A 72089-nucleotide genomic window follows, 5' to 3' on the forward strand; every position below is an offset into this window, starting at 1 on the left:
CTTTCTAGAGAGCAGTAGCTAATCGAAGGGGTTTGTACATACATTTGTCACACGGCCCTTAACAGAGTTCCCCGAGTGTGCTCAGAGCCATCAGGTGTGGTTCCCAATTTAGCCTCGTGACAAGTTGTCACCAGATAAAAAGAGCTAAACAGGAATTTTGAAACTTAACTCCTTTAGTTCTGAACTAAAAATACAGAACTAATCATTACAAAGCAAGCCCAAAAAGGTATTCTATCTGACACTACATATATGTCTCGATTGTCTTGCTGTTGTTTTATTGTTTTGCTTGCACGCCTCCTTCATTGTATGTTGTAAGTCAAGCCACTCTCTCCTGCCGACGGTGTGCTGTCCCCACACGGAGGTTTAGTTTGGAATTGGGGGAGAGGGCTCTCTGGGCCATCACCCATCAAGAGCTGCTCTCCCCTGCCCCCAGATTCATCTGCCTCTCTCTGGAAGATCACCCCAGTCCAGAAACTGAGTTTTAGAAAACGGTGATCAGGGACAAATATCCTCATACTGTTTCCCTGCCTCTGGGTGTTCCTTTCCCTGCTGTTTAGCAGACGGAAAGGCGTCAGGCTGTGGCTGTAAGTAAGGGGAGCAGACTGACATGCCAGGATCACACTACCCCCATCATCTCATTTCAGCTACAGGACAGCTCTTTATATAAATAGACTAAATATTTTATAGAATGCTTCTAAATTTTTTCACTGTGGTATAATTGCCATGCCATAAACTGCACAGAAACGTAGAATGTGATAAGTTTGACGTATCTGCACTCAGTAAGTCAAGATCATTAACAAATCCATCACCCAAAGGTCTCCTCATGGCCCTTGGTCATCCCTCCTCCCACCCCTGCCTGTCCTGCTCATCTCCGGGAAACCTCTGATCTACTTTCTATGGCTGTGTGTTGGATCTAATTTTCTAGCATTTTTTTTTAATCTTTTTTTTTTTTAATTTTATTTATTTATTTATTTATTTATTTATTTTTATGGCTGTGTTGGGTCTTCATTTCTGTGTGAGGGCTTTCTCTAGTTGTGGCAAGCGGGGGCCACTCTTCATCGCGGTGCGCGGGCCTCTCACTATCGTGGTCTCTCTTGTTGCGGAGCACAGGCTCCAGACGCGCAGGCTCAGTAATTGTGGCTCACGGGCCCAGCTGCTCCGCGGCATGTGGGATCTTCCCAGACCAGAGCTCGAACCCGTGTCCCCTGCATTGGCAGGCAGATTCTCAACCACTGCGCCACCAGGGAAGCCCTAGCATTTTATTCAGATGGAAACATACAGTACGTACTCTTTTGTCTAGCTTCTTTCATTCAGCACAATTATTCTGAGATTCATCCATGCTGCAGAGTGTTTCAGTAATTCACTCACCTTCATAGTCAAGCAGTATTCCATTGTCCGGGCGTATCAGAGTTCATTCATTCACCTGGAGGGTACATTTGGGTTTTTCCCAGTGTTTGGCTATTATTTTAAAAGCTGCATATGCCTTTGTATCTCTATTGGGCACATACATAGGACTGGAATGGCTGGATCCTAAAGTTGACATGTGTGTAACTTTTTAAGAAACTGACAAAATGTTTTCCAAAGAGGGTTTACAACTTTACACCCTGCCACCTATGTGTGAGCATTCCAGTTCCTCCAAATCCTCACCAACATTTAGAAAGGTCAATTTTTTTAATTTTAGCCATTTTAAGAGGTATGTAATGGTATCTCATTGTGGTTTTATTTCCCATTTCCCTGATGGGCAATGATTTTGAATATCTTTTTAGTATCTTTTTACTTTTTAGTATCTTTTATCTTTTTAGTATCTTTTAACTTATTTGCCATTTGCATATTCCTTGATGAATTGTCTGTTCAAATATTTTGCCCGTTTTCTTGAGTTTCGAGAGTTCTGTATACATTCTGGGTCTAGGTCCTTGGACAGAAAAGTCTGGACATAATTTGCAAATATGTTCCGTCAGTCTGTGGCTTTTCTTTTCATTCTCTTAATGGTGTCTTTGAAAGAGATTGTGTTCTTTCTGTGTTGTAACTGAGAAATCTTTACCCAAGTTCACAAATATTTTCTCCTCTGTTTGATTCTAGAAGTTTTATAGTTTTTTTTAATTAATTAATTAATTCTTTTTTTTTTTTTTTTGGCTGTGTTGGGTCTTCGTTGCTGCACACAGGCCTTCTCTAGTTGTGACGAGCAGGGGCTACTCTTTGTTGCTGTGCATGGGCTTCTCATTGCGGTGGCTTCTCGTGTTGCGGAGCACAGGCTCTAGGCACGCAGGCTTCAGAAGTTGTGGCTCGCTGGCTCAGTAGTTGTGGCTCGTGGGCTCTAGAGCGCAGACTCAGTAGTTGTGGCGCACGGGCTTAGTTGCTCCACGGCATGTGGGATCCTCCTGAACCAGGGCTCGAACCCATGTCCCCTGCATTGGCAGGTGGATTCTTAACCACTGCGCTATCAGGGAAGTCCCAGTTTTATAGTTTTTGGTTTGATTTTTAGGTCTATAATCCATTTTGAGTTAATTTCCATATATGGTACAAGGTATGGATTTGAATTTTTTGCATATGGATATATCCAGTTGTTCATACCATTTGTTGAAATGCTGTGCTTTCTCCACTGAATTCCCTTTGTATTGTTGTCAGAAATTAGTTGTCCATGTTGGTGAGGGTGTGGAGCAACTGTAACCCTCATTCCTTGCTGGTGGGAATGCAAATGGTGCAGTCTGACAGTTTCTTACAAAACTAAACATACTCTTACCATGTGCTCTGGCAATCTTACTCCTCAATATTTACCCAAAAGAGATGAAAACTGATGTCCACCCAAAAACCTGCACGGGAATGTTTATAGCAGTTTTATTCATAACTGCCAAAACTTGGAAGCAACCAAGATGTCCTTCAGTGGGTCAATGGATACATAAGCTGTCGCCCATCCAGGCAATGGAATTTTAGCACTAAAAAGAAATGAGCTATCAAGCCATGAAAAGACTTGGAAGAATCTTGAATGTATATTACTGAGTGAAAGAAGTCAATCTGAAAGGGCTACATATTGTATGATTTCAACTTCCAGGAAAACGAAACTCGGGAGACAGTAAAAAGATCAGTGGTTGCTAAAGGTTTGAGGGGTGGAGGACAGAAGATTTTTATGGCAATGAAAATACTCTATGTTACACCATAATGATGAATGCATGTCATTATACATTTGTCCAAACCCATAAAATGGAAAACACCAAGAGTGAGCTGTAATGGAAATTACAGACTTTGGGTATTTTGACGTTATGTGGACGGGGGGAATATGGGAAAGCTCTGAACCTAAAACTGCTCTAAAAAAATAAAGTCAATTTTTTAGAAGTATAAAGATTAAAATAATGAATGCAGCGCGTCAGATCTCTTTTTCGGTGCTGCTGCTGCTATATTACATTTCCTTTATGAGTATTTGCTTTTAAAGATAAAATAGAGAGTAATAAATATCATTTTTAATTGGGTGTCTACTGAGGTATGGGTCTATTTACGGACTCTGTATTCTGTTCCACTGATGGATTTGTCTATCTTTATGCCAACTGCACAGTCTTAATCACTGTAGCTTTATACACCTTGAGTTCAAATGGCGTCAGTCCTCCAACCGTGTTCCTTGTCAGAGTGGTTCTGGATATTCTAGCTCCTCTCCATTTCCATGTGAGTTTTAGAATCGGTTTGTTAATTTCTAAAACAAAAACTGAGACATTCTGATTGGGATTAACTTTGATCAATAGAGCAATACACAGGAAATTTACATCTTAACAATACTTAAACATGGTGTATTTCTCCATTTATTTAGGACTTCCTTTATTTATCTCAGCCATGTTTCGTAGTTTGCAGTGAATTGACCTTGAATATACTTTGTCATATTTATCCCTAAACATTTGTGTCCTATTAAATGTTATTTTTATTTCAATATCTGATTGTTCATTAAGAATATGTAGAAATATAACAGATTTTTTTGTATATTGCTCTTCCATCCTGCAACTTAAACTCATTTTTTAATTCTAGTGGCTTTTCTGTATATATCATCAAATTTTCTGTATAAATGATCATGTCATCTGCAAAAAAAAAAAAAAGACAGTTCTTCTTTCTTTCCAATCTGGGTGCCTTTCACTTCTTTCTGCCTAGGATCTCCAGGACAACGTTGAACAGAAGTGGTAAGTGTGGACAGCCTGCCTTGTTCCTGAGTTTGGACTAAAGCACTCAGTTTTTCATAAGTAAGATGTTCACGTAGTTATTTTGTCGACACCTTTTATCAGATTGAGGAAGTATCTTTCTATCACTAATTTGCTGAGGGTTTTGCCAGGAATTATTTTAATTTTATCAAATGCTTTTTCTGAGTTTATTGAGATGATAATTTGCTTTTCTTTTTTGCTTGGTAATAGATGAATTACATTAATTGATTATTTTTTGTTTTAGAAAACATGCTTTTATTAATGCATTCTAACTATTTTGTTTACATCATACTGTTGACTAATACTGAATTTATTGTCCAGTAAATTACATAGATATTCTCCTAGTAAGCCATGTTTCTCCCATTCTAGTCTTTCACAGTTTTTTAGATCTAAGTTCATATTGTTATATTTACCCTTTTAAATTTCATCTTGTTTTATTTGGCTCATTGCCCAAACTGTAAAGATGTTTTTTAAATTGAGATATAATTGACATATAACATTGTAAATTTAAGGTGTACAATGTGTTGATCAGATACATTTATATATTGCAATATGATTACCTCTGTAGTGTTAGCTGACACCTCCATGCATCACGTAATTATCATCTCTTTTTTTTCGTGGTGAGAATATTTAAGATCAAGTCTCTTAGCAACTTCAAAATATGAAATACAGTAGTGTTAACAATAATCACAATGCCGTGAATTAACTATCCAGAACTTATTCATCTTCTAACTTCAAGTTTGTACTCCTTGACCAACATTTCTGATAAGAGGTTAATTTTCAAAATATACAAAGAACTCATACCACTCAATAACAAAAAGACAAACAATCTGGTTAAAAAATGGGCAGAGGAATTGAATAGACATTTTTCCAAAGAAGACATACAAATGGCCAACAAACAGATGGCAAGATGCTCAACATCACTAATCATCAGGGAAATGCAAATCTAAGCCATAATGAGATATCACCTCACACCTGTTAGAATGGCTGTTATCAAAAAGATGAGAGATAACAAGTGTTGCCCAAAAATGTGGAGAAAAGGGAACACTTGTGCAGTATTGGTGGGAATGTAAATTGGTTCAGCCACTATGGAAAACAGTATGGAGGTTCCTCAAAAAATTAAAAATATAACTACCATATGATCCAGCAATCCCACTTCTAGTATATGTCCGAAGGAAATGAAAACAGGGTATCAAAAAGGTATTTGCACTCCCATGTTTATTGCAGCATTATTCACAAAAGCCAGGATATAAAAACAACCCAAGTGTCCATCAATGGATGAATGGATAAAGATGTGATACACACACACACACACACACACACACACACACACACACACTGGAATATTATTCAGCCATGAAAAAGAAGGACATCTTGCCATTTTCGACAACACGGATGAACCTTGAGGGCATTATGTTAAATGTGATAAGGCAGACAAAGAAAGACAAATACTGTATGATATCACTTATATGTAGAATCCAAAAAAGCTGACTTCCTAAAAACAGAGAGTAGAATCGTAGTTACCAGAAAAGGGGTGGTGGGGGAACTGGTGAAATGTCGATCAAAGGGTACATTAATTGATTTTCAATTGGCAAGTCAATCTTGCATTCTTGGAATAAATCCCTCTTGGACATGGCATATTATCCTTTTTTTACATATAGTTGGATTCAGTTTGCTAAAATTATATTTAGAATTTTTTAATCCATGCTCATGATGGATATTGATTGGTCATTTTCTCTTCTTGTGAAGTCTTTCTCTGGCTTAATTTATAAGATGAATTTTAAAATATTTGCTTCTCTTCAATTTTCTGAGTTTATCTTAAAATGATATTTCCTTTTCCTTAAACATTTGGTAGAATTTACCAGTGATGCTTCTGAGTCTAGAGTTTTTACTTGTGGGAAGGTTTTTAACTGCAAATTCATTTATTAGTTTTGTAATTAATATTAATATCTATATCTCATTATATTAATGTTAATATTTAACATTTAAATATTAATAGCAATAATATTAACCCTATTAGCAGAAATAGGGCTATTCATGTTATTATCTACTTCTTTTTGAGTAAACTTTGGTGTTTGGCAGTTTATGTTTTTCAAGTAATTTGTCCATTTAATATAAACATTTTAATTTATTCAATATTAAACCATAGCATCAATTGTTTCTAGTATCCCCTTATTTTATTTTAACATCTGTAGAATCTGTAGTACTGTAACCTCTCCATTTTTATATCTATAACTTGTGTCTTACTTTTTTCCTGATCAGTTTGCCTAAAGGTTTGTCAATTTCATTGATCTTGTCAAAAAACCAGGTTTTTTTGTTGTTGTTTCATTAATTTTTTCCTATTGTTTTTATATTTCCTATTTCATTAATTTCTACTCTGATCTTTATATGTATTTTGTTCTTCTCACTTTAGGCTAAATTTTCTCTTCTTTTTCTAGTTTCTTAAAATAGAAGTTCAGATCATTGATTTGAGAACTTTCTTCTTTTCTAATAAAGGAATTTAGTAAATATCAATTTCTCCCTAAGTATTAACTTAGCAGTGTTCCACAGTTTTTGATCTGTTGTATTTTAATTTTTATTTAGTTCAAACTGCTTTATAATTTCACTTGACTTCTTCTTTGAACCATGGGTTCAAAGTTAGAACATTTAGAAGTATGTTGTTTAGTTTTCAGTATTTGTGGATTATCCAGAGAACTTTCTGCTAGTTGGATTCTATTTTGGTTAGAAAACATACTTTGTATGACTTGAATCCTTTTAAATCTATTGAGATTAATTATATGACTTAGAATATCTTGGTAGATGTTCCTTGTGCACTTGAAAAGAATATATATTCTGCTATCATTAGGTGGAATGTTCTAAAAATGTCAATTAGGGGGACTTCCCAGGGGGTCCAGTGGTGGGACTTCACATTCCAAAGTGGAGCGTGTGGGTTTGATCCCTGGCTGGGGAGCTAGAATCCCACATGCCTCACAGCCGAGAAACCAAGGCGTGAAATGGAAGCAATATTGTAACAAATTCAATGGAGATTTTGAAAATGGTCCACATCAAAAAAAAATCTTTAAAAAACTTAAATTAAATTAAAATATAATAATAAAATTAAAATGTCAGTTAAGTCAAACTGGTTGGAAGTATTGTTTAAACATTCTATATTCTTAATGATTTTCTGTCTACTTGTTCTACCAATTATTGAAAGAAGGTTCTTGAAATCTTAAATTATAATTGTGAATTTGACTATTTCTCCTTGCAGTTTTATCACATTTCACTTCATGTATATTGAAGCTCTGTTTATTAGGCACACAGTTTGGATTTTTCTGTTCTTTTAATGAACTGACCCCTTTATCATTAAGAAATTAGCTTCTTTATCCCTGGTAACATTTTTTGCTGTGCAATTACGTTTGCCTGATATTAATATAGCCACTCCAGCTTTTTTTTTGTAGAATATTATCAAAGTATATATTTTCTCATCTTTTTACTTTTAACCTATTTGTGTTTTTATATTTAAAGTGTGTTTCTTGTAGAGAGTATACAGTTGGATCGTGCTTTTTTAATCCAATCTCTCTCTATCTTGTGGTGTTTAGGCCATTTACTTTTTTTTTCTTTTGGCCACACTGCACAGCTTGTGAGATCTTAGTTCCCTGACCAGGGATTGAACCTGGGCCCCAACAATGAAAGCACTGAGTCCTAACCACTGGACCACCAGGGAATTCCCTAGACCATTTACTTTTAATGTTACTTTTAGTATAGACAGGTTTAAATCTATCATCTCGTTATAACTCTTCATTTTATTATCTTAGTGATTGGTTTAGAGTTTATACCACACATCTTCAACTTATTGTGGTGTTATACCACTCCACCTATAGTATAAGAACCTTACAATAATGTACTTCCATTTCTCCACTTCCAAGTTTGTGTCATTATTGTCATATGTTTTACTATTACAAATGTGATAAATCTCACAGTGCATTCTTATTGTTTTTGCTTCAACAGTCCATCATCTTTTAAAGAGATTTAAGTAAGAAAAAATCTTATATTTACTCATGTAGTTATCATTTCTGGTGCTCTTCATTCTTTTGTATGGATTCCTATTTCCATGTGGTATCTTTTTCCTTCTGCCTGAAGGATTTTAAGGTTTTAACATTAACAATTAATACTTATAATTTTAACATTTCTTATAGTATGAGCCATCTGATGATGAATTCTTACAGCCTGTGTATGCCAGAAAAAGTCTTCACTTCACCCTTGTTTTTAAAATATATCACTGGGGCTTCCCTGGTGGCACAGTGGTTAAGAATCCACCTGCCAATGCAGGGGACACAGGTTCGAGCCCTGGTCCGGGAAGATCCCACATGCCTCAGAGCAACTAAGCCCATGCGCCACAGCTACTGAGCCTGTGCTCTAGAGCCCACGAGCCACAACTACTGAGCCCATGTGCCACAACTACTGAAGCCCGCGCGCCTAGAACCCGTGCTCTGCAACAAGAGAAGCCAACACAATGAGAAGCCCGCGCACCACAACAAAGAGTAGCCTCCGCTCTCAGCAACTAGAGAAAACTCACGTGCAGCAGCGAAGACCCAATGCAGCCAAAACTTAAATAAATGAATAAATAAATAAATTTTAAAAATAAATAAATAAAATATATCATTGGTGGGTATATAATTCCAGTTTGACAGATTTGTTTTTCGGTACTTTAAAGGTATTACTTCATTGTCTTCTTGTTCACATCATTTCTGACAAGAAATCTTCTGTCATTCTTAACTTTGTTCCTCTGTATGTAATATACGGTTTTTTCTTTTTTAACTGGCTGCTTTTAAGATTTTCTCTTACCACTGTTTGTCAGCAATTTGATTATGATGTGCCTTGGTATAGGTTATTTTTTTCATGTTTCTTATGTTTTAGGTGCAGTGAGCATCTTGGGTCTTTGTATTTATAGTTTTTATCAAGTTTAGAAACTTTCTGGTCATTATTTATTTAAATTTTTTGTCTCCTCTCTCTTCTTTTTTGGGGACTCCAGTTACATTGGTATTAAGCTTCTTGAAGTTTTCCCACAACTCACTAATGCTCTGTTCAATTTTTCTTAATTCCATTTTCTCTCTGTCTTCCATTTTAGATAGTTTCTATTACTGTAATTTTGAGTATATGCATCTTTTCTTCTGCAATGTCCAAACTGCCATTAATCCTATCCAATGTATTTTTCATCTCACACATTGTACTTTTCATCTCTAGAAGTCAAATTTGAATTTTTTCTTGTATCTTTTCTTGTCTCACACTATTTTAAAATACAGAATATAGTAATAACTGTTTCAATGTATTTTTCTGCTCATTCTAACATCTTTGTCAGTTCTGGGTCAGGTTGAATTGAATGCTTTTTTATCCTCGTTTTGGGTTGTATTTTCCTGCCTCTTTGCATGTCTGGTGATTTTTGATTGGATGCCAAACATTGTGTATTTTATCTTGCTGGTTGCTTGGTATTCTTTATTCCCATAAATATTATGGAGTTTTGTTCTGGGATAGAGCTAATTTTACTTGAAAATAGTTCGATCCTTTTTGGTGTTTCTTTTAAAATATGTTGGGTAGAATTGGAACAGTGTTTAGTCTAAGGCAAATTATTCTCCACAATTGAGGTAAGACCCTTCTGTGTTCTCTACCTAATGCTCTATGAATCTTGAGGTTTTCTAGTCTGTCTGGTAGGAAGAAGCACTGCTCCTCACCCTTTGGGAGTGCCCGGTACTGTTACCTCTCATCCTTTAGGGTGGTTCTTTCCTGTCCTCAGGTAATCTTCTTATATTCATGTACTAATCACTACATAGCCCCTTTCTAGAGAGCAATTACTAATCAAATGTATTTATAAATTGTGCATACATTTGTCACATGCTCCTTAATATAGTTCCTTGAGTGTGCTCAGAACCATCGGGTGTGGTTCCCCAAATAAGATAGCTTCATGACAAGCCATCACATATTTCTGAGATAAAAACAGTCAAACAGAATTTGGAAACTTAACTACTGTTCTGAACTACAAATAGAGACTTATCATTATAAAACATGACCCAAAAGTATGCTAAATTACATCATATTGACTTTATGCATGTTTTATTTTTCAGAGACATTTTTCAGTTCGAAGTCAAACCAAGAGGGAATTCCTTTGAGAACAATGATAAGCATCCAGTTGAACGGGAACCAAAAGAAAATCTCCAAATGGCGCAAGTCCATTATAGTATAAAGTACCTGCTTTAAAGAGATGCCACTCTGCTTTAAACCACATCCCAGTCGTCTTCTCCAAGGAGAAGTGATATTTTATATAAAGGAGACAAGAAGAAAATTATGACAATAAAATCATGACACTTTCACAAGAGGTAGGCACAAGCTAAGTGAGTCAATACATATTCACATTGCATATGAAAACAAATTTTAATGATTCTGTTTTACTTTATAATCCCCAGAATATGGTATATATCAATATTTGCTTGCTTAATAAATTAATGAGCTTCAGGGAAAAGTTCCCTACACTTAAGTTTTGGTCAGGTTCTAAATAATCCACTGGGTATTATATAGACATGTTGAAAAATCATGGGTTTCCCTAAGAATAAAACTCAATAGTTGACCAATTTTAAATGGTTTAAAAAAATTTAAAGCATCAAATGTGACCCATGACTACAAAAAAATAACTTTTATTTATCCCAACTACAATAATAATATTTATTCTTTCTATTTTATTTTTAGTTTTCCTATAATTTGAGCTCCTACTATTTGAAAAAAAACATGACCCAAGTGTCTATAGCAACCAGCTAATTAGGAAACAGAACAGCTCGTTTGAGAGCAGTCTGGCCATCTCAAGGAACTGATGCATTTGGGAACACGTTTAGGACCACGTGGAATGCAGAATGGGGCAATGGCTCACGGAAAAGGACTCGATGTGACTAGACTGTATTTTCAGGCGGTTAATTCATGTACTTCAGCAGGAAGCATTGTTAATAATCTACATTTTAAAAGAAATAGCACTTTGCATCTAGAACCAAATGAAAGCTCTGAGATGAGAATAGTAGAATCCAGCCTTCTTGGATAGGAAATATGCCAGAGGAAGAAACAGGAAGCATGGGTATAGGCACATTAGAGTCACCACAAAATTGTAAATTGCTTCTTTGAAGCAGATCATCAGAAAAAATAGTCTGATTTCAAACTTTGCACCCATCTACCAAAGTAGCATTCATAACTCAAATTGATCTCTTGATGGCACGACATTGGGTGAATGGCAGCATCAGGGAAATGTTCTGCCCTTAGGTTTTCTCCATCCAGGGACAGTCACGGCATATCTCCTGAAGGACAGAGAATTTCTTTTCTTGCCAATATGTCCTGCTTTGAATGCTGCTCTAATTCAATTAGCCCTCGTTCCCTAAACCAAACTCAACATCATAAAACTCTTCTGGAGAAATTCTAAAGACCACCCATCACATCGCACCTGTTCTACTTATCCTGTAACAGGCACCGAAGCATCTCTACTAGTCAAATGTAGGACAAAGAAGGGAAGACCCAAGAGAGTGGGAAGCCAGGGCACCCCTACAACTAGAAGAGGAAACCAAAGCCACAGGGGAAGCCAGAAGCTGATTAACTATAGATTTTTAATTCTGGTGAAGACAAAATGAAAAGTTTTATCCCTCTAACCGAGATGTATAATTTCATCTCTATGGTATAAAAGCTACTGTTACACGCCCATTTATATTTCAGTGAGGTGGGTTGTAAGGGATATGAGGTATTTTCCAAAGCTTCATTGGTTCCTGTAGCTTCAGAGTCCTGGTATCCTTAAAAGACAGCCAAATGTGTAATTGATAAACTTTTGGAATTCCGGTGCCTTTTCCTTTGGATTTTCCCAAGGAAGGAAAAATGGGACAGCCTCTATTTCAAAAGAAACGCATTTACTGCCAAGGAGGAGATCATCTACCGAAAGAATCTGTATCATCAAATTTGAGGACACATTTTTAAAATACTGTCCCAGGGGTGGGGGAGGGATGGAGTGGGAGTTTGGGGTTAGCAGATGCAAACTATTATATTCAGGATGGATAAACAACAAGGTCCTCCTGTAGAGCACAGGGAACTATATTCAGTATCCTGTGATAAACCGTTATGGAGAAGAATATTTTAAAAAGTAAACAAAATTAAAAAAAGAGAACGCTGTCCTACTTAAAACAATAGGACTTGAATGGGTCTGCATCTAACTGGGTTCTTACATATTCATGTAAATTGAATACATGGCTGAAGACAGGTGAAGTCCATGGAAAATTGTCAACATTATCCTAATTGCCTTATAACGTGGGCATCCCAGTCCTACAGTATCTTAAACTGCATGTTGATATAACAATTGACATAGAACCCAGCCTGGTATTAAGTAGCAAGATCAAAATATTGTCTTTTTTTTCCTCTACAATATCCTTAGCACTGTTCCATGTCGTATAGCAGCTGCTCAATACATATTTATTGAAAGAATGAAGTGGATATTTTAAAGATTATCTTTTCACCTCTTTTGTTACCCTATATTTTCATTGCTATTCTGTTGTGAATTTTGCCTGTGACACGAGGTAAATGTGGAGGGGGAAAATTAAAGTGAGTAATATTAACACAAACTAGTAGAGTCACATTCCTCTGAATAGCAACCAAAAGTAGCCAAAGAGCATTCTGAGCGTGGCCCCAGTAGGCACAGGGCAGCAGAGATGGTCTGACTAAAGACTGGTCCCCTTCATCTCCAGGAACCAAAGCCATGACCGATGCTGGCCCATTAGCCGGCACTTTTCACATCCTCAGGGTCCATCACAGGCATCCAGGAAGCATCAGGAAAAGATCCAATGAGCCCCGAATCGCCAAGAACAAAGCACTTAATCTTGACACGGTTAGAAAGTCAGTGACTATAAGCTCTCTCTCTTGTACCTCCTGCTCGTTTGCATCTCAGCTCAGACGTGACGACCGCAGGCCCTCAAAAGTCCATATGGGATGCACGGATGTCCCACAGCCCCCGGTACCCTCCCATCCCAGGGTCCATCACAACACCTCAGGATGCCTGTGGTTTAAGTTCCGTGTACCATCAGAGACCATGCCTACCCTTTTATTGCTGATGGCAGCTCCACAATACGACAAAGGAAGGAGGGAAGGAGTGAGGCAAAGAAAAACAGGAAGGGAGGAAGGGGGCAGGATTTGGTCAGCCAGGGAGTGAAGAGATGTTTGGAGTACCACTTCCTTCTGAAAGAGCAGCTATAATTCTAACATCTTCACGGACTAGGAAAAGCCCTCTTTTTATGAATCGGAAACAGAAATCTCTCAAAGCTGTCATGGACCAACCCTGTACACCCGCAGACACTAGAAGCGAGAGGCAACAGCCAGGTGGAGTTTACAGAATGCTTTGCACATCCCACAAAATGCTTAGGGAAAAGCCTGCGTGAGTGTGTTTACGATAAGTGTCTCCAAGCCGGGCCACAAACGTTGTCAGTAACGCTTGCGCTTCCACTGTGTGAGGAGGGCAGACTCAGCTGCTCAGCTCTGAATGTCCCCTTTACATACTGTCTTCTAACTCTTTCGTTCCCAGGATCAAATGTTCCCAGCTAAGTCCACTAATAACAACAGGAATCATCACCAAAACCACAAACAGAAGGCTCTTCAGAAGGGGATGGGAAAAAACCAGAGCCAGCTACCAGCACATCTGGCCAAGAGGTACTGAGATATCGGGGATGCCTACCACTTGTTTTAATTAAAGTTGTTTTAAAAATGTTTTCCAAGATATATGCCGGAATACAGTTGGAGAGAAATGAGAAACCTACGTATGAATTTTCTCTCTGACGATCAACCATAGTAGCAAAGAGGGCTCTCCTTGGTGTTCTCCTTGCCTCGCTGGTGGCCATCACAACACCGTCCGACCTTACAGCCGGTGTCCACCAACCTGCCGAGTACGAGCTGGTGCATCGCCGAGACGTAGAACACACACACGTGAAGAACACTCGTTACCATTTCTTTACAGAGAAAATTATAGAAGAGGCCGTTTCTCATTTCTGCACGCTCCCCCCGGTGAAGAAGAGGTTACAAGAAAAATTATCTTCTGAAGACCTAAGGGAGGCGTCTGCCGAGGCGCGGGGCAGGCGGAGCGGTGAGCCACGTGGGGCGCGGCTCCCGCCCGCAGTCAGGCCCGCCCGCCACACCCGAAGCCCGGGACGCGGGGCTACTGACTGAGCGACACATAATTCCTCCCACCCCACCTGTAACAATAAAGTGTCAGTTTTCAAATGTGAAATGTCTATGGATGCCCGTGGGTATTACGTCGCGTGTCTCACACACACACACACGCACACACACGCAGACACAGGGGCTTGGCGAACGCATCTTTTGAATCCATCTGGCGTATTCCCTGACGCCCGCCGCTTCATTGCTCTTTCATGCAAGTGACCACAAACAGTGGATCTAAATCCGGCACATTTCGAGGTCAAACGATGCAGCAAACAGAACTTGACCTCGGACAATATGCCTCTGTCCGCTCACCATCCACGTCAACGTGCGTACACACTGCGTTTTGCTTGATGCAAGTTCATAAATCTTTACCCCAGAAGCTTCCGCGCTCCCTCATCTAACGCTTACAGAAAAGACAGGACATCCGGATGCGTCTGTGCCCCGCATCATCGCCACACCCCCTCGTCCCTCAACACACACGCAACAGCTGTAAGAGCAAGGAGATCGTGTTTTTAAAATTCCATCGGTTCACGTAGGCACAGAATCGGAAGCAGCTCCAACATGGACATCAAGTAAAAAATACCAGTTTTCCAAAGTCTGTAATTATGTATTTACACAAATTACATAATCCTGTATGTATTTACATACAATTACAGATTATCAAGTAAATAACACAATGTTGTGTTAATGAGGTGAAATCGAATGAAAACCATAAACGGAAGCCGTCCACTTATCCACAGAACAGGACCTGGCAGGGACAGGTGCCCCAAGGTACCGGGCACGTCGGCACCGCCTGGGGACATTCGCATGACAGATGGGGGGGGGTCAGTCCGTGCCTGTTAAGTCTGTGACCAAGGTGCAGTGTTGGCACAAACGACATCGCGGTTTGCCTGGCCAGGCTTGTGTTTGTGAAAACTGGACCCATCATTCCACAGAGGCTTGAGCAGCCACCCACGGCCTTGGGTCCCTTATGACAAGAACCAGTTGCAAAGCCAGGAGCTGGGGCGACTTGCTCTGCGGCCCAGCAGGACAGCGCCCGCACCAAAACCCTGAGCCATCTACTCTCCCAGAACACTTATGTACAGAAATTGCATAAGTCAGTATTTATTTATTTACAGACCATTACAGTTTATCATATCAATTGCCAAAAGCATATAACATTTTGTTTTTCTTTTTTCAAAAAAAAAAAGTAACCAAAACAAAATAACTCCAAAAGTCGACATTAAAGTAGCATTTTCTAGGAATGCATGGAGAGTTTAGTCTTTTTCACAAATCGTTTTCTTTCTTTTAGGCTGATTAATCTAGCATCTCATGCTACTTTAAGATTACTTTTGGCTATTTCCTAAAATCAATTTCTTCGGTGCTAAATATTGTACCTATGACATCCTAGAAGCTTGATTCTTCCCTGTGATCAGATGTTTAATGTCTTTCAGCCAACAATATTAAATGCCTTTTGGAAAAACTAAAGCCTGAATATGTGCACATTTTAGCAGCAGCAAAGGGTTAAATAATAAATAAGAATACTACCTCTTGGAATTAAATGCAGTTTCTGTTAAGAAAGTTAAAAAAAAAACAACAAGAAAATAAATGAAGAGGACATTGACTTTTACCACAAATCAGCTATTTTACATTGCTTCTGTCCCCTCCCCCCCAGCATATTTCTTAATTCCAAATGTTGGACTTAGTTTTTCTTTAATGCACATCAACAGGAGGCCCTGTCCATTCTGCCCTTTGGACCAGAGATGGGCCCCCTGCACTCATGACAATCAGCCATGTGCTTCTACTTCGAAACAGCTTTGACTCACCAGTGGCATACTTTTATTTTTCATAGAGAATGTGCATCAGAGCAAAACAAAGTTGGAATATTAAATTTTAAAATTAGTTACATAAATCCCAACACATTTTTTAACTGTCACTTTCAATTTCCCACACAAATGGCTAGAAAGTGTTATATGTGGTATGAGAATTTGTTATAAATTTTTCTTAAATATTGCTTTAAGAATTTGGCTCTTTTCTCCTTAGTATATAGTAAGAAATAGTCTCCCTTGCCCAAGGGCAAGTTTCAAAATTATTGCTACTAAAGAAATATGTATTCTTATGCTTTTCAGCATAAAATGTTATAAAAGCCTTGTAAAAGATAATCTATAGAGTAACCTCCCCTCTAAAAAAATTGAGTGCTTGTGAAGACCATTTTAAAAAACAAAACACAGTCAACAAATATATACTTTCCCCCTCATTGTTATGATTGATGGAGATTTATTAGTTTCATCTTGCAAGTTTTACTTGAAGGGTGCTTTTACCAGGTATTATGACAGGTCACACCGAAAGCAATTTTCTATAAAAGACGTTACAATAACCCCTATGGTACTTGTGTAATTTCATATTTGAGAGCCAAGTGCACAAATAAAAAGTTTATAAGAATTACCCTGTTGTCTGACTCTGATTCTTGCCCCCTAAAAAAAAAGAAAAATCTGTGCCAACTAAGCTTTTTTTTTTTTTTTTCCTTTTTGAGAATTCTAATCCAGTACAATGTTTGATATCAGTCCTGTTGTTCTGGAGATCGACTAAAATAAAAGCACTGTTATTGTTTAGCTTTGGTATATTCTGCGATACATTTAGACAAGTAGAATATATACCAACCCTTATATTTTCCAACCGTGAAGTTACAATGAGGGAGGAAGTCACTTATGAGAGAGGAAATATTACAGACACAGAATAAAAGTTTGAGACCCAGTTTATCTTTAATCCTCTGGGATAAGCTATGGAACAAGCAGTCTGAAGAGTGGACACTCAGTGTCATGAACGGTATGCATCAGTTTACAATAACACGGGCACAAAAGCGATTGTCGCCTTTAGGACACTAGGGCCATCTGAGTGTCTCGCATCCACGCACGCCACGTTCGCTGCATGAATATGCCACAGGTTTGTAGCCGACGTTGCCATTTAATGCCTACAGAGCCTAAAGCTTCCAAAGTGCCTATCCGGCCTGTACATATTTCATTAAAAATAAACTCTATAGAATAAATAAATATATAAAATAAATAAAATGTTGCCTTTGGAATTTCTATAAATAAATTTAACTTTTTTTCTTTTTTTTTTTTTTTTTAACTAAGAGGTCTTTGCTTTAAATTCACTGGGATGACACCCGTGACAATGAACCGAGAAAGTCCTGTCGGTCAGACCGCACCCTCCTGCCTGTGAAAATGCAGCGGGGCCCGCCTCGGGCCGCCAGCCAGATCCCGATGCGTCCAGGTGTGGCAGCTCTGCTGATGAGGATGAAGGACAAGAGACCGGACGGGAAAGCGCATCTATCCCCACATGCATCGGCTGGTCCTCTCTGCTCCCTCCTCTCCGCAGCCCCACTCACCCCCTCACCCTGCGGCCTCCTGCCCTCTGCTCTCCACCCACCCGGCAGCAGCGGGCAGAGGGTCCCGAGAGAGGACGAGCCTGGAGAACAAAATCAGCATGTCCCCTCCACGCCTCCGTCAGACTATGCATGCGACAAAGTTTGGCAACAGTGGAGCTGATGTGATGACACAGCAAATCAATAAGAACCCACCGCGTGAAACCTTTATAGTGGTTACTTTTTTAAGGGCTCAAGTGAAGAAACGGTCTTTGTCAACTTTGGCTTAGGATACCCTTATAGAGTTCGGGTACTTTGTCGGGGTCCACTGGTCTGGGTAAAAAATGTGTGAATTTCTGGTGCCGTTTAGTCCTCGTTCCTTCTCTGGGGGTCCCGTCCTTATTTAACGCGACATAGAACCGCCTTCCAGTGTCCACGTGTTTGTACAGATTCGAGGAGTACGTGTTATACCAGTTTTCTTCAAACTGTTCTCTGAATACACACTCTTGGGTTAGTTTTTCCTGTTGAAAAACAAAAGCAAATATTTTGCAAAAATTAGCTACTTTCCGTACTGAAAGCAATTGCTACATAACATAACTGGTGACAAAATACCAATTTTAACCCACTTTAAGTGCACTTTGCAAAAACTGCTTACCTCTATAAATTTAACTACCTCCTAATTTTTTTTCATAATGATTAAAGCACAAAAGAGTCTAATTTTTTCTAGTTAAACTTTTCCACATGCCAATTATCTGAATGAGTCAGCAGGCAAAGGCAGCTAACGCCATGAGCTGTTCCCATTTTCACCACAGCAATTAGAATGGTGACCATCCTGGGGGGAGGGTCTCTTCGAAGAAAGAGTCTCAGAGCACTGCTTCATCTTCAGCGTATTTTTCAGAAAGTCCTCGCCACACAGACCAACATCACCAGTGACGTCAGAGATTTTCTGCCCTTTGAAGCAGTGGAGGTTATTCATTACACTAGAAGAGTGGTTTTCAAACTTCAGCGTACAGAAGAATCACTTTGGGATGCTTTTTTTAAGTGTAAATTTCCAATCCCCAACCTTTTAAAATTCTTATCCGGAAAGTCTGGAAATACGCATTTTGAACAGGCCTTGTGGAATTCTGATGCAGCCACTCTTTGGTCCACATTTTGAGATACGATGCTTTCTATCAGGACTGGGTCTTCCTGAGTACAAAGACGTAAAGACCAACATCCTAGCCCTCCTGCTTCCTTGAACTTAGAAGAACCACCACACACTCCCCCCCAGTTTAAAAGCAGAAAGGTTCCACATTTTCATAAATGTATTACACTTCGCCCTCCACCAGAGCTTTAGGAAAGCCCGGGTTCCCTGGAACCCCATAACCTAGGGCCCCTGCAGCCGCGTGTCTCGAGGGCAGTAAGGACCAGAAGCGATGCACACGTCACACCCGAAAATGTGAACTCGTTCCAGGCACAAACACGTGCTTCTAGCTGCGCCTGGAGAAGTGAGGCAGTGGGGTGGACCAGCTTCTTGTTCTTCTCACCACGTTGAAACTTTAAGATCAGCACCTTCCCAGATGGCAGTGTTAAAAAATAAACACTAAAATGACTTTTGAAAACATTCCCCTTGCTCTTGCCCACCTGGCCCCTTACGTAAATAAGAAAACCTACAAATACATGTCCACGCACAGTTACACCCTTGAGGACACAACTTAGTGCACTGATTCACAGCCAGCCGGGCAGAAGGCATCATCTCCAGCTGCCGTGGTCGCGTCGGGAGAGCGAGGGTGGGGATGGGGGGGGGGGGGCGTGTCAAGCTGAGGCTGCTGAAAACCAGCGGCCAGCGTGAGCTGGCTTCCCCACATCACTCCGCCGTTCACGGAAGGCTTAAACCACCCAGAAACACAGGGGACCTGCACCACCTGGGAGCTGCTCTTCTAGGTCAGGGGTCCCCAACCCTCGGCCACCGACCGATACCGGTACTGGTCCGCGGCCTGTTAGGAACCAGGCTGCACAGCAGGAGGTGAGCGGTGGGCGGCGAGCGAAGCTTCATCTGCCGTCCCCATCCTCCCCCATCGCTCGCATCACCTCCTGAACCATCCCCCCGCCCAATCCGTGGCAAAACTGTCTTCCACGAAACTGGTCCCTGGTGCCAAAAAGGTTGGGGACCGCTGCTCTAGGTGATCAAAATGTACTGAGCAGGTTGGTAACAGACTCTTATCTCCTTGGACCAGTCTCTGCTAAGTGAGCTGAAACAAGGGAAAGGAACAACAGCAACCAAAAGCATCGAGCAGGACAGGATGCTGGGGAAACTCTGGACCGCTGATGCTGGGTTTATAGGGACAAGGTGCATTGCAGGGGGCGAGTGGCACCTGCAGCTCCCCTCCCCTGGGCGCTAGCAGAGAAGCCCCTCACCTCCCTCCACGAGCAAACCTAGAGGAAACCCCCTGTGCTGGGGAGACCAGGCTGAACGTGATTTCTGTTTCATCTCCATTAAAGCGGACAAAATAAAAAGTGTGTTAAAAGACTTTAACAGCTATTTCAGACTCTACTTCCATCTGTACAATAAATATTCTCCCCACAGACAAGATTATTCCTGGCTTAAAATATCTGGTTTGAGTTTGCAGTGATTAAGTAAATTTTCTAAACAAGCGATGTTCATTTATTTTCTACTTGATAAAGGTGGACCGAAGTATGGAATTGTAGAGCCTTCAGTTCTACCAAGGAGATGAAAAACGAATTCAAACTAAGCTTTCTTTTTCTCAGCAGGAAATCACTTTACCTGACAGATACTTTGTTTAAAAATTAAGGCTCTCCCTCCTCCTTCCGGACCCCAAGGTATGGCCCAGCTTCCATCCGCTTTGTATACAAGTCGCACCTGCAGGGCGATGGCCTTTCACGGATCAGGAGGAGACATGGCCACTTCAGGGTCTGCACACCATGAGGGGCCTGGCTTTGGGGCCACAGCCCCTGCTCCGGCAGCCTCACCTGGAGCAGGTGAGTGTCAGCACCTGAGGCGAGGCCGTCACAGGTGCGTGGCCGGGGATCGGCACCCGGAGGCCAGGACATGCCCCCAGTCGCCATGGGTGCTGTGGACACTGCTGACGTCAGAACCTCTCAGAACTGGAGCCAACCTCAGCCAACAGGTATTGCAACTTTCCCCGGAAAATGCCCGGGACAGGGGAGCCCGGAAGGGAGGTCACCTGCCCCAGACCCCGCACCTTCCACTTCTCACTAACGGAGGGTTCCTCCAGACCCCCCGTCCATCCAGGGACTTCCGACGCCCCTTCCAAAGGGCCGGGCCGGGGGCTCCGTGGACCACGCTCTGGAACTCGGTGCAGCCCCTCTGATTCTGACAATCACATGTGCTGCCTTTCTTCTTTACCTCAAAATGCAATTTTTTAAAAACACTATTCATTTTGCAGGTGGAACGGGTGGAGGTAGAGAGAAAACAGCGGATGCACAGAATTCTGCAGTGGGAAGGACGCTGCATGCTAAGACTGAAACACTAATGAGTCCAGTATTGAAGATAAGCCTCAATTCACATGTTTTGGGGGTATTGTCAGTTTGCGAAAAAAAAAAAAAAAAAACCCTTTTAAAAAAGTTGAACCAGGTAAGAAACTGAACTAACCTTTTCACTGCTCGGCAAACATGGCTCTGTTCCCCTTATGAGGCTGCTGTAACATCGTTTACACACACAATATAACGCTCTAGGCAACGTGGAAAACAAAGTGAACTGTTCCACGTAGAATAGTGTCATCTACAGACAGCAGCTTTTGTGATGGTTAAGAGTTCAGTCCTCTCCTTCACGGGAGGGTTGGATAACCTCAGTTCACTAGTGAAATGAGGCCGTGCAGACATTACATTGCAAAACCCCTGATCCAGTTCAGCTCCTGTAATTATTACACGAGGGGTATAACGCCACTCAGATAAACCTGCAGACCTTAAAAAAATTTTTTAATTTAAATGATCATAAAAATTAAAGACCCTGATACCTTTCTATACCATGTATATGCTTTCAAATAATTTCTTCTTGCTATTTGGGTTTATGTTAATGTGTGATTTTTGTTTCAGACAAAGGTAGACAAAGCAGCAAGATTTACAGAATTAATCTCTTTATGATTAGACTTTAGTACTTAGCGATAAAATATTTAGTTGAGGTGAATATATTTATGTTACATATTTGTACTCCAAAGTGATTTCTCTAAATTAAAAATAAGAAAGTGAATGCAAATTGGGACAGCAAAAAAATGTATTAAGCTGTATTCTTATATATACACAGAGGAGAAAAAACAGTTCCTGCCTTCAAATAAACTATACACTTTAGAATTATAGAACTCAGATGTTTTAAAACTCACCACATGTTTCCAATGCAGACAGTTTATAGAGTATTCCACTATAAAGTGATCAATTCTTCTTTTATTGTATTTCCATGTTTTAATATTTTTGGGGGGATTATTTAACTATAGCTGTTTATGGCATACCTATCTTTGAACTGCTGGATTATGTCACTCAGCTTGGGTGGAGAATGTGGATTTAATTCAAAAGTCTCCTAAAGCCCATGCTTTGGAACAAAATCTGGTGAATGTCAGCAACTATGGAAACCCCTTTTCATTTTATATCATCAAATTCTGAGCAGTGGGAAAAACTGAAATTAAAACTTCAAAACTTTTACCAATCCTATTAAAACCAAAGTATGAGATAATAATGTGAAAATTATAGTATACCCCAGAGAATGTTTAGGAATGTTATACGACATAAACTCATATGGACACTAATCTTAACTATTTGACAATTGGAAAATGTGTAATCCACATGGGCGTTACCATGCCTGATTCCTATCTGTACCCATTTAAAAACTGAAATCAGAAGTTTTCAAAATTTGAGATTCAAGAGTACTCATTGAAAATGTATAGACTTATGCTGCTATTTTAAAACATGATTTCCATTTTTATACATATAAACATATGGTGTAGCTTTAACCATACCATCCAAATGGTTGCTTCTGTTCAACTCAATGGGTTGTTTGAAATCCCTGCATAAACTCACAACACATAAATTCCAAGGTCAGAAACTGCCTTGATAGAGTTCCCGAACCTTTTATAAGTTACTGATTTGATGTACTCGCTCGTTCTCTGCCTACCGTTTACCCCAGTCATGGTATTTAAACCTCCCTTAACTACAATTACTCGTAGAGATGTACCTTCCTCATTAATAATCTAGCAGTAAAGTCTTAATGGGAATTGTTGCAAGGATCGGGGTGATTAAATATAATGACGAAAGGATCATTAATAAGAAGCTAGGTATTTTAACGCTTCTCTCCTGGGAGAAGTCCCCAAACAGAAAGCAACAAACACACAGAACAGGCAGGAAGGCACTATTTCTCATTTTATTAGACGCTCCATTCAGATCCAGTCCCCTTAAGCCCTCAACACGCCTCCCTCAAGGCCCATTTTTCAAAACCTCTTTAAAATCCCTACCATTCCCAACGGGCCTGCTTTTACACCCATGATCCTGGCCATCAAAACTGCCACTGGAATTGTGGGAACAGTTGAATCAGTTGTGTCTGGTCAACGTACACAAACGAAGCAAGTGGGCGGGCAGCGTTTGTCTCATCAAATACACAAAAAAGTAAGAATTCCTACCTTCTCTCCACTCCTCCCTCACCAAACCAGACAAAGCAAAACAGAATTCAGCTTCGCTCCAGAAGCTGCGTACTTAGGTGTACCTGTGGACTCGAAGGCAGGGCCCAGTCTGAATCTGGAGGGACACACCGACATCTCCTACGGCGTGGGCTCACCAGCCATGTGGTACCCACCACACAGCCAAGGACAGAGCCTGCCGCGTGTACCGCAGGGCAGACCAGACAACTTAGAGGCTGTCCTTAGCAGCCACCCTAGAAACAGACATTTGTTTAGCAAATCAAGTGAGCTCATAAACTTGCAATACATGTTCAGAGATGGAGCCCCACAGGGGAAAGAAAATCCTGCCCAAGGTTGAACAGAATTCAAACGGAGAAGTTTAATATTCACCTTATGAAATATTTTTGCTTCTGCCAGTGGGTAGACTATGCACATTTGGTGCTTCTGCCGAGAGCCCTACAGGAAAAGTTCGTGAAGTTTCTCTTAGGGTCTTAGAGCACAGGTAACATTTCTTATCATAAATGATCATCTGATAAGAGAAGTAAGTCATTCAGTGACCCCTTAAAATGCACATCAGAGATTTGCAAAAGCTGAAAAAACGTCAAGCTAAATATTTATAACTCTTTGTAAAAACTGAAAGGAGAAGGACAGACCATGGAGGAGAAGTGGACAGCTTCAAGGTTGGGAGGTGGAATGAAGGAAATAACTCCTATTATTAAGGACACCAGGCAGAGACAATGGAACCCAACCACCTTGTCTGCAGGATAATCAGCAGGTGCACCGCAGGGGGGAGAATCGAAGCAGAAACACGTACCAGAGATCTTCTAAGGTAGACAAAGCAGGCTGAATTCAGGCCTTGAGTGCAGAAATAAAATTAGAGAAACTGAAAGATTAACAAAGATAATGGCAAAGTAAGTGCAAAGGCAATTTCTGAAGAACTAAAAGATTCACGGAATTTCTATGGTAAAGGAATGTCAACCTCCTACAGACACACACACAATGGGGTTGATTAGCCACCCTGGGCCTCAAGCGCCTGCTCTGTGACGAGAGGGGATTGGACTCAGGGACGCCCAGGGTCTCTCTGAGTCTAAGGCCGAATGATCCGGCCTTGGAGCATCCAGTACGGAGGACTAGCCACCCACAATGACTCGGGAAGGACACACTGACCAGGAAATGGAAAAGAAGCTGCAGTGTTGCTGGAAAATAAGGGCAGAAACACGCCCAAATGTGCCGCCTCCATTACCTCTGCAGAGACGGAGAGCTAAGTAATGCTTCCAGAAGCAGCCAAGCGGGGAAGCTGCTGTTTCGGGGAAGACAGGACGGGGAAGAAGACACGGCTTCGGCACAAGGGGCCCCTCCTTCCCTCCCTGGGAGACCGACAGGATGTCCCCCGGTGTTGGCCTCAAAAAACACGGCTCACAAATGAACATCTGCCTGACCAACAAACCCTACGCCATCAGCTGCCCGAAGAGGACTTACTGGGAAGAAAAACCAAATCCTGTAGGAAAACAAAAAGTTATCAAAGTCATAGAGCGCCCAGAGCTGGAGGCAAAGTTGGACGTGTGCACAAGGCAGATAAAAGGCAACGCTGAAGAGAAGCGACACCAGGGCTCCGGAATTTCTCAGGCACCCAGCCACACCCCCCTCCGAGGCGCACAGAGAAACCCCGAGTGGGCTCACGAGCACACGCGTGTCTCTGGCACCTCTCGGCTCCCTGGGGCCCCCACCTGCCCGCCACCAGCTCCAGCTGGACTCGCGTCAGCCCAGATTTCTCTGGAACCAAACTCTTCCTCCCAGCCCCCGCCTCGTGCTGGAGAAATGGCCCCACGCTCGTGGAAAGTGACCGGTACTGCTGTCCCTTCCTCACACGCGGGTGGCTGTCCCATTCTCTCGGGGCCCCTCTGCGAACGGCCCACTTCCAGGACGAATCCGAGCTAATGCCATCGGCCAGTCTGCCTGCTCCGCCGAGGCACCAGAGCCATACACCAACGGGGGCCGCTTCCAAAGCAGCACCTTCACCCTGAAACACCGAGTCCGGGGGTGGCCGCTGCGGTGCTGCCGCGGCCTCGTGACTTCACCAACACGTGGGCATGCGAAATCATGCTCACCATCACCACGATGGGAACGAAGCCCTTCATAAGCAGTCCAACCTTTTCATTTAATTAAGTGGGTGAAATAGTAATGTGCTGCATTTGAGAAGAAGGTGTATAAAATTAACCTCAACAAATAAAGCTTCATGGTTAACGTTTTCAAGTACAATGCGAGGGGCGCCATAGTTCGATCTGAAGGGACATGTTTCTTCACTGTCCCAGACTGCGTCCTGAATCTTAACTTCTGAATTCAGACTTGCGAGAAGCACCATTTCCGTGCGCCTCCACGCAGGCGTCTCCTTCTGGGGCCACACTTACCCCTGACGGAGGCGAAGGAGCAGCTGCACAGCCCCCGGGGGCCAGGACAGCGCTGGCTGCATCCTGGGCCCCGTCTCCACTGTCCTCATTACCCTGGTCCCGAGGCCCGGCCCAGCCAGTCTGAGGACGGTGCCCAAGGCTGCACAGCCCACGAGCCACGGAGCGAGCGTCCCAGGCCCTGCGTTGCCCCTACTCCACGCCGCACCTCCAAGTTCAAACTCTTCAGGATGCAAGTACAGGCTTGAACCTTCCATCGAAACACAGCAGACTGAAAATCTACTCAAAAGACAGGGAGAGAAAGAAAAGGAATACAAGCCACCCCAGAGGGTCCAGAGAAAACGACCTGCCACACAGAGATTCACAGGGAAAATGGAAGAGAGGGAGGGAGGGAGGGAGGGCAGGGAGGAGCCTCGGGCTGGGCAAGCGTGTGCCCACGTTCAGGGCAGTGTGGCAGCCACACGGACAAAGCCACTCCCGGCCACGGCAGAGCCAGCCCAGCGCGCACCGGGGAGGGTGCCCTTGGCATGACCTTGGCCAGTCCGAGCTCAGAACACTGCACTGAGCAGTGGGCGGTTCCCCACAAAGGAAAAGCAGACTGCAGCGGAGCGCTCTGTGAAAAATCACAACAACAAAAGATTGAGGAAGGAGGGGATGCATTTATGTCAGGATTGTAAGCGTTCGTGGAGCCCTTTGCGGGGCTCCACTCCAAGCCAGAACCTCTCCGTCCTTGGGGAGCCTCGGCGGCGGGGTGCTGGGAAGGCAGACACTCTTCTCAGCCGCCTGCAAGGATGCTGCGGGGCGCCCAGGTCGACGGACACGCAGCGGACGAGCCAGTCCTGGCAGGGGGCAGGGGGGGGGCGGCCCCGGGGCGAGCGGGTGGGGCTTTCTCTGGGAGGGGGCATCTCTCGGGCCGGACACGGAGGAGCAAGGCTGCAGCACCCCCGGATGGCAACGATGATGCCAGTGGAGGACCCTCCAAATGTCAGTGTCATGGCCTCTGGCAGCAGCTGAGAGAAACAGAAGCAGAGGCAGGACCGCTGGGGGTGGAGGGGGAGTAAAGATGGCAGAATCAGGCTCCTCCCGGCAGCCATGGCTCCAAAGCCTGCAGCCCTGAAGCTGCTTTCACGCCAGCCTTTCCCTCCGCGGGACCACCTGCCTACTTTTCTCCATCTCCTCTGTGAGTAATCCTGACGTCTCCTCCCAGGCCAGGGATGAAGCCCCCTCCCCCATGCTCCCCAAGGCCTTTCTGTATACAATTCTGTCACAACACCAATCACACCAAATTATAAGCCTTGGTTTGCACGTCTGATTGCGTCCCAAAGCTGCAAGGTCACCCCAGGAGAAAACAGCACTTACCTGCATGGGGTGTTGCGTGTGGATCGGGGCCCTGAACCACGGCTCCCGGGGAAACACAGGGTGAGGGTCCCGTGAGCCTCTGCTCATGACGTTTTTGTCAACCAATCAATACATGACCTTGTTTTACGTCTGCTTCTGTTTCAAGTTAATAGCGTTGGTTTATTAGCCGTGGACGCAGGCAGTGACTCAGGCCGACGGAGGCCCCTCTGAGGTGCACGTACCCTCCGTGAGGCTCGCCCAGCCTCCTGCACTTGGGACACCAAACAGCACCTCAGCACTCGGCCCCGGGGGCATTCTAACCAGCAAAACCACCACCAAAAGCACAGAAACGTGAGACCCGTGGCAGAAGGGGCGCTTGCTCAGTGGGAGCTGCCCTCACAGGGCCTCAGCCAGGAGCTGCCCCCTCGAGATGGGGCCTCAGCCAGGAGCTGCCCCCTCGAGACGCGGCTCCTGCTTCTCTGTGCAGGCGTGCAAGCGACACGACTGCGGGGTCACGCACCAGCTGCAGCCAGCAGACAAACGTGCGCGCACGCAGCCTGCAGTTACGAGGGCCAACTGTACTGCTGGCACCTACGGAAGGGCCGGCCCGTGTGAGCAGTGACACGGTCACGTCCCCTGGCTTTGCGAAAGCAAACGAGTGTGCAAGCGAGAGGAGCCGAGTGTGGCGGGGAGCGTGCGGGGAGGTGGCGACCAGAAGGATAAGCGGAAGCCCCACGTCCCCAGCATCCAAGCAGCGGCCTGGCTCTGCGTGCCCGACAGACGACCCTCTGCAAAGAGGCGCGATGTGCGCGGGGTGCAGGGAGGGGCGGACCGGAGCACGAGCTCAGGGAGGGTTCGGCCCGGAGACCCCGGACCCTAAAGAAAGACCCTCCCTGCGCACTGAGCGCAGCCCCGGGTCCTGGAACCTCTCCTCCCACCCGGGTCTACTGGGCCCCGCCCGTGAGCTTCGACCATTAAACCGGGTCCTTCCCGAAGCCCACGAAGGCCTGTGCTGGGTGACGCCAGCCACCACTGACCTGCGAGGTTTTCCACGTACCTCAGACCGTCAGGGGAGGCAACTCCGCTGCTTAACAACGGAAACATAACTAAACTTAAATAAATAAGCAGATACGTTTTTTAAAAGACAAGTTTCCACTAATTAACGGCCCAGAGTATATACATGCTAAGGAAGCAAATGAACCACTCAATAGAAACTTGGCTACTAGAAAGAAACAATTGTTTCAAAGTCCTATCTGTGAAGGGGAGACTACAATCTTGCTCTAATACGGGGTTATTTCTGGCAAAAAAAAAAAAAAAAAAAATATATATATATATATATCTTTTATTCACAAAAACGGATGGCCACTCATGCATATGTATCAGGCAAGATTTACTAACTCACCCATGTTCAAATAGTGAGTCCTTACGTACTCTCTGTGTTACCTTGACTCAGTCGCTAAGCCACTAAACTCTCATTCCCATCACCTCTAGAACAAGGACACTCTATGAACGAAATCAGCTCACACAGCAGAAGATGCTCTTCTGAGGCGCTGCCCTCCTGTCTTCAAAGTCACCACTTGATCCTCTGAACACTGGCAACGTACACTAGCAATTGAAGGCCTTGCTCTATCACCCGAAGTATCTATTTAAAACCGCCCACTTCCAGAGCATGCCTGCCATCAAGGAGATTACTGCACAAATGACCCTTTTCATTTCCTTTACAGGAATGACATTCCTTGGAGACTCGACGTACAGGACACGCCTGACCGTCCACCATCAAAGTCATCTGAACTGACACAGCACAACGACAAACCGCTAAGTCCAGTGTGGACAGGCCATCGGGTACGGTGTCCTGTTCCGTAACACACACGTTCACTCTGCTTGTTCCAAAGCCCCTCACAAGGGCGCCGCAGCACCTAATGCAAACAACAGGGACCCTCCCTGCCAGGGCCTCCCAGCCCCAGGCGTTTTCACAACTGGCACCTACGGATCCCAGGAGGATAAAGGACCAAATCTGGGGGCAACAAGCTTCCTGGAAGAGTGTTTTCTCTGACCCTTCATTTCATGAAAAAGTAAAGGGATCATTTTAAGGCCACTCTAGACCCTCCAGATGACTGCGCCTAACCACGTACTGCCGCCCAAGAATGTGCGTGTGTCTAAAGTTACCTTCAGCGCTAAGCAGTACTACTCTCACCGTCAGGGCTACTGGGAAGAGAAATGACATCCTTGGAACATCGGTGAAGGCCAGGTGACACCTGGCTTCCCAGTAATTCGCACCAGAAGACATCAGGGGAGGACCTCCTCCCCCAGGAGCCCTGGGGGACAGGTGTGCCGAGCTCAAAGCCCGGACACTGAAGCGGCATCTCAGCCATCACATCAGACCCACCCTGCTGCTTCACAGTCTATTGGTCTTATAGTCCAGTGTGAATTTTAATATAAATATGTTTTGAATTGCAGTTGCCAAAGAGGCATAAGGGGTTCGTGTTTGTACATACTCAAATAAGATAATAAAAATAATCTAAGGCAAATGGGGTTCTGAGGATCTGAGATACTTCACCGTTTTTCTCTTACAGAGGTGGACATACTCCTTCATCCTGGGACGGGTGGTCCTTCAGGCCTCCTGCTGCTGTCCCCACGGTGGAAACACCACACACGTGGAAACACCAGACGTGGAAACACCACACACGTGGAAACGCCGCACACGTGGAAACACCGCACACGTGGAAACGCCGCACACGTGGAAACGCCGCACATGTGGAAACGCCGCACAAGGAACTGCTCTGGCTCACACACGTCCACCCAGTAGAGACAACTGCCCCAGTGTTTTGGGCTTTTTTAAGTTCCTGTGCACTGGAAACACAGTCCAAATCCATCACACCTTGGTTACTGATTACATGCACGCACATAAACCCAGCCGGGCCCAGCTGTGTCTCTGGAAATGGAACAACCAACAGCAGCACCTCTGTCAGCGCGGTGGCCAGGCCCCACAGAGCTGGCCTGAGTCCTCGCTCTGGCCCACCGGCCCCCACGCTCCAGCCCCGGAGCGAGTCACTCCACCCCCTCCCCCTCAGCCGTGACAGTTAAGCAGGGTCCCGCGTGTGGAAGCCCAGGATGGTCAGGTGACAGCGACGTCCTGGGTAGCGCTGTGCACGAGGGCATGCCCGGCTGAGCAGCCGGGGTGACGAACCCTGTGTGCCAACTGCTCATGCAGAGCGGGCCTGCAGGAGACAGACAGACGGCAAAGACAGAGCCGGGCTCCTAAGAACTGAATCCAGCGGGAAAGACCAACGGGGAATGAAAGCTCCGGACAGAATACAGTAAGTGCTAAAAGGGATACAAACCAGAAGTCCATGTCATCCTTTTCACCACGTTTACAGATCCCATGCTCTGCTTTCCTGTATCATTACAACTTTAGTGATTGTGCTACCTTTTTTTAATGAAAAGGTCAATATCTCTCATTAAATGCAGGCTCCTTGAAACAGGTTAATTTTTTTTCAAGGCATTCTTTTTTAAAGAGATATTTATTACAGTCAATTATTCTTGACACATTGAAGTATCTTGATGACACTCAGATAATTAAGATTAAGACCCTAAAAGTAACTGAGCCTTACTTCTAGTCTCTTTGATAAGAACGAAAGTGACAAATGTAAACTAATACTCTAATACTTTAATCCTCTGCCCAAGTGTGCACCCAAATGAGTGTGTATGTGAGAGATCTAATACCCTCCCTAAATTTCACCCAGGCAGGATATTCTAATCTTTACATTTGAAGCATTATGTGCTCTTCCTTGTCTGCCCTCCCTTTTCTGAGACTCCTATTCATCCCTCAAGACCCAATTAAGCGCTACCATCCAATTTCCCCAAGCAGTTATTTAAACACTCTTCTGGACTCCCAAGATACTTGTGATTCCTCTAATACAGTGCATTTCACATTGTACTGAATTATTTGTATTTCTCCTACCAGATTTTGAGATATTTGTTGCACTGTCATGCACTTAGCACAATGCTGGGCACATAGTAGGTATAAATGTTTGTGAACAAATGAGCAAACGAATGGAGGCATGGATGAATGAACACATGAATACAATAATCAAACTCCATCCCAGAAGTAGAACGACTCAGGTTTCCCTTAAATCATATAATGATACACATCAGCAATAGAGTTTTTCCTATTTCCACAGTCTAATAGGATGTCACAATCCCACATATTTTTCTGAAGAAATATTACACCATTCACCTCTGGCCTTTTAGATCTAATCCTAATGTAAACTTGGAAACAAAAGATCTACATAGATGAAAAGAGAAAAATAATCCCAAAATACATTTTACATTAATTTTTGCTACATTTACACATTCACTTACTTTATAAAAGTGATGGCTATTTCCCCAAATCTATTTACCTTCTTTCCCAATGAGATCAGTCTTTTCAAGTTTTCCCCAATGTTTAGAAACACACCTTTTGCACTTTACTGAGCTTCACACAACTTCATACAAGCAAACTCCTCGGGCTAGTTTCCAGCGTATTTAATAACAGTATCGTTGCCCGTTTCTCTCTTTCCTTCTCTCCATCTCATCAGGATGAAAAGGGGACATGTGGGTGTCCCCCCCATTCTCACTGCCACGCCAGGATGACAAACGCAGTGGAAAGTGGCTCCTGGCCACCGAGGAGATGGTCTCCCCCACGCCTCTGCACACCTGCATGAGGTACGGGCCACGGGCAAACCGGGCCGGCTGCTCGGAACAGACGGTCCTGCCGCGCAACATCATGCGCGTAGAGCACCCTGTGGGCCAGGCAGGCAAGACTCGGGAGCGAAGCCTGGAGAGTCCTGAGATCCAGAGCAGGAGCCATTCGGGCCACCTAAGTCCAGCCCTTGGTTTCGCGGATGGGAGGAGCAGGCAAGGCACCCAATGACGTCCTGACGCCCGTCCCCGTGCTCCCCCAGACACCACCTTCTCCAGCCTCGGCCACTCCCCCTGGGGACAGCCCAGCTCAGCACGGGGGAGGCAGGGAGGGACCCCTCCCTCCAGCAGGGCCCTAGGGACACGCTGACCTCAAGGGCTGCACCTCCAGGGCCAGTGAAGCCACGAATGAACCACGACGTTCAATCGGCTTCAACCCAACATGCGCGGGGCCCGGGCTGCGGCAGGGCGGGGCGGGGCGGGGCGGTGGGGGGGGGGCGACATTCAAAAGGAAGCTGCAGCCCAGGCCCTCGACACGCTGGGGACACGGCCACACGGCCACACCGGAAGTGTACATTCCTCGCGTGATGACGGAAACACAAAGCATCCCCGGGGCCCAGAGGACAACACAAGAAATGCTGACCAGAAACTAGGGTCCGAGTTAGGGGTGTAGGGAAGGTTTTGCAGAAAAGGCAGCATCTTCACGGAATCTGAAAGAAAGAAGGCTGCCTCCGCGGGCACATGGGGGAGGGGGCGGCAGGGCGGGGGGGAGGGGGGCCTGACCGCGCGGCCCATCAGACCGCAAGTGTCCGGAGAAGAGCAACGAGGCGGGCGCGGCCCGCACAGGGACAGGGGCAGAGACGACACTGCAAAGCGGGCCAGCAGCATGGTTCGGGGAGAGGACGCAGCAAGAAGGGGGCTCGGCCTGCAGAGGCTTGAGGGATCCGAGCGGGAAGGGACCCTCCCATCAGGGTGGGGAAGGGGACGAGCGTGGACGCGAGCCGCCTGAGACGCTTTCCGGCGGGAAGCGGCAGAACTACCGCTCTTCCATGCTCTGGAAGTGGGCGGTTTTAAATAGATACTTCGGGTGATAGAGCAAGGCCTTCAAATCAACACTACCGGCGGGAAGCGGTCCTGGTCCCGCTGGCCTCCCAGCAGGGCCCTCAGGTGAGAAGGGACGAGAGGGGCCTGTCCCACCTCTGCTGGGTGCAGGCGGAGCTTGAAACGCCCTAAATCAGGCAGCAGCGCCTCCAGTCTGGCTTCCCTGCCTCCCAGGAGACGGCCTCCCGGCCTGGCTGCCGCCCCGGTGTCAGCGGGGCTCAGATGGGGCCACAGGGAGGCGGGCGGCAGCAGGGAGGGGGCAGGCGGCCCCCGGAAGCGCCCCTGCGCCAGGGACGCAAGGCCATCGGCTGTCCGCGTGGCCCGAGGGCTGAGGTCAAGCAGCATGGCCTCTGTCTACTCACTCGTCGCTGCCTTCGGAACACTCTGCCTTACGGCGTGTTTTATAAAATAACGTAACATATATGAACTACGCGTTACATATGCAATTTTCAAATAATTTAAGATGCAGTGTTGAGATCCACACTCAAAAAATCTGGAGACCACGGTGATAAACTACAGTCCCTTCCACCCTACCCACAGAAGGTCAGACTGCGACCCAACACAGAAAGCCTTCTACTGAGCCCAACTATGACTGACTTAATTAAATCCACGTTATGGACCTAAAAGTGAAGGAAAAAGTGAGGGGTGACAAAAGGAGAACATCACTTCATGTTTTAAAAATCTAAAAGCTTCCTTACATCTTGAATCTTTGCACTTAAGAGCGTTGACGAAGATAATTTAGAAAGTAAATAACTTCATCTAGACCAAGAACTGTGTTTAAAAAACTAAACTCAATCCTATGCTTAAAAACCTATTTTAAAATAATCCATTCTCTCGAGGAAGCACTTTTTTAAAAAGACAAATGTCTAACAAAATCAATCAATCTACATTCAAATTTTACCAAAGCAGAAAAACCATCCTTGTGTCATGAAAAATGGTGGGTGTTATATTCAAACTATACCATTTATTGTCTCCTGGAGTTTCTGAGTAAAAGTTGGATACCACTCCCAACCCTCGTGTGTGTGTGTGTGTGTGCGCGCGTGCGTATTTACCAGTATATGGATAAAAAAAAGGATATCTAGAAAAAATTTCTCCTGATTCTACATAAAAATGCCCTTCTTTTCTGCCAACAGAGGACTCCAGAACGTCTCGCATTCTGAGCTTCTTTTAATTTTCAACTTTTTGTAGATTCTAGCCAAAGTTCTCATATTTCAGATAATATGGATTAAATCCCCATTTGACCACCAATAATGGCAACAAGAAACTAAAGGCTGACTTCACTACAAATCTTTTGTTGAAAACTCAAGTTATATACAGTAACTGATAACCTAGTATTCACACTCATACCTTTAGCAAAAATGTGTCAAGTTCCTACTGTGCAGTAAAGAGATACAAAGTCTTCCCCTCCTCTCAAAGCAGAAGTGGGGGACTCTCGTTCATTTCTGCCCCCCCAACCCTGGCACCTAGAACCCTGCCTGGGGGGCTACAGTGAGCGCTCTTCTTTGCCTCACCCAAGGAGCTTACGACCCAGTGGAGATGGGAAGTAAGACAGGGGAAGAAAGAAACTCATAACACTTGCAAATAATTATTATATTTTTATATTCTTATTCACATACAAGAATATCTGACAATAATTTCCATCTCCCTTCTCTCTCTACATAATGAAAATCTTATGTAGCTCAGAGAAAGGGTTTATACTCACTGCATGGTCTATTTCTAGTTTTAATTACAATGCTTGGCAAAGCTTGGAAGAAGATCATTTCAATTTGTTTCAAAAATAACTCCCATTCAATACAAGAAGATGGGATTTTTCACAGTTGTGAATTTTTTATTTCCTTCACAATGAAAATGGCTTGGCATATAAATAAAGCATTTGCTTAGAAACTTTGGTCTCGTGAAGATCCAGGGCTGATATCTATTAATATAAATGAAGTGGTTTTCTTCAAAAAGTGAAAACCTACACTCCCCTTCCCACCACTGTTTCATTTCTATTTATAAGCTAGAGAAAGAGCAGTTCCCAGCAAACGTGAGTCAGGAAGGCTGGCAAGGTCTCTCTCTCATGGTACTTACTGATCCGTACAGCTCCCCCTTCTCATTCATGCCGAGGTAGAGTCCGCTGTCCACGCCTCGAATGCTGACCAGGCCCACCGCTATACTGATAAACTCCAGGATGCCTGTGAGACCAACAGCAGAGGGAGACAGGTCAGAGCACAGATCATCTCCCCTGGAGCGTCCACATCCCTGGGAGCATCTCCCCCGGAGCGTCCACATCCCTGGGAGCATCTCCCCTGCAGCGTCCACATCCCTGGGAGCATCTAAGAGGAGGGCTGCACCTTCACCCGAGAAGTGTCTTCTCTTAAAACCACTGCCCCAAAGAATTGATTTTTCAACTAAATTTTATCTTACAGTAACAAGACAGAATTGATTTTTCAACTAAATTTTATCTTACAGTAACAAGACAAAAATACTTATCAACACAACACATAACAAAATATTTTTTAAGTAAAAAAGCTAGCATTTACATAGATATGGTAAGAAGTGACATGTCAGTAAACCAATGCACATGTTCTAATTAACTTGAAAGAGTATGATGTAAGAGAAAACTTACTTCCACTTTAACAATGTGAAATTAAGTATCTGTGTATGGCCATGGATTGGAAAAAAAAAAGTTCTATTCAGAGAAGGGTCTATGCCCCTCATAATAAGAACAGGAGATGCCAACCAAAGACTTCTTTGGTTTACACCGAAAGTTATCCAGCTCTCTATTGTATAACTGTATTGAGCTCCATCTGGAAAACTAAAAAGCCCACACATATCCCAAATACTTTGCTTAAACAAAGTATTGATTTTCACTGTGCTTATCTAAGCCCCAAAGAGATAGTTAAGCAATTAAGATAACACAATATTCTGGGGGGAAAAAATGCTGATTCCAAAAATGCTCTTGATTTAAAATAGGCATGGAATACTATATCCCAAAATCAAATCAACATAACGATCTTCTTTTATTTCCTTCTTTCACCTTGCTTACCTCACTAAGAATAACAATACTTAAGCTGGGCATAAACCCAGAGTTTTATGGTCATACAACAGCAGCTCCAGGTTCTATAACCATATTGTTGTCTTAACATGATTACCCAATGGTACATTTGGGACGATGCTAGTATCACTCATGCTCAGCCATTTTCTCCATTTTGTCTAAAAGTGCTACACTTTGTGTAAACCTTGTATCAACACATACCAAATATTGAGTTGTTTTAAAAATATCTCCAAATATTAAAAAATTTACTTACATTTAAGAGTTTAGAAAGAAACTAAGGGTAACACTGGGCTAGAGTCTGTCTGATGTGACTCATAGAAAAGCACTTACATGTATTTTTAAACAATTAATTTTGCAACTCTCACGAAATAGACTGTGTTGCAATCACAAGAAGATATGAACTACATAAATCTAATAAAGCAAAGGTTCCAAGGTGATGGACAAAGGGAAAGAGATTTCTTATAAAGAGGTATTCCTAATTCTGTTATAAGCACAACATGCAACAAATATTTTGAGCTTACAGTTTACAGAATGTCTATCTGGACCTGCAAAACTATGTGTTTTAACAGAATGTGAAATAGTGTATGGATAAATATAAAGAGAAGTTACAAATTGTGTTCTGGATCTGATAACCTGTGACCCTCTAGTGAAAAATATATCTGAAATAAGTTCATTACCAGCCATCCCTACCTCACAAACCAAATGGAAAGACAAATAAGGCAGTAGTTCCATGAGAGTCATTTCTTGTGGGATGCACGCCCTTATTGATGAATCATTTTATTTCATTATACTACATCTAACTCTTATGATTAAAAATAACTTACATTGTAGCATTTTATTACTATAGGAGTCACACACATGTGAATCTCTTCTTAGCTACCTGAAAACACACAATATAAGTCATAGTTTTCCTGGAATAGTATAAGGAATTCGTTAATGTCCAACTTTCATTGTAAAATGAAAACATTTGGCCCCTTTGCATCTGACCGATTTAATACACCATGTCAATAAAACTGAAAGTCATAAAACTAAACAATACTTGCACCTTCTAAGAGGGTATCTGATGATCTTTCTCTTTTCCCTAAACAGGAGGCAGCTCTGAGACTATTAACTGACATTGCCCATCAGACCTAAGAAAAAATAAGTGCATGTGATCTCACAAAACCATGTAACTGGCTGGTCAGCAGAACATCAGGAGTAATGATATCAACAGCGACAATCGTAACAGCTGGACTCCTTGAGCATCTAGTCTGTGCCCAGTGAGAGGCCTGATGTCATTTAGCCCTCAGAACAGCCCTAGGCATTACCATATGCTAATCTCCAGATGACACGTGGGGACACTAGGTTCAAGGATAACTTGCCCCCAAGCAATCAGACTCCAAAGCCTAGGTCCTTACTGACTAGGTACACCTTCCCATCACTTTTACCTTTTCTCACGGGTCCGTGATTTCTGTACCACTTTTACATAGTTATTCCCTCACTAGTGACTGGAAGATGTTACCTAGGTGAGACTCTGCAGGCCCAGCGCACAGGACTAGAGCAGAGGAAATGAGTTCCTGGGACCGTGCTCTTATCACACAGAACTTGGGAAGGTGGGCATCTCCTGTGTGTGCAGACTATTCACACATTGTTTTTTGTGCACATAGGTTTTTTTTTTTTAAAGGACTTAAGGTCCGAAATGATTATTATACATTTTGGAAATGAAGGTAGTAAGATATCTATCTTGTTATATCTCTTTCTGGCATCAGCAAGATATGCACTCACTCATTCAATCAGCAAACTAAGGAGTGACTGTGTTGTAAGCCAAGCACCATGCCCTTTGCTGAGGGTATGAAGATGAACAAGGTCTAGCCTACACCCTCAAAGAGCTTCCTGTCTAGTGGGAGGAAGGACAAATAACCAGACAAATGTAATAACGATGTGGGAAATGCGGTGAGAGGCAGGTGTTCAGGGTACGCTCAGTATCCAAGGGTGGGCGGCTCACTCAGGCTGGACGAGGAGAGTCAGAGGGGCTTCCTAAAAGGATTCGGGCCGAGACAGGCCTCCGAGGGGTGCTCCACATGAGAAGGAACTACATCTAGGGACCCCAGGTGGAAAAGGTTTCATCATCTCAAACCAGCACCCCTATCTCTGCAGCTCCTTGAGAAGCAGAGACCTCGAACGAGCAGCCCAGCTTTTTATGAGGTCACCTCATGATCCGAGGACAAGCAGAACTCAGAAGGTCTGAGTCACAGCCGTGCCCTCACGTGCAGAGAGGGCCGAAGCTGCGAGGCCGGAAAGACCTGGCAAGCTGGCAACCAGCTCCCGCCCCCCCGCAGACTGCAGCTCCGATCATTCCTGCCACCATCGTGTCCACTGTGAACTCTAGAACCACAACCAGCTCAGCGAACTTCTCCCTGGGCCTGAGCCACTGCCGAGCAAGTGATCCCAGCCTCACTGGTTCGAGCGGGGCCGCTCCCCCAGTGTCTGTTCACGTGGGCGTGAGGCTCAGGAAAAGCCCAGGAGAAGGCTTCTGTGTAGAAACGGTGACAGGCTTCACCATCGACAGGAGAGGAACGGAAGGAAGGAAAGAGCGAGGAAAAGAAAAAGGAAAGGGAGGGAGGGAACGGTGGGGCTGTGCCTGAAATTAAAGTGTGGCCCTCACATGTGTCCCGGGGGGGCCCATCTCTCTTAGGCAGTTCAGAAGGGCCACAGCAATGGGCAGTGATGAAGTGGCCTGGGAAGCATGAGGTCAGTGACGACTGGCATCTGGCGATTCCCTTCCACGGCAGGCAACAGTTCCAGCAAGGATGGACTCACTGGGCCCAGGAAGCCTGACGGGGTCTGGTGGGGTCCACGGTCATCTGTGGTCCGCAAGAGGCCAGGTCAGTTCCTGGGACCACTTCAGGAAAATGACCTCAGCAGACCATCGTCCTCGCTCCGGACTCACTAGGTAGTAGCGCTCAGCCCCCAAGCTCTGTTCACGTGGACCATGACCCCAAAGCCGGCCCAGCTCCCAAGAGCCCCTCTGCATGGGCCTCACCTCCACGCTGGCCATGGGAAGTGGGAGGGCCGGCCCGAGCAGCTCCACTCTGGCCCGTGTTAAACAACCCTCCAGCCTAAAAGCCCCCAACACTTAACAGAGCTGCATTCTTCAGAGGACAAGAATGTGTGCAGACTGTGGAGAGAGGCCTGACACGAGGCTTTCGAAAATAGATTAACCGGCCCGCCCCCCGCCCCCCCACCAGAGCTCCCTGCTGGCCGGGAGAATCCCGCACCAGGGTTGCCTAATCAATCAGCTCAGAGCCCCAATCCCAGCAAGCCCGAGTCTGCAGCAACTTGAGCAAATCCCAGAGTTCATGTGGGAAATGACTAGCTGAATGGGAGCCATAACCCCACCGATTTTTCGCGAATCTGAACCTATCCTGAAAACAGCTCCTTAAATAGGCAGCCTTTCCCTTACTGAGATATTGAAGAGCCAGACACCCAGAACGGCATTGTTTCAAGTGCGAAACCCTGGAAGTAAGATTTTTTTGAACCTCTTTTTTTTAAAGCGTACTGTTATCATGTTTCTCCACTCTGGTACAACTTCACCTGACCCCTGGACCCGGCAGCCCCAGCCGGGAGCCCTGGTCCTGATGCAGGCGGCCTGGCGGAGCTGCACTCGGGCCGGAAGACGCCCGGCAGGGACGCAGGCATCTCCGCACCAGGCCGGCCGGGGTCACCCCGCTCAGGCTCCTCGTGCGAAGTCAAATAACGGATCAGGCCCGACGCTCACTTCTTTATTATTCCACATTAACATTTCCTCAATTGATTTTCTGCTCACTTTTTCCGTCTAGCAAGTGCTCTAAAGAGGAAAAAAAAAAAAAAAAAGGAAACGAACCGTCTGGCTCCCCTGGCCTATCACCCAGAGATACGAGTCCCGGTTCCCTTTCTCCAGGCTGGGCCTCAGCTCCACGCCAGCACCCCCGAAAGGAAAACGAAGAGCTCCCTCTAGGTCCTACCTAAGTTGTCACCGCGCAGCTCCTGCTGGGACAGCAGTAAGGTCCCCCGCCCACGACCCGCACCGCCGCCGCAGTGCCACCGCCACGCTTGCCAGCAGCTGCGGTCACCTGTGGCTGCGGGGGGTGGCACGTCATTTTCCCCGCACGCTTCCTCCTGCCTTTCCGTTTCAGGTAGAAAAGGCACCTTCTGTTTTAATCAGGGTGCAAACCCCCCTCGCCCCTACCCACAGCTACTCTTTCCTATGGACTCGGAAAAAAAACCGGGGGTGCCTTCGAAGTCCCCAGAGCGCAGCGGGCGAGGAGGGGGGCGCACGCGGGGGAGGGGGAGGGCCCAAGGTGAGGCGGGCGGGGGCGGGGGCGGGAGCGCCAGGTGCTACGGCCGCAGCCCCGCCCCGGGTCCTAGCGCCCACCCGTCGCCTCCGGCACCCCGGGCGGGGCCGGGAGCCAGGGTGGGAGGCTCGGCCGCGCCGCGCTGCAGAGGTTGCTAATATTGGGACCTGCCGCAGCGGGAGACCGCGGCACTGCTGTCACCCCGGGGGCGCTCCTCCCTGCCACCGGATGGAAGCTGAAATAAGCCTCCCGCCTCGCCCTCCTTCCCCGCCCCCACTGCGCACACCACCCACTCAGCCGCATCCAAACCCGGGTGAGGGCGCGGCGAGCGCCGGGCGCGCCCCTCCCCCGCCGCCAGCTCCCAGCCGACCCCCGAGCTCGGGCCGGGCCCCCACGCCACCCCACCCCCGGCCGGGGCTTCCGCTGCCCGGCCTCCCACCCAGCACTGCGCCTACCAGCCCGCCGGCAGCGCCGGGCGGACAAGGAGTGGACGTGTCACCTCCGGGGTTGGAGGTGGGGTGCCGAGGCCGGGTTTTTGTTTTACGGTCTCTGTTCAGCCACCGTGCCAGCGTCCTTGCCGGCTGACCCCAGAGCGCGCCTCTCGGCTCCCCGCTTTCCGGTCCCCGGTCCCCTCCATCCACTCTGGTCCCTCGCTGTCCCCGTGGCGGAGTCACCGGATTCCTAATGACTCGGCTGCGTGTAGCAAACGTCCTACACGAAAGGTGACTGCGTTTAAAAAAAAAAAAAAACCCACGGTGGGGGCGGGGTGGAGGAGCCCCAACCGGAGCCTCCCCGTCTCTCTGCGCGGGTCCCGGGCGCTCCCGGCCCGGGCTCGGCTGCACACCAGGCCTCCGGCCGCTCTCGGGCGCCCACCGCGGGCTCCCGGGGCCGGGGCCCGGCCACGCAGGGCGCGGAGAGGGGCGCCGGGCCCCGCTCTGGAGCGGTAACAATGGCACGCGGCCCCCGCCGCCTGCGCCGCCCTTTGTCCCCCTCCCTTCCCCGCGGCTCCCGCCCTGCCGGCCGGCCCGACCCACCTCCGGCGTCGCGAGCCCACCGCTCCCGAGACCCGGCTGTGAGCGTCGAAGGAGGGAGAAGGGTCCGAGACGGGACGGGGCTCAGAGGCCTCGGCCCCGCCACCGAGTCCCCCGCCGCGCGCGCCTCCGGCAGCTCCCACCCCGCGCGCGGCCGCGCTGCCCGGGCGGCGGCTGGATCCGCTGGACCCGCGCTCACACGCGGCGAGCGCGAAGGGACGCGGCTCGGGCAAAAGGAGCCCGACCCCTAAGCGCGGCCGGAGCGCGCCAGCCGGCCGGGCGCCCGGGACACAGCGGTCCCCGCAGCCGAGGGCGCGCGGGGCGGGGGCAAGCCGCCGAACCCGAGCGCGTCTAGGACCGCGCGGAGTTGGCCGGCGGCCGCCGAGTGGCACCTGCCGGCCGGCGCGCCGGGGACCCGTCTGGGCTCGGCGCCCCCGCCCCCGACCGCCCCGGGCCCTGCAGCAGCCCCGGGAGCGGCTGCAGAGAGCACTTTAGGAAAGTTTCGTCCCCGCTCCTCAGCGGCCAGAGCTGCCTCCACTTCTCGGGGCTACGTTTCCGTAACTGAGAGCTGCAAAGCAGAGAAGGGAGGCAGCCCGCCGTTCGCGCCGGTAGGTTCGGTGCGGGGTGAGCCGAGGCAGAAAATCCCGGGGCTCGTGCATCCGGGACCAGCCCCGTCTCAGGCCCGAACCGTCCTCACCTCCGGCATCGTCTGCGGCCCACGAACCTACACAGATAGTTTAGATCGTGTTCAACATCTGTCGTTAAAGCTTGAGGAAGAGAAATCACCACAGGACTTTGTTTTTACGACCTAGTTTAAGTGTTGTCAGGTGGGTTTACTCAATAAGTTAACTCCTTCCAACAGTCTGGTTGCCCAAACGCCCCCCCTCCTTTTTTTTTTTTTTTTTTTTTTGGTAAGTAAGGAAAGAAGCCGAGCCGCCCCTGCACCATCAGTTCCCCCCACCCCGGGACTGTGCTCGCCGAGTCGCTGCTGTCGGGCTCAGGGTGGCCCAGCAGGCACGTGTGTGCACTCATTAAAGGGGGCAGTCACCAGCCCTCGGGTCTGCAGCCATCCATGCTGAGTCACAAATACCCTCCTCGGGAAATGAAATCCTCGGAATGCCCTTTAAAATTAGCTCGCAGCTTTTGCACGGGCGCACACACTCACACCAGAGCCACACAGGGCTGCACGCCATGGAAATGACAGAGCACAGGGACTAACTCGTGGCTGGAAGGACAAACGCCCCTGGTGAGCGCCCTGCCCCTTCCCGAGTCATTTTCCCCCAGCGCCTCTGACCCTGCAGCCCAGAGTCTAAAATACGACTTTAGTCCTCTTCCCAACAGAACAATCAGCAACCTTCGCCTAAAGGGTTCCAGACCCTCTCGGTGGGAATAAGCAATACGCTTAATTTAAAATTCAAGCAGGATACTTATTGGAGGAAAAAAGGGAAGGGGCAAAAACTTCATTTGACACAAGATGATAAACACTGCCTTCAGGAAAATGCATTTTAAGTTCTCAGTAGTTAATCATGAAAGCTTTAAACTCGTGCAATCAGTCCATTCAAAAGAAACTTCCTAAACCCGATCTTCCCGTGTATCTGATGCAAAAGAACTAGGGGCTTGTGTTGTATTTATAAATCATGCCCTCCTTTACAAAGAAAAAAAAAAAAACAAAGCCTTTCAATGTAGACCCGCATCAGTGCCAGCGGCAGATCTGCAATTCCGGAGGCTTCCCTCCCCCCACCCCCGCCCCTTGAGCTAGCAAGACAGAGACAGACCGAGACAGAAAGAGGGAGAGACCCCTTCTCGCATCCCCCGCCCAGCCACCTTCTCGGTAGTTACAATCCGAACATGCCAGCATGGACAGTAAGGGGTTAATGGTGTACCTACCAAATCGGCTGTGGTCTTTCCTGGTTCCCTGGATAGTACCATTGGGGAAGATTTCTAAGTGAAATCCAGTCCTGCAGTAGAGCTGCCTCCGCCTGAGAATCCCCTTTAAATGATCCAAGTCCGTGACTGCAGGTCCCCTGGGAAGCCCCCCTGCTTCGGACTGACCCAGGTGGTCACTTAACAAAACCGGGCTGTCCGCCGGCAACACGGGCACATTCCCAAACGGTGCCGCATCCTGCACACCGAAATAGTTCCCAACTTCACCTAGGGGAGCCATCAGAAGACTCGGCTTTCGGAGCACAGCGATAAACAATAATGATGGTGCCAACCAGGAGCTATTAGGCGAGGTATATCCAACTCCCCTCCCTTACTGCAGTTCCAGAGAGAGAAAAAAGGTCCTTTTCTTCAATCCATTAAATGGATAAATAAAAGTCATCTGCTGTTTCACTGGCACAGGTTCAAGGTCAAACCACGGATAGTCTAAGAAGCCACCACTTTATACTCACACACTGACATATTGATAAACGTATCTATGTATCTCTACAGATAGGTTCCCCGGCTCTCAGCAGGCAGGAAGGTCTTCATCCCATCCGACCGTAATAAGGAAAAAAAATCCGTAGTTTCTCCATTTGGTTTGAGATCAGAATGACCATAGCAACTTAAATGCCTAGGCGTTATTATAGGGGTTTTTAAGATGCACGGGCTACGTCAGAATTTACGGATCCAGGAAGGCATGCGCCGTTTTCACTCTAACCGACTCTGCAGATATCAGCAGGAATCCTTCAAGGGGGAAAAAAAAAATCTCACGTTGGTGGCGGCGACAAATCTGCCCCCGTCCTCCCTCCAAAAATGAGAATAATGGTAATAAAACAAAAAGAAGGAAAAACTTTAGGCGTCCAAAGCTGGTATCCAGAATTCTCCAGGGGCTCGGCAGGCGTCCATTGGCTTAGCGCGGGCGGCGGGCGGCGGCGGGAGCGAGGGGCGCCGCGGCGGGACCCGCGTGCCGCCGGCGGCCGCGAACAGGTGTCGCCGCGGGCGCGGGGCGAGGTGGCCGGCGAGCGCTCCTCCTGCGCAGCCCCGCGGCGCGCAGAGTGGCGCAGGCAGCGGCATTGGGCTGGGTTTAAGGTAGCGCCGCGCCGCCCGCGCTCCCCGCGGTCCTAGCGCCCGCCACGCCCGCCGCGCTGCGGCAGGCCCCGCGCCGCGTGCCCGAGCGCGGGACCGGGGGCGCCCCGAGCCCGGGCCTCACAAAGGGAGCGGAAGGCCGGAGCCCCGGGCCTTCAGGGCGGCCGCTCTCCTGCGGAGTCGAAGCCGGGAACCGAACCCTCGCTCGCTGCGGTGGCGGAGGTGCAGACTGAAATCGGGAGACTAGTTTTCACTTGGGCTCAGATGCTGCTTTGCGTTATGAAATAAAACTTAGCTGAGAGTTGGAGGGAAGGGGGTTGGTCTAATGAGCTTGAACGGACACCGCAGTTCCTCTCTCCTTCCTCCTGCAGACACACAGGCGCAAGCTGTGCGGCAGGTGAGACGGGGGTGTGCGCCCAGCCCCCTCCCACGCGCACACACAGGCCGCTGTGGCCGCGCTCCCGGTCTGGTTCGGGGCTTCCTGGGCATCTCGGGCCGGCGCTGCGTTTAGGTCCCGCCCCGCGGTGCGGCCGGCTGGGGGGCGCCAGAGCACCGCCTCTGTTCCCGAGGTCGCCTGGCGCGCGTCTGCGGAGAGTCTGGGTGCAGGAGCGCGCGCCGGGGGCTCCCTACCCCGAACCGCGCTCCGAGGGCCAGCAGGGCCCGCCCTCGGGGACGCGAGAGGCGAGGACCCGAGTCCCCCACGGCCCGAAGCCGCCGCCGAACCGGGGGAGCCCGGCGCGGGGGGCGCCCGGGGTCGCGGCCGCTGCTTCCTGCTCTGCCCCCGCGGGGCGCATGTGGAAGCCTGAGCCCCGAGCCCGGGTCGCGGTTCTGCTCGCGGCCGGCGGCCTTCGCGTCCAGCCCGGGGCCGGGACAAAGAAACCCGCCGCCCGAGCCGCCCGGGAGCCGCCCGGCGCTCTCTGCGCCCGATCCCCGCGGGGCCGGCTGGAGCGCGGCGCCCCGACGCTCGCCCCCAGCCTGCCCGCGCGCCCCGCTCGCCCCTGCTCCTCTTTGTTCACATTGTCTTAGAAAGGGCCCGACTCTCGGGGCGAGCTGGTGAAAGTTGCTGAGACTGCGCACCGCTCCAGACCGCGGGACGTGCGAGTGAGAAGCAAAGTCGAAAGCAGCCTAGGACCCCTGCGCGGGGAAAGGGAACCGGAGCCTTTTTATGGGGAGAAGTCGGATCCGCCTCGGCGGTCAGCTCGAGGCTGGCGGCGAAGGACGGGGCTGGCCCTACTCGGGACGGAAGGCTTTCGCCGGAAGATGAAAGGGAGCAATGAATTTGCAGATTTCTCGGGCGCCGGAGGTGCCGGCGACCTGAAGCGACCTGCCCCTGCCCCCCGGGCGGGAAGGTGTGCTTGGCCCGCCGGGAGGAAGGAGGGGGCGCAGTGCCCTCCCTCTCCGTTCCCACACCCTTTGCCGCAGTCCCGGGTCATGGGGCGTCCGGGGCTGCCTCGTGCGTCTCGCTTACGCGTTTAGTGAGCTCCAGAGCCCTGCCCCGTGGTATTTACAGCAGTCACGTCGGCGGTGGGCTTTAACCTTAACTGCTCAGTGGCAGATACAAGAAGCTGGGGAGGAAGTGTCACTTCTCATAAAGCACCCGAGTAGCTCGCATTCATCACGCAGGCGTTACTGGACCGCTTGGGTACAAGGCGCGGGGTTGGCTACTTTTTTGTAAAGCCTAATGAAGAAAGACAGGCAGGAGGACAGAGGGAACGATGGAGAGAGGGAGACGCTTGACAGGGCAAGACGAGCAGCACGTGGACATGTCCACTGAAGACAGGCCTGGGACAGTTTCCACCAGCTGTCTCCAAGCACATTCTTTCGGTCTGAATTTAGACCGTCAGCCAGTGAGCAGAGACCATTTCCGCTTCCGAAGCCTCGGCAGCCCGGTGACTGTCCCTTTAAAAGCGATGCAGCAGTGGGCGAGCGGGCTGGGAGCTGATGGAGCACTTTCCCGGCTGGAAGCCGCCTCCTCGGGCGCCTCTTGCCCACTGCAGTTGCCTAGCCCGCGTTTCCTCGCGGCTCCAACTCCAGCTGCAGGAAGCCTGTGCTGCTCCCTCGCGCCTTGAACTTGCCCATCAGGCTTCTCCCCCTGCTTCTCTTGGGTCGAGCTTTCCTCTTCCAGTAATAGGCACGGTATCCTTCCTTTCACCGATCACATCCCGTTTCTCTGGACCTCACCCACTGCCCAGGGCTGACTCCCTCAAGATCTCGCCCAGCCCCGCCGTGGTCGAGAGCTCTGCTCACAAATACTCTTCAGTTAGTACACAGACGCTAAGCTCCAAGAGGACTGAGGCCTTGCTTCCTAGAGACAGGTGGTGTAATTGGCTTAATAACACCGCCTTGGAAGACTGTTGTTAGGAATAAAAGAAAAAATGCCCATGAAACAGGCAGCACACAATAGACACTTAAGACACGGTAGCTATTAGTACAATACTCCTAATATAGCTCCGTGGATTTCTGCTGCCCATGGGGTATTTAGCAAATGGTATTATTGATTTGAACCCCAACGGTCCCTTAGGCTACCTCTTCCCAGCATATTAATCCCTCTTGTTTCTCCTTTTTCCAGTTCGTCACCTGTCTTTCCTGCTGATAATTTGAGACTGAGACCCAAATAGGAGAAGTAACAAGGGAAGTGAAGAGAGATCCGGAGGGGAATGCGCACTTGGATTAGGGGTCTGCACGTCTGGACCCGGCTTCCCCCATCCCACCCACTCCCTGTGATTTCCCGTTTGCCCCTCACGGAACTGCTGAGCGGACGCAAAGACGGGTCTAGGATGCATGTGTGTAAAAACGGCCTGGAAGCTATCGAGTCTCTACAGATCCAAGGTGACCATTTGGGAAAAGTGTCCTGTCCGCCTCCACTACGTCATTAGCATGTGTATCCTCCTTTGACTTCCCTGGATCCCCCAAATGAAGACCACCACAGAATGCTTTCCTTCCTTTCCTGCAACAACCAGGTGAGGGTCCTTCTGTGTCCACTCCCCCCATCCTCCCACCCCGCAGCCTTTCATCTACTGGCGGGCTTTGGTGTGGGAACTCTGAGGAGTGGTGGGTGGGAACACTGGTTGGGAGGTTCAAGTCTGTTCCCAGTCTGACCCCCATGTCTGACCCCCATGTCTGACTGGGTTTGAGCTTCAGTGTTTAAGAGGACAGAACCACTGTAGCCAACATTAATCTATGGCTTACTGTGCTCCAGAGGTTCAACTAAGTGCTTTCGTGCTTCATCTTTTTAATCCTCAAAACTACCTTACAAGGTAGGTACTGCTATTGTCCCATTTTACACATGAGGAAACTGGCTTATAAAGGTTAAGTAGGAGGCACAGTGCCCTGGGACCAAGTCCATAGACCTCAGAGCCCCACGGTGCAGACCCCCAGCTGCCCTCTGTTATACTGCGCATATGCTTCTAAACATTTAGAAACAGCATGTTTCCATAAAATAAACATATAGGAATAAACAGCTTATATACATGTATAAACAACCAGTTAAAATGCATAATTAAGAAATAAAGACCACACAGTAGGAAAAGAAAGATAAGATTTATAGGGAAAAAATTAACAAAAATGTGCAAGATTTATATGAATAAATGTGTTTAAAGCTCTCTAGGGACACAAAAGAAAACATGAACAAATGGAAAGCCACACAATGTTCTTGGATAGAAAAACTCAATTTCATAAATATGCAACCATTCCTAAATTAATCTAAAAAACACTTAACATCATCATAATAAAAACACCAATAAGTGTTTTTTTATTAGAAGAACCGATTGCTAAAGTTAATATACAAAATTAAATTTAAATTGAGAAAAAAAAGTTTGAAATTGACAAGAAAAATGAAAGGGTAACTAGCCATACAATATTTTAAATATTTTAAAGCTGTACTAATTAAAACAGAGTAGTATTATCCTATGACTTATTCATATTAGCATATGAATAAAGAGATAAAGCAATAACACAGAATAGGAATTTTAGAAATAGACTCAAACACATATTGGAATTTAATACATGATAAACAATGGGGGGGGAAATGAACTATTGAGTAAATGGTTTTGAAACAACTGAATAGACAACTAGAAAAAAAGCAGTAGTACCTATTCTTCACACTCTGCATGAGGGTAAAACCTAAATGGAACAAATATTTAAATATAAAAAATAAAGCCATAACAAGTACTAAAAGAAATAATGGAAGAATTCCTTTATAATCTGAGTTGTGAAGGCCTTAGTAATTGTATCACATAATCAAAACATCTAAAAGAGAGTAATGATAAATTCAACCACACACAAAACATTTGTTTAACTGTGTGGGGGAAAACACAAAGTTAAGAGATAAATGACAAAATAGAAAAAAATGGGCATCTCATATCAAGATAAAGGACTAATTTCCCTAATATATTAAGAGCTCCTACAAATCAGTAAGAAAAATATGACTTCTGGTTTCCAGTCTGACATGCAGAACTTGGAGGTCCCCTCTCCTCACAAAAAGAAAAAAGTTGAACAGACTGAAAGTCAACAACACTTCTTAGATCCATCAAAGAATTGAGGTCACAGGATAAACTGCTGGTCTGGAAACTGGAGAGATAAGACAGACAGATACAGAGAATTCTTACTGGAGCAGAAGCCCACAGCTGGAACCAGTATCAGCAGGAACACTTTAAAGTGTAACTGATGAATTGCTGGGAGCTCAGTGTGGACAAGCTGAAAAGCCCAGAAGAGGCCCAGTCTTAGACCGGTCCTCACACCCTCCTGAGATTTACCTCCAGAAGCCCCATCAGGTTCTCACTGAGGATTTCTGAGAAAAATCCCCTCCTGCTTCCTTCAGGAAGAGGGAGGAAGTAATCATTTTGAAACATGCCCAGAGTTCTCTGTTCTCTTTAACAAAGCCTGCCTTCAAGGGGAGCTATTTTACCAGGACCCAACCCACCTGGGGGGAGGGGAATATCCAACTCCAGCCCACTCCAGCCTTCAATGTGGGGAAGGGAAACACCAGACCCAGGCTCACTGAAAGACGGAGACCTAGTCATAGGACCACAGAACATTTCCGTGTCCCCACCTCACCACCACATCCACGGGGCTTCCGTGTAATAACAGGGATTAGAGCTAAAAGAACTGCAAGACGCAGACCCTATTTAAGGAGTCTCCAGGGAAACCCAAAGACAACAGGGGAGACAGAAACAAGGACACCAGAAGAAATTTTAGCCCTTGACACCATAGCTACTGCAAACAGTAAAAACAGACTAGCTCCTAGCCAGATAAACTTAAAACCTCACACTAAAGGACTATCTACCTCAGTAATTTTTACCCAATACATCAAACTAGCTTTCAACAAAAAATTACAAGGCATGCTAAAAGCTTAAAAACACAAATAAACCAGAGTATGAAGAGACAAGCAAGCATCAGAACCAGACTTAGACAGACTCATATATGACGGAGATTTTGGAATTTTCACACCAGGAATTTGAAATAACCATGATCCATATGCTAAGGGCTCTACTGGAAAAAGTGGACAGCATGCAAGAATAGATGGGTAATGTAAGCAGAGAGATCAAGACTAAAGGAAAGACTGTAAAGGAAATACTAGACATCAAAAACACTCTAACAGAATGAAGAATGCCTTTGATGGACTCATCCGTAGACTGGACACAGCCAAGTAAAGAACCAGTGAGTGTGAACATATGTTAATAGAAATTTCTCAAGCTGAAATGCAAAGATTAAAAGAGAGAAAGGAACAGTGGAACAGAATAGCCAATAACTGTGGGACAATTACAAAAGGTGTAACATACACATAATGGGAAGATCTGAAGGAGAAGAAAGAAGAAAAAAAATAAAAACAGAAGAAATATTTGAATTGATAACAGTTAAGACACCTCCAAAATTGATGACAGACTCTAAGCCACAGATCTAGGAAGCTCAGAGATAGTAAGTAAGAAAAATACCAAAAAATCTATGCTGTATATCATATTCAACATATCATATTCCATGTCTACAATGTAGACAACCAAAGACAAGGAGAAAATCTTGAAAAGGGCCAGAGAGGGGAAAAAAAACCCTATCTATAGAGGAACAAGGGTAAGAATTACATCGGACTTGTCTTCAGGAACCATGCAAGCAAGGAAAGAGTGGAATGAAATATTTAAAGTGTTGAAAGAAAAAAAATACTAACAACAGGATAAAATAGTCAGTTTACAGAAAAAGAAATGCAAATGGTTCTTAAACATTAGTAAATATGCTCAACTCCATTCATAACAAAAAAGGAACAAAAAATAAAACTGTGCTGATATACCATTTCTTACCTATAAATTTGACAAATATTAAAAATAATATGAACTGGTGTTAGAGTTTGGGGGATTCAGGCACTTTCATACATTACTGTGGAGATGAAATTGAGACAGCGTTTATGAAGGGCACTTCAGTAATATTTACTAAAATTACAAATACCCAGGTCCTTTGACTCAACAATCTCTCTTCTGGAAATTTATCTTAGCTATCTATGGGCACATGCGCAGAATCGTGTGTCTAGAAGATTCCTCACTGAAGCACTATTCGTGGTAGCAAAAGATTGGAAACAGCCCATCAAGAATGTCCATCATGGGGCTTCCCTGGTGGCGCAGTGGTTGAGAGTCTGCCTGCTAATGCAGGGGACACGGGTTCGAGCCCTGGTCTGGGAGGATCCCACATGCCGCGGAGCGACTAAGCCCGTGAGCCACAACTACTGAGCCTGCGCGTCTGGAGCCTGTGCCCCGCAACGGGAGGGGCCGCGATAGTGAAAGGCCCGCGCACCGCGATGAAGAGCGGTCCCCGCACCGCAATGAAGAGTGGCCCCCGCTTGCCGCAACTGGAGAAAGCCCTCGCACGAACCGAAGACCCAACACAGCCAAAAATAAATAAATAAATAAATAATAAAAAAACCCTTGCTTTAAAAAAAAAATAAAAAAAAAAAAGAATGTCCATCATGAATGACTGGTCACATGAATTATAATAAATCCATAAAGTAAAATCTTGAGCAGTTCGTTAAAGGAAAAAAAAAAGGGAAGCTTTTTGTATACTGCTATGAACTAATCTCCAAAGAATATTGTTAAGGAAAAATACACAGTGCAGAACAGTGTATATGTTATGCCATCATTTGTGTCCTAAAAAGAAAGCTTTTCTATTTATACATGTAAGTAATATCTCTATAAATACATGCAATCTCTTTGGTTGCCTCCAGGGAAAGAAATTGTATAGCTGAGGGATAAGGGGTAGGAGGGAGAATTCTCACTATATACACTTCTTACCTTTTTGAACCACGTGAATGTAGTATCTATTTACAAAGGCATAAGCCCGGTTTAATTTTTTTAATAATTACATTTCCCTCCTTCAAAGGAGTGGAAGCACAGTGCCTGATGCAAAGATCTTAGGAGCAACCGTAGAAGATGCTGTGATTAGGGACCACGTTCCCACACACGACCCCAGGAGCATGAACTGACACATCTCTGAAAACGTGACAACGTCTAACTCCTCCGGCTCCAGGGCAGCTCTGTGGGTTGCTTCTCTTCGCTGTCTCTCCACTGCAGTGCCTGTCTTTCCTTAGCCATGCTCAGCTCTCTTCCTGCCCATCTTGCCTTCCTGCCTGTCCCTATGTCTCCTGTCACAAAACGTGGCTGACAAAGCCCGGAACTTTCTTCACTTACAATTGTCCCAACATGACATCACTTTGCTGCCCACCTCCCACTCCGAGTGCATCCTTGTGGCCAGCAAGCTGCCAGCTTCCTCATGTGGTCTCCCCTTCTTGTTTGCCTCTTTAACTCCATTTTTCTTCACTTTCATTTTGGTCACTCCAGTGTAGCCCATTTTAACTTTTCTTGCCTATTTCCCTAACTTTTAGAATACAGATGGAGGTCAAACAGTAACAACAACAACAAAACAATAATATGTATCAAATATATTTATAGGAAGTTAATATTTATAGAGATATATATTTACAGAAAGAACTTCACATACATTATTTCATTTAAACTTCATTACAGTGTGACTCAGACATTATTATCTGTCTGTTAAGGTGGAGGAAACTGAGGCTCAGAGAGGTTAAGACACCTGACTGAAGTCACACAGCTAAGTGAGGGAGCAGGATTCTAACATAGACCTTACAACACCAAATCTTGAGTTTTCTTCTCCTTTAATATCTCGTGAAATTTAACAATAACTTAAAACTGGGGCGGGGGGGTTCTTTTAAATAGCTAACTTGGGGATTCTTCCATTCGACCAATTAGGTGAAAAAAAGCTTCCCTTTTTCTCTAAAGGCCTCTTCAATATTTGCTTCTTCCTTTATAGTTGATGGAACGTTCCTAGTATTCTCTAAGGATGGTTAGAAACAAGTAGCCAATCACTACTCATTGGTCTCATGGGTGCCACCCAAATTCTCCTGAAATGAATGAGGCTCTCGGCCCGCCCTCGGCACTGACCCTGCGGGACCTGACAGAGCTAATCGCGCTCGGCTTGCATACACTTGGAGCGTCCAGAGGCTCAGTCCCCGAGCCGTTCTCTATACTCCCTTCCTAGACGATTTCCTCTCCTCCCAAATCTCTAAATACAGTCCAGTAACTGAGACGTCCCGAATTACCTCTCTGGACCCCCCTCTCCCCTAAACAATAATGTGTAACCAGCCCCCTCCCTGCCACCTCCGCCTGACTGTCCAGGGGGCCTCCAACACCCAACACTACCACTCCCCCCGGAAATCCGGGCGCCCGGGTCTCTCCTGTCTCAGTCCGAGGCATCGGCACTCACTCAGCTGCTCAGACCCCAAATGCAAGTCACTCTTCATCCAAACCCTAACAGTTCTCCTTTCAAGACACATCCCAAACCCAGCCACCTGTCACCGTCTTCACTGATGCCACTTTGGCTTCACACCAGCATCTCCCCCACGTGCTGCAACGCCTGCCCCTCTGGTTCCTCTGCTTCAGCGTGTCATCCAGGCCACATCAACACGTCAGATCCTGTCACTCCCCCGTCGCCCTTACACCTAATTACCTGCAACACCTGTGAGCGCCTGAGCCCCGACTTTTTCCCGACCTCATCTCCTACTTCCCACATGGTCCCTCTGCTTCCCGAAAGCTGGCTCCTTGAGTTTCCCTAAGATGCCGAGTACGTTCCCATCTTCTGGCTGACACTGCTCGGAACACTTTTCTCAAACACCCCGTGGCTTTGTGGAGGTCTCCATGGAATTGCCATCCTCTTAGGGAGAAGTTCCTTGGTCACTCTACCTAAAAGAGCGCTTCTATCACCCACTATCATTAGTTTTTGTCACAATAATTATTACTGGCCAATATGTTTACAATAAACAAAATAGACAAGGCCCTTGCTGTCGTGAAGCTTACATTCCATGCAGAGAAGCAGACAACAAACAAGTAAAGAAGGTAATTCTAGAGAGTATCGTGTGCTATCAGAAAATAAGAGTCCTGCAGAGGTGCCCGGAAGCTCTTCTTTCTAAGAAAATGACAAAAAGGCGCTGGCCTTGCTAAGACCTGAGGGAGGAGAATTCCAGCTGGACAGGGTCCACAGCAAGAATGAGAGTGAAATGACTGCGGGACGGAAGGTCAATGGCAGCAGCAGCGTAAGTGCAGGCCGGAGTCGTGTCAGGAGAAGGAGAGATGGGCCAGATCCTATGGAACCTGGGAAACCTTGCTGAGGAGTTGGGCGTCATTCCAGGTGTGATGAACAACCATTGTGACTGATAATGATTCCCTCGAAAGGGTCCACACAATGGACAACACAGTGCAGTTACTTCACTCTTCAAACATAACAGACGCTGAGCGGTGTTTAAAAACACAATCAAAGTCCTCTGGAATTTTATGAACTCTCATTATAATCAGTCTTTATCTTTCCCAATACTTCCTGTAACTCCTTATTCTTTCCCAAGACTATACTTTCCCCCTGGTTTCTCCACTCCCACTTGTCCCCACCTTAAGCTTAATTTGTAACCAGGAACCCACTGAGTCATCTGTCCATATTCTCTGCTCCATTTTTTCCACCTTGGCTCTTTAACAGGATGCTGGGCTTAATGAAACATCTATCTGCCTCACTGTCCTGTGCTTCTTCGTGATTCAACTGGTAATTATCAAGTTACCATTTTTATAACAAGTACCTAAAAACATAAGACATAGGAAGAATAGAAAAACTATTAAAGCATGGATTATATTAAGAAGAAAATAGTATTAGAGGTGTGACTTAAATTTCTAGAAGCCGTGTATCAAATGTGGTGAAGGATGAGTGAAAAAGAAAAGAAGGGTAAAGAGAAAATTATTAACAAAGAAAGTAAGGGCATCTAACTTCTACTATCTATCTGCCAGCAAAAACTTCATACTTCATTAAAGAATTGCTTTTCCAATTAGATCAGAATTTTTTAGAGTAGGAGAAAATATCCAGAAAAATATTATTGAGTACATATTTTGTACAAGACATTGTACTAGAGTTTGTTTGGGACATGCATACAAAAAAGACAGGATTCTTCCTCTCTTTTATTTTTATACAGTCTATATTCATTTACATTTTTCTTTTCCTTTATTTTCTCCTGCGTTTCCCTGCTTTCATCTGGGAACATTTTCCTTCTGCCTAAATAACTCTCTGTGGTTTTTCTTTCAGTGAAGCCTATAGGCCACAAATTCCTTCAGTTTTTGTTTGTTGGGAAATGTGTTCATTGCACTCTCATCTTTTCAGATATTTTCACTGGGTATAGAACTCCTGGTTCACAGTCCTTTTATTTTATTGTCTTATAGCTTCTGTAGTTTCAGTGGAGAAGTCATCTGTAAGTCTTATTGTCGATACTTAGCAGGTAATGTGTCTTCTATCTCCAGATGCTTTTAATATTTTTCTTTTTGTCTTTGGCTTTTCAGAAGCATTAATATGTTGTGCTTAGACACAATTTTTTGTGTGTTTACTCTGCTTGGGATTTACTGAGCTTCTTAAATCTCTCATTGATGACCTCCAGTTTTGGAAAACTCTTGGTCATGTTTTTGAATATTGCTTCTTCCCTATTCTCTCTTTGCTGGGACTACAGGTATGTGTATGTTAGACATTTTTTGTTTTGTTTCCCATTCCTTTTCTCTTTGTACTTCAGTTTGAGTATTTTCTAATGGTCTCTCTTCCAATTCACTAATCCCATTTTCTACTGAGTCCATTCTGCTATTAAACCACTCACTAAGTGCTTAATTTCAGGTAATGGTTTTGTCAGTTCTAAAATGTCCATTTGATTTTGTTTTAATAGATTCCCATTCTCTGGTGAAATTTTCCATACTTTCATCTGTTATTTCCATCCCCCTATATACATGTGTGTGTATATATATACTCTTGAATATTATTTTAAAGTTCTTATCTATTAACTCCATTAGTTTTAGCATGTGGTCTGCTTCCGCTGTCTGGTTTTTATCTCTTTATCATCATTTATATTTTCTTGCTTCTTTGCATGTCTAGATGTTGTTGATTGTAGGCCAGATGTTATATATAAAAAATGGGAGGATTCTGATGATGCTGAATTCCATTCTTTTGGAAAGACTGGGTGAGGGGCTGATCACCTGAATCCAACCAGGAATTGAGTTGGGTTGGTGCTGGGTTGCACTTTTAGTCAGACTCTGGACCTGTGGTTCACCCCTGCTCCTCGGTGTAGCCCCCTGACCCCATGCTTCTGAAGGGGAGGCTCGTGGGTATCAGTTTCCTCAACCCTGAAAGATTATGGGAAATCTCTCTCTACCCTTCAGAGGTATTAAAACCAGCTCTCCAACCTCCTGGCCCCAGAGAGTTTCTGAGTCTGAAGCCCCTCAAGTTTCCATTTTGTCCCACTAGCCCCATGGGGGTTAAAGCTTTGCCAGTTTCTCTTTCCTTCACAAGGACCCTCTGCCTGAGCCAAGTCTGAGCCTCGACCTGTGTCCAAAATCAACGAGTACTCCAGGGCCAAAAACAGCTGTCAATCACCAGCTTAGGGCTTCCCTGGTGGTGCAGTGGTTAAGAATCTGCCTGCCAACGCAGGGGACACGGGTTCGAGCCCTAGCCCGGGAAGATCCCACATGCCGCGGAGCAACTAAGCCCGTGCACCACAACTACTGAGCCTGCGCTCTAGAGCCCACGTGCCACAACTACTGAAGCCCGCGCGCTTAGAGCCCGTGCTCCGCAACAAGAGAAGCCACTGCAGTGAGAAGCCCGCACACCGCAACGAAGAGTAGCTCCGCTCGCCACAACTAGAGAAAGCTGGCGTGCAGCAACGAAGACCCAACACAGCCAAAAATAAATAAATAAATTTATAACAAATACATATATATAAATCACCTGCTTACCTTGGAACAATGTCCCTGCTCTGTAATTTTTGTTCCATCTAGTTTCTTCCACAACGTTCTGTGTCTTTAAAGATATCGTTTTTGTAATTTCTCCAGTTTTTCCTAGCTGCAGTAGGACAACTGGCCTGCCTCAACCAACCACCTGCTATCCAAAAATAGTGGTGAATTATTATGTCAAGGACTCTACCGTCTATTTCATAGTGTCTTCCAGTTTTCAAAGATCTTACACATCCACTGTCTCAACTGAACCTTTTCCCAAGTCTGGGACATGGATAAACCAGGGCACCTACCTCAGAGGAGTCACTGAAGTCCTACCCCCTGGGCATGACTGTCCATGAGAAAAGCCAAGAGGGCTTGTCCAAGTTCTTCCGAGACCTAGCTTGTCTGCACTGATGCTAATTTAAGGACATGAAAATAAATGAGAGGTTATTCACCAGGCTAAAAGCATGGCCTTCAACAACTAACTTAGACTTGCCAGCCTTCGCTTATAAGACTGCATGAATGCAGACAGGTTCAAGGTGAGGGTTAAGGTCATCAGTGAATTACCTTCTTAGGTCTTCAGAAAGGCGGCTTTACAACATTTATGAAACAATCACCTCAACCAGCATTTTCCACTGAGTTACTGAACAGAGAAAACACAAAATCAAAAATTACATTCCAAATTTGTCTAAGGATATATATATGGCAGTAAAATTGTACCGTATATGAACCTCCTGGCACATTAATTTTATGAATTATGTTGGTATGTAAACTCACCTCTAGATAACTATGCTGGCTTCTCGATATTACAAAACAGAGAGAATATGTTTATCCTTACAATCTCTCTAGAGCACTTTACCAAGCTAACCTTGCGAGAAAGTGGAAAGCACAGCATCTGTAAGCATCTTCTTGTAGATATCTTGGCCAGTTCAACAAAGCCCTTTCCCTGGGGCACAGCGGCTGCTGTTTGGCCGAGCTGGTCCTCAGCGTGGTGGTGAGCAGGATTTCTTCAGTAGCCTCTGAACGAACTCCAGAAAGTCTCTCTGCCCAAAACTTCTCCCCTCACACTAATGCAATTAAAACCAAACAACAACAACAACAAAATCAGAGGGGAAAAGAGAGGGAGTCTTACTCATGAACTAGCCAGACCCAGAAGACATCGTTAGTATCAAGTGGTGTGTGAGCATTTATCAAGAATAATTAAATAGCATGGGCTCAAAGAAAAATAAGAAAATACAGAGACACCCAGCACACTACATCACGGTAGACAGTTAATGTTGGTGAGGCGTTCTTATTTGCAATATACAGGAGCAACTTGAGGGCAAAGGAAGTGAAAGTGTTTTTTTTTTTCTTTCTGTAATCATTTTTTTTAGTATATCTTTTTGGAGTATAATTGCTTTACAATGTCGTGTTAGTTTCCGCTGCATAACAAAGTGAATCAGCTATACGTATACATATATCCCCATAGCCCCTCCCTCTTGAGCCTCCCTCCCACCCTCCCTATCCCCACCCCTCTAGGTGGTCACAAAGCACCGAGCTGATCTCCCTGTGCTATGCAGCTGCTTCCCACTAGCTATCTATTTTACATTTGGTAGTGTATATATGTCCATGCCACTCTCTCATTTCGTCCCAGCTTCCCCTTCCCACCCTGTGTCCTCAAGTCCAACCTCTACGTCTGCGTCTTTATTCCTGCCCTGTCAGTAGGTTCATCGGTACCGTTTTTTTAGATTCCATATATGTGCGTTAGCATACGGTATTTCTTTTTTCTCTGAAAGCATGTTTTAAACACCAGCAGTGGTGATATTTCCTTCTCCACAGTGCTGTAATTTGTTCGTGTACGTATTTTAATCAACCACCCGTATTTGGGGTGTTTCCTTTAGTATGGCATCATTTACTTCAATACATTAATACACACAGGGAAAGGACAATAAAAAGTTCTTAGTATTTCTAAGTATACCCTAATATGGAGAGAATGCTATATTTTGAGTCAGTTCTCATGTGAAAAACCACAAGGAGATCCATCTGACAGTGCCCATTCTTAATCTTTGAACATTTCTTTAACAATAGCTGAATTTTACTTATTTATTTTACTTGCTATCTTTCCAATTGGGTTGGATGCTTATGTAGCACTTTTTCTGTCGGTTTCAAGTACGTATGTGATTACGTGGATTTCGAACGGGATAGTTACCAGTGACTAACCCAAAACCTAAAAACTATGGCTTTTTCCTCTGTAAAAATTATTGGAATGTGAACTAAATTTGAAAACATAAATTGAAGTAAAACATCAATATTCACGCACCTAAAGAAAGGTGTGTTCCCCTTTGCTAAGTTGTAGAAAACCACTTACAATATATGACAAACTATGGTATCAGATCCTGAATCTCTGACATACTCTTTTCCACAGAACAGTATGCAAAGGGATGTCCCCCCACAATTCATAAACCCCTGTATCCACAAAAGGAAAGATAAAGTAAAATAAGCAAAGCAAGACACTATAGCAAAGTAGAAAGAGGACAGTTCAGAACCCTGCCATCTGGCAGACGAGACAAGCTCTTTAATGGTCCTAAGACCAATTTCCTCATCTGTACAGAGAGGATGATAATAATATTTGCCCCGTACTTGTTTTGAGAATAAAACAGAGAGACCATGTAAAATGCCTGATACCTAAAAGAGGCTCAATAAAAGCACGTCTTATTAATGAGCAGAAATTAATTTTACATAAACACTAAAGCTATTTTCAGCAAAGGAAAAAGAAAGAGGAAATGATATTTATGAAGACTATGTAATAACAAAGGGAAAAGCAAAAAAACAAAAAACCTTTTAATACAGTATGATCCCCACCATACAAAGCCACGTTTGAATGGGGTAGGGGCTCGGGAGGGAAGCCTGGCCAACACACGGAATGCCAGGCCCTGCTTGTTACGATCGTGAACTTGCTGCGTGTTTGTGTTCTAGTTCACAGGCTTTCAATCGTGTGCTTAATGTTACTTACATAATGGAAAAAGTTGTTTTTGAATTTTGAAAGCTAAATGATGCCCTTTCTCATAAAAATTACCAACTTCCTAGCAGAGACATTCAAAATATTGTTTTATATACTCCAGAGCTGTTTGTGTACTTGCTAATAATAATTTCATTCAATTCATCATTTATTGAGAGCCTGTGGGCCAGAGTCCAGAAGGAAACAAAATAAATGAGATAGGGTTCTGTCCTCAATATGTCCCTTGACAATAACAATGGTGGTAGTTCTCTTATTGTAAATCAGCTTGTTCATTAGGCTTCCAGGGAAACAGAGAAAGAGAGAGAAAGTGGGAGGGGGAGGGGAGGGGAGGGGGAGGGAGGGGGAGGGCCCAGGAGGTTGATCGCAAGGCATTGTGGGGGCTGGCTTGGCAAATTCAAACTCTGCAGGGCAGGCCTGCAGGCTGGAAACTCTGGGGCAGGAGGAATTTCTTCTACTTCAGGGAAACCTCACTTCTGCTTCTAAGGTTAAATTGATTGGATTAGGCCCACCAGATCACCTAGGATAATCTCATCTACTTAAAGCCATCTGATCCAGATGTTAACACCACCTACAAATACCTGAGAGCAAGCCTGCAGGACTGTTGGTTGGATAACTGGGGGCTGCGGCCTCTCCAGGTGGACACTCACACTGACCCCCCCACCCTCCACAGGCACCCAACTTTGCGCTCCTTTATCTTCTCCTACTTCTTCATTTACTTAAAGCCGCTGGTGTCTCAGCTCATTTCAGACCCCACCAGAAACAGGGCTCTCAGGAAGCAAGGTCCTTGCTAAACCCCTGTCTTCCTTCCCAAGGCCAGCTGGACACAATACTTGGTTGTTCGGGAGCTTTCCACGTAGCTGAACCATCATTAATCAAACACGGTGTTGTTACTACACGGGTATAAAAGCTCTGTCACTGGACGGTGTTCTTATTCTGGGTAAAAAAAAAGGCCATTGCTTTGATCCTGGCGAAACCAAGGTAGAGAGGAACCAGAAAAGTTCACGAACGGCAAAAGCCACTTCCTACTAACCGCACATCACGTGCCAGGAGCCAACACTGCAGTCTCCAAAGGTTCTGTGATTCATTAACCTTTATTTTTACCTTTTTATTGGGCAGTCTCCTGTTTGAGCTTACTTGAGGCTGTGGTCCCTTACTTATTCACATAACCAGCCTTGCTCACGTCACACGTGTCTACGCTGCGGCCATTCTGCCCCCAGGGACTTTAGGCAACAGCTGGAGACCTGTTTGGTGGCCACCATTGCAGGCGGAGGGGTGCTGCCGGCATCTACAGGTAGAGGTGCATCTACAATGGACAGGACAGGACCCCATGATGAAGGATTATCCAACCCAAATGCCACTAGTGCCAAGGTTAAGAAACGCTGGTCTAGCATGAGTCCTGCCACAAATTCCAATCAAGTTCCTCAAAAACTAAGGCTCTAAAGAAAATAAACTTGCTAAATTTTCTTAACTTCTAGCTTCCAGACATTGCTGACATTTCCCTTCAAAATCGTATTAGAGTTTTTAGTGATTTTGAAAGAGTAAGATGAAGAAAATATGTCTGCTTTGAAACTAGCTGAAACACACATGTTCTGAGTGAAAGTTACTGTTATTGATTGTAGTATTAAATCTTTAAATATGATCACATGTATGAGATGTCCACCACAGTGCTGTTAGTTTATCATGAAACATAATTTATGTTATTGATTTTTTTAAGTAACATATTTCAAGTGATTTATTCAATCTTCACTTATTCTTTAACAGAACCTACATTAAATATCACGTGCTCCTTTCAAAATCCATTTCACCTCAAATGTGGAAAGAGAGGAAGTTTTCTAGATCATAACTGTAGCATCCTCATGCCCAGTGATTCTAATTTACGTGTAATACATTTTCTGCTAACAATCCAATATATTTGTCATTGAGGAAAAAATAAAGGCTAAAAATAAACTGAAAACTGTGGGTTCTTCATTCCCCATTGTATTAATCAGGATTCTCTAAAGAAATATAATCAATATGACATATGTGTGTTCGTATAGAGAGAGAGAGAGAAAGAGAGATTGATTACATGTAATAGTATTGCATTATATATTTAAAGACATACACAGAGGGAGATTTATTGTAGGGAACTGGCCCCTGCGATTAGGAAGGCTGGCAAGTCCAAAATCTGCAGGGCTGTCCAAAGGCTCGAAGCTGCTGTAGAACCAGGAAGAGCCTACGTCCTAGTTTGAAGGCCGTCAGGTGGGAAAATTCTCTCTTACTCAGGAGGGGGGAGTCAGCCTGTTGTTCTAGTCAGGCCTTCAACTGATTGGATGAGGCCCACCCTCATCTTGGAGGGCAATCAGCTTTACTCGGGCTACTGATATAAATGTCAGCCTCATCCAAAAGAACCTTCACGGAAACACCCAGAATAATGTTTGACCAAATTGCTGGCACATAAAATTAACTATCACACCCACTGAGGGAAAAAATGACACCAGGAAAAGGGAAGAAAAAATAGAAATAACTTAAATGTCCAATAATAGGAATCAGTTAAATAGACTAATTCAGCCACAAACTGATATACATAAACCATTATTTTTTAGTGTAGTAGAAGATTGCTTAGTATCATGGAAAAGTTTCTTAAATACCATTGCACAGGCTCCACCATTATAGACATGAATTCTTATTGTACCTTGATATATAACTCATCCAGGCCTAGAAATGTAAATCTATTTAATGCTTGCAGGTACTCACTTACCAGAGCAGTAAAATGGAGTCATGTAATTGGAAGGAAAGTTTGTGATGATCTCATCCAAAGACCCGCTAAGAGTGATAAAGAACAATAAGACAGTGATTTCAGTTTACCTTAAATTACTGATGGAACCTTGATTTCAGACACTTTAAAATAATAAGCATTTAAATATCAGACTAAGATTTGATGCTGACCATTAAAAAGCATGGGGAAAGTACAAACCTATCATGGCAAAATAATGCTTCACTATTCCTGTTTTTTGTTAACACACACACAAAAATTCCTATTTTTTTGTTACACAGGAGGGACCGATTTGTGCTCTGCAGAGTATTGTTACCATCAGAGGAAACCCCAGGCATCGGTCTGGGTCCTGCTGATGATGTGTGCGGTTTCTGTGTCGGTTGACAAAAGAATATAGTTGCTTGGGATTCATCTCAGACAAACTGCTAGGATTTCCCTCCCCTTCTGGTGAGAATGCTGGTCTAGATTTTTACTTAAACTTTTGACTTGCTTTTTTCAGACATGCCCAAAGCAAAAAGCAAAAAAGGGTGTTGGGCGTGCAAACTACGATACCAAAAAACAGGCCTACAATTTCAGAAACAGTGTTTTCACAACTACATTTTCCCACGTCTAAAACAGAGGGTTTTTTCTATCAGAGAGAGTCTTACTGAAGTCATTTCTGAAGTTAATCACAAAAAAGTAAAAAGATTATCGAGTTTAACTTAATCAGTGTCAGGGACCAGCCTTTCAGAATTCAGTTATAAATTTATAATACATCTATCTGCTAACAAAGAAGAATGTCTATAAAATACGTTAAGATCCTTAGACAAAAAGGTACTACTAGCCCCAAACTCTGAAGCTACAGCATTATTACAGCTACAGTAGTCAACATAATCAGAAAATTTTTCTTTAGTTTTGCAAAACCAGTTACTGAAATATATTACCTCTATTGGGAGGTTAATGAATTAATTTTTCTTAAACCAAATTCAATAATTTATTAAAAGACCTTCCTTCCCACAGCAGACAGCTTCCTCTAAGTGGCCACCAAATAAAGATGACGCTACTGAACCAGGTCTGTGCACCAGGGGTTCCAGAACTTTACCTGGAAGTTACCTGGGATCTTTGTTTAAAATGTACATTCCTGAGATCAACCCATACAGATTCCAATTCAATATGTCTGGAGTGGGACCAAAACATCCACATTTTTTTTTTTTTCTTTTGGCTGCATTGGGTCTTCGTTGGGTTGCGCAGGCTTCTCATTGCAGTGGCTTCTCTTGTTGCAGAGCACGGGCTCTGAGGCTCGAGGGCTTTAGTAGTTGTGGTTCTCGGGCTCTAGAGCACAGGCTCAGTAGTTGTGGCACACGGGCTTAGTTGCTCCCCGGCATGTGGGATCTTCCCGGACCAGGGCTCGAACCTGTGTCCCCCGCATTGGCAGGCGGATTCTTAACCACTGCGCCACCAGGGAAGCCCCCAAAACATCCACATTTTTAAAGCATAGCCAAGGGACTCTGGGTGGATAGCCAAGGATAAATCAATCAATAAGTAGTTAATAAATTAATAAATGGTAAAGATTTCATATGTATACTTAGTTATATATTTATTCTTGGCTACTAAAACACAACAGTTCTCATGAAGGAGAGGGACCCTCCTTTTCTAGGTGTATATACCTAATATAAATATTACTGCAAAAGGAATACAGGCTTGCTGTAAAAAAATTCCAGACAATCCAGAAGCATACGAAGTAAAAATTTTTTAAATCCCTCCCCTCCTCTCATGGGCTAGATCTAGTCCTTAATGTGTATCCTTCCAGACCTTTTCTAAGTACTGACCTATATGTTTAAGGTTGTCTCTTTAAATGGGAACAAATTACACAGATGATATGCAGCTTGCTTTTTAAAAATCAGTGCTGAGCCATGGACACCTTCCTCTTCAGAACCTGCAGACTTACCTCTTTCTTTTCTCACAGCCACTTCATTTTCTGTAGAATCGATGCACTGTAATTCAACGATTTCTCCTATTGATGAGTGTTTGGGCTGCCAACAGTTTTTCCCTCTATGGACGATGCTAGGCAATATCCGTTGACCTGAAGTCAGGACCCCTCCTCGCAGGACCGCAGGACATGACGCTCAGAGGTGAGAGGTGCGCCCGGGGTCGTGCAGCCCAAAGCACCTGCCCCTTTAGCACCGTTCGCGGTGTCACCCTTCTCCCCAGGAGGCTTTCCTAACCTGTTCGTGATAGTCAACTCTAGCCGATCAACACGGATTGAGGTCCTGCTAAGTGCACAGCCCCATGCGACGTGCTGGGAATTCAAGGCTGCATGTCCCCGCCCTCAGGGGACTCGCCATCACGCTGTCAGGTGCCAACTGGTGATGGAAACAAGAGTGGAGGGAGAACAGAGGCAGGGGCGACGGCCTCCCCAGGCCCCGCTGTCACCCCCTGCAAACCTCCACTAACTATGCCCGCCCCATGAACCCAGCCACTCCCAGTACCTGGCCGCCTTTCCGGAAATGAAATCACCCGAGAGCATCCCACACAGTTCTCCTCTGGGAGATGCTGGCTGTACATCTTGCAATAAGTAAGTAAATAAACAAGCATATAAATATACATTACACACACCTGCGCTGGGGGGTGGGTACAGACAACACACCTGGAAGTGAGACCCAGCCCCGCACGTGGACGTCATGCCGCGCGTTCCTTCCGGGAATTTCCATCTGCAGGTCAGACACAAAACGCATTCGCTCTCTAACGTGCAGAGCTGTGTGTGGTTCAGGTTCGCTGTTTATCTCTCTAAGGCGATTCGCTGTTCTTTTATGTTCAGTATGTCAGGGCTGTTCCAGGTACGACGTGTGATTGATCTCCTTGCTTTTCCCCGGCTGGCATCACACTCTATCCCTCCACACCCTCAAGTTTAGATTTCTTTCCCAGTTGACTTGTTCCTTCCGTTCTGTCCTCAGCAGAGACAGTCACCGTCCTCTTCGGATAACAATTCTTCGTAATCTGAATGCCATCAATAAGCCTCATGTCCGCCGATTTCCTCATCCCATTTTCATTGTCCTCAATTTCCGACCTTACACTATGTCTTGCATTTTCTCTGCACGTCCCATGCAGTAGGACATGCTCCCAACACCACCCGGGGGTGAGCCCTGCACGTCAGGCTTCGTCACCCACACGTCCAAGTCCCCAGAAGGGGCTGCTCCTCCTCAAGAGGACCTGTTACCTTCCAGGCCTTCAGTTCCCCTCTCCCAGCACCACTGTGCTGGTCGGCAGGGTGCCTGACTACACTTCACAAGAGGAGAAGCTTTCGCGTTCTGTAAGATAGTACCTTCAGCTGCTTACAAAATGTTCCTCGTCCACTCGAGGTATTTTATACTCGGCGGCCTTAATGTTACAGCACTGACTGTGAAGGCGATGTTTTCATGCCAAGCCCCAGCCTTGGCATCCTTGCTAAGTAAGCATACCCTCCGGCACGATGGGTCAGCGAATGTTGACACCGGGTCAGAAACCAGTTTTTGAGCAGGAAGCTAAGGCTAATGTCTCCCTCGTCCTTTGTGAGTGATTATCTCCTCTTCACCTTTTGGGGCAGATTGACCCTCAGGTAAAATACGAGCTCCGCCCCCCCCTTCCTTTCCCTTCACTGTAGGGACGTTTGCTGTTGTTCCTTAGACCCTGCAGAAAGGAGAGAAAACCCTAAATGAGGGATCTGAACAACCCTGAAGGCTCCACTAGACCTTGGCAGACACCCAAGGAGACCACCAAGCTTGCTCCTAAGTGCACAGTGTCTAATAAAAATGTGATGATGATTACCATGATACATTTATTGACCAGCAAAAATGCGCTACATTTAAAAATGTATGTGCTCTGTTATTCATACCTCCTGATGGGTGTGTAGAAACTGCTGGCTCTTTATTTTCCCCGAGTACTTGCATCTTGTTTTCCTGGCCTTATGACTGCCCATGGCCACCATTCTGCTCACGTGCTGGGGTTATTCTGTGGACCAAGGGCTGCACCTGACCGTCACCTCATGTCAGGACCACTTAATTGTGGGTCGAGCTCCATTCTATGGAGTCAAGGATATTTACTCAGCCCACTGGATTTTTTTTTTCTATTTCTCCAGAGGAAAGCATTTGAGCTTTCAAAGTGAGGAATTTGCTTCTTCACTCAGAGATCACACACACACACACACACACACACACACACATACACACAAGCAACTTCATATCCTGAATCCACTTCTGATTTAGAAATCACGGCAGGAAATCACTGCCCTCTCAGGCGAACTCCCATTCTGTTTGGAGAATAACAACAAGAAATTAGTTCCTTGGGGAATTTCTCCCAACAACCATTGCTTTATAAGTACTTTATCAACTCTTAGGCAAAGTGTATTAAAATACAGCAAATGTTTAACAAGTGGGAAACCACAAGTTGCGTTTCAAACCAGAAATAGGTGCTTTGTGAACTGCTTGCTTTCTCTAAATTCTGCAGTGAAAGGAATAAAACCAGTCAATAGAAAACTCTTGTTGTAAATCAGGTGAAGTCTGTTTTTCTTTGTACCTGCCCTCCCTTAAAGCTGCAAGTCACCAAAATGACTCAGCCAAAGCAGAGAAGGACCATTGCAGGACCCAGCCGGACTGGGCGTCTGCACCCAGCACACCGAAGGCCGGTTCTTAAAAGGTCCCCTCCCCTTTTGCACCTGCAACTATTTTCAGGCACAAGTAATAGAAGTTAAATTGGGCACTTGTGAGCTGAATTCAGCCCTGGCTCCTCATTTCGACTGAACGGGAATCATCTTCTAGTGAAATTACATTTTACGAGCAATTTTTGTGCCTGCGTGTTGCGGCTGAAACCAACCACCCTAAAGATGACAGCAACCACTGTCTTTAAAACTTAATAGTACACTAAAAGTACTTGTCATTCTCTCTCCTCCTGGCTTTTCTAAGATGATAAATCAACACCTGTCACACACCTGCAAATTCAAAAAAACTAACATAAATTCAAAGCTTCACATGTTTCATTTCCCCCCCCCAAAAAAGTCTGGATTTGAGTCAATAGTTACACTCAAGAAAAACTCCTATAACAAAAAAAACCCAGCTTATCTCCAAATCCACCCAGTAAAAATACTGTCCTAATTTTTTTTCTTAGTTGCTCTATTTAAAAATAGTTTGCAATTCATGCAACTCCTGTCTTTCTACACAGAGGAAGTAGTATATGTGTCCATGTTACGGCAAATTTATCAAGATGTTAAGTGCAGTAAAGATAAATGAGTGAACTCACTTCGAGAAAGAGTGCCCGTGACTAGAACTGAAGGTCTCTTCCCGGGAGAGACTGGGGTGGGGAAGTGAGGCGCCCAGGATGCGAGGTTTAGGAGACTTGGCGAGCTGACCCTGCCCTGGAGGGGCCCCGAGCGGGAGGCCTGCTTCCTCCCTTCCCCGAGTCTAGGTCACGCTGGGGTCGGCAAGGATGATGGGACCGGGCGGGGCTGGTCCCTCTAACAGTCCCTTAAAGGACAGTGGCCCTCACTGCCAGGCCTGGAAGCCCCTGTCTGGTCCCCTTGTGGCGTTAAACCCGTGATGCTGAGCTGGGCAAGTCCTTTAAGTGGGATCCCCGTCTCCTGTCTCCACTGCCCCTGACGAAATGTTGCAGGGAAATGGAGGAGTAGGCCCCGGGGGCACAGGCTCTGTGCTTGTGGGGATGCAGCGATGCCTCTGGGGGAGGGGCAGGGCTCCGCGGGCAGAGCTCGGGGGTCCGTCAGTGCACGAGGGGGCAGACACGCTAGAGTCCGTCTGTCCGTCTGGGCTCTCTCGGGCGCTGGAAAGGCACCCCTGGACCCCCAGCCACTGGCGCTGGGGCGCTCGTGGCTGAAAGGCCACTGTCACTCCATGAGGCTCGTCTCTAACTGGTGCCCACGGCCTCACTGCAAAGGCCCCGCGGTCATTGTCGCCATCAGCGGGGCTGCCATCAGGCAGTTGCTGAGAACTTCCCAGAGGGGCTCGCTGGTGGCCGGGGGCCGGGGCTCACTCATGTGGAAGAGCGGCCGCGCTAATTCCCAGGCCCCCGGCCATTAGGGAGCGAAGCAGCTCATTAGAGGTCCTACCCTCTCAACTCCAATTACCTCCAGATAATGATGGACCGGGTCCCGCCGCAGACGCCCAGAGCCCACAGCTCTCCCCTCACCCATGATCTCGTCAGCGCATCCTCAGAGCTCAGCCCCAGACGCCGGCCTCCTCCTAACCAGCTGGGAACGGGGGCCCAGAGCGCTGGTCGCCATCCAGCGCTTGCAGGGAAAGTGCGGGGCATGCAGAGGAGGGTAGGAAGTTTCCCCCAGCTCCTCATCTTCAGAGCAAGGGGGGCAAGCCATGAGTCGCAGAGCTTTTAATGTCTCTTCTCTTTGCAGAAAACTGTACAAAACAAAAAGCCAACCCGAACCCCTCCCTGTGTCATATTAATTTAGGAGTAAAAGGTGAGGCAGGGAAGCCGAGAGAGAGAGAGAGAGGGAAACACTTCTCAGGAAAGCAGAAAATGGCATGCATCTGCTCTAAAAACAGCATCTTCACCAGGTACCGCGTGTTGGACCACTGGACAGAGACCCCTGGGCCTCAGGCACTGCTGTACACATGCTTTTGTCCGGTGTCATCAGGTTTAACTTGTTTCCTCCATCGCTGAGCTGCTTAGTTCTCTATCTGTGTTACAATTTCACACTGAGTTCGAAAGCCACAATTTTGAATTTCCAGCTTTCTGGCCACGTCAAGGAGTTTGTGTTTGTCCACCTGTGTCCTCACCTGCAGCCCCTTCCTTATACCTGGGTGCCATCTGAAAAGTGTCATGTGACTCACATCTGACCCTGTTAATGGAATGTCTCCAGAGCTGTAACTGTCTAATCATGAGGAAATGTATCATTCCATTGTTTCACTATCTTAAATGAATCAACTTGCTTTCTCTGTTATGTCAGTATTCTTTCCAATATGCAGCAGCACAATTTGGAGACTATTATTTTACTGACAGATCTTGTTCATGGGCACTAATGAAGGAGATATTTTCACAGATAATCCAAATAGCACAGAGCTCATATTTTATAGGGATACTGTTTGTTTATAGGGATGCATATTTCCTGATGTCCTAAACTAACATCCCAAAGTCCCGATGGAAAAAAATCACAACTGTTTGGAATGTAACAGAACTGTCAAAAGTGACACGCAATCAGCTGTGCAAACAGCAAAACCTAAGTCACTCTTCTGTTTATCCTGTGCCGGGGTGAAAATATAAATGGTGGTTTCCAGGTGGAAAATAAAACCAAGGAATATAGGCGCCCCCTTGTGGACGGAGCCGACACTGCACGTCAGGATGGCTCGTCCACATCAGACTATGGCCCAAATCACAGGTAAGTTTTCCAAGACGTTCACCTTCCTAATTACCGCTCAGGTGAACACGCGTCCTGCTAGGCAAGGACATCGGAGCTTCATGTGCTGTGTAATCAGGCGCCTTGCCTCCCAAAGTCTCCTTAGCGGACCCACTGTGCATCTCCAGAGCCCCCGGGGCTGGCGGCCCCTGTGCTAGGAGAGGCGCCTACCCTTTCGGGACACCCCGGAGCCGCCCTGGCCTTATTGCTGCACATCGAAGACACAGGGCCCCCCTGTCGAACACTGTGCGTTCACGGAACCTTCATTATGTGGAAAAGAAAACCTGACCTGAATAAATCTCGAGATCCTTGTCCTCAGAGACGTAACAGTGCTGTCCTTACGTTTGGAGGGCACGGCAGGGCCAGAGCTGCTCGCGAGCATTAGCCGTGGGTGCTCCGTCCTCAGCCCGTCAGTGCCGCGGGGGCAGCGGCCTTCTCCCCTTTCGACTGTAGCACTCGGAGGCCTTGCTGGCACATGCTGGGTGCTTGGAAACTGGGTGTGACAAATAAACCCCATTCCGATGTCCGAATTTGGCCTACTAGAAGGTGGGACCTGCACGAAGGACTGGTCAGGCCTGCGAGGGCAAAGCTCCCCTCCTCCAGCCACAGGGGAGCAGCGGGGATGAGTGGAGGTCGGGCAGCGTCCAGCCCCTGCCCGCCCCTTTGAGAGGGCGGCAGGCTCCCCAGAGCCCCAGGGAGCAGGTCTGGCTGGGGCCAGAGAATGTGCCCCTCTAACAAGTTTCCAGGTGATGATGTTGGTCTGAGAACTGCATTTGGAGAACCACTGATGGGAAGTGCCGTGTGAGTCTCACTGTTAGAACCTCCTGGAAACTTTTGAAAATGTGGTGCCCAGACCACCCCCGGGACAACTGAAATCAGAATCTCTGTGCCAGAGGCTCAAGCCCAGATAAGCTATCGGTTTTGATGACAGAAACACACAATAACAATGCGTCTCTTTACTACAAAGGCTCCCCTGACATTATCTCACTGGAGCCAAAGACAATCCCGGGAGAAAGGAAGGAAAAGTTTTAACTCAACTCGAGAGAAGAGCAGTCAGGTTATAAGTGGCAGCTCTTGGACTTGACTTGGAGGACTGGTCTTTTAAAAAGTCAACTCCAGAGTCAAATGCACTTGGGATGGAGGTGTTAGGAGGTGACGGAGATTAGCAGTGACACCTGAAGCGAAAGGGACCCAGGGTCCCTCGGTGGCTGATGGGCCCACAGTGGCCCAGCGGGCAGAGGAGGGGTGAGACACGCTTGGCCTCTCCCTCCTGTCCGTGAGTTCGAGCTGAGGACAGAGCACAGGCAGTTTGAGAACCTGCCTACCACACAGCCCAGAAGAGTGACACCACGGCTGACCAGATGTGAGGTGTAGACCCGCCCCAAAATAGTGCCACCCGAGCCATCAGGCTGGTGACCACGAGCTACGGAGCTGACCTCCCTCTGCCTTCCAATGGGGCACCCGTGGGACAAAACATGTTCCAAAGACACTGTCATGGACATGTAGAGCATTAATTTCATATCACGATTTTTTATTGTCAGTCAAAAGAAGGAAACACATCTTCCGGTCACCATCCATTTAGAGAAGCTGGATGCACATTACACACGAATACATCCATAAAGACACATAAGAAAAAAGAGAAAGTTGAAGGTACGAAAGAAGTAAACAAGAGTTTGGTCATTCACAACCCGACACCACAGGCTTCAGGTTTGCTAGTCTGTTTGTAGAATGCAAAATTATTAAAGCCTAGTAACAAGATGGTGTTTTAAAAAAAAGTAAAATCTTTATCTAGAGGAAAGTCACTAACTAGGAGTCGGTAGGCCTGGGTTATTGCAAGATCAGCACAAAAAGCGTCCAGTCTCTGGGTTCATTTACTTCCTTTGTAAAATTAGAATGTTAATAAAAAATTTCAAATGTTTCTCCCAGATCTAAAATTATATAATGCCTTTAACAATTGAACAAGAAATTTCAAATTTTACCTTTTTCTTTTCTTAACTCTAGATTTGTGTATCCAATATTTTGCCTTGTTTTTATTGTATGTACACGAGTCAGCTATGACCCCACTGAAAATTAGTCAGTTGCAGGAGGGTCAACTCTAAAAAGAGCAGTAAATCTGTAGGGTGGTTCCTTGACTTCCTCGCTGCGGGGGAGCACAGCCCCAGAGTCAGGGAGGATGAGTGGAAATCAGACTCCCCCAAGCTAGGCCCTTTGCACCCAGTTTGGTGACTCACCCTTCCGGCTGCTGGGAAGAGTGAACGGTCTCACACCCAGGGCATCCTGCCAGCCGTGTGGCCATTACTAACCACACTTAAGTTCTAAGAAAAAACTTTTTTTGTTGTTAGTATATAAGAAATTTGCAGAATCCCATAACAAAATTTATCATGAAAAAAGAGTGTTTTTAATTTTCTGCTCAATTAAATAGTCATTCAACAATAA

The 72089-nt window shown here is 46.0% G+C and overlaps 1 protein-coding gene and 1 long non-coding RNA gene across 2 annotated transcripts; one reads left to right on the plus strand and one right to left on the minus strand.

The window, feature by feature from the left end:
• Positions 1 to 14929: 14929 nt before the first annotated feature.
• Positions 14930 to 44326, minus strand: FGF9 (fibroblast growth factor 9). The gene is made up of 3 exons (XM_007164217.3): positions 43132 to 44326; positions 34934 to 35037; positions 14930 to 18236 (listed from the first exon to the last, which is right to left on the minus strand). The coding sequence occupies exons 1-3, from the start codon at positions 43406 to 43408 to the stop codon at positions 17991 to 17993; spliced, it is 627 nt and encodes a 208-aa protein (XP_007164279.1). The 5' UTR covers positions 43409 to 44326; the 3' UTR covers positions 14930 to 17990.
• Position 44327: 1 nt separating this feature from the next.
• Positions 44328 to 51195, plus strand: LOC130705622 (uncharacterized). Its single transcript, XR_009005944.1, has 3 exons — positions 44328 to 44650; positions 46823 to 47213; positions 50735 to 51195. It is a non-coding gene; the product is annotated as an uncharacterized LOC130705622 (long non-coding RNA).
• Positions 51196 to 72089: the final 20894 nt, after the last annotated feature.

This window comes from Balaenoptera acutorostrata, chromosome 18 (assembly GCF_949987535.1).
Source record: "Balaenoptera acutorostrata chromosome 18, mBalAcu1.1, whole genome shotgun sequence".
Lineage (NCBI taxonomy): Eukaryota > Metazoa > Chordata > Mammalia > Artiodactyla > Balaenopteridae > Balaenoptera > Balaenoptera acutorostrata.

What these genes read in the sequence shown, in the direction of transcription:
- FGF9 (XM_007164217.3), bottom strand. Translation starts at nt 43,408, where the DNA reads ATGGCTCCCCTAGGTGAAGTTGGGAACTATTTCGGTGTGCAGGATGCG. An exon ending in GAAAGACCACAGCCGATTTG is followed by an intron (nt 35,038 to 43,131) that starts GTAGGTACACCA and finishes TTGGTCTCACAG; the next exon opens with GCATCCTGGAGTTTATCAGT. An exon ending in AGGGGGAGCTGTACGGATCA is followed by an intron (nt 18,237 to 34,933) that starts GTAAGTACCATG and finishes GTTTTTCAACAG; the next exon opens with GAAAAACTAACCCAAGAGTG.